This window comes from Coffea arabica, chromosome 11c (assembly GCF_036785885.1).
Source record: "Coffea arabica cultivar ET-39 chromosome 11c, Coffea Arabica ET-39 HiFi, whole genome shotgun sequence".
Lineage (NCBI taxonomy): Eukaryota > Viridiplantae > Streptophyta > Magnoliopsida > Gentianales > Rubiaceae > Coffea > Coffea arabica.
Genome location: NC_092330.1, coordinates 29638994 through 29693746, shown reverse-complemented (window position 1 = coordinate 29693746; position 54753 = coordinate 29638994). Strand labels below are relative to the sequence as shown.

Genomic DNA, 54753 nt, shown 5'->3' with positions numbered 1-54753 from the left:
AGGAAAACTTTTAGAAAGCAATTAATGACAACATCTAGTTCCTTTTCCAATACTTTACATATTCATTTTCCTAATCGGTGCCTACTGTTGGTATAGTTAATAAATCCATATTTGTAACGAAAACTAAGAATCTAGGCTAGCCTTCGAATTTATACATGAAATTTAGTATACACGTACTATATATGCATAGATCTACTTGCCTGAAAATTTTCATACAAATTGAACTTGTGTTGAGATTGTTTTGTGGTTTAACTTGAATGCCATGTTTAGAAGATATCAAAATCCATGAAAAGTTTTGGACTATTAGATCAAATTGCGAAAATTTCCTTTGTTTGATTATTCCTGGTAAAACTATTACGTGCTTATTTTGCAAAACAATTTTAATAAGCTTTGTTAGCGTTTAAGTTCACGTAGATTCTACGCATTAAAATTTATGCCATACTTTTTATAAATATTTTTAGAAATTAGTTTTATATATACTAGATAATGTATATATCATTGTAGTCAGATGTATGCCACATATGTAAAATTTAAATTTAAAATAAAATTAGTTATCATAATGACGACAGTACTGCATCTATTGTTTGATTAAACCTTTTTTAATGGGTTTTCATAGGGTAATGTTATTCTACACAACATACCACATAAAAATACATATAAATTTTAGAATGGGAAAATCATTCAAAACGTCCCTCACATTTTGTAAAATAATTTTTTTGGTCCCTCACTTTTAAAAATATAATTTTATGTCCCTTACAAATTCACATTGGTCAAATTTGGTCCCTACTTAGGTTTTTTACTAGTTTTTTGTCGGAATTCACCACGTGCCTTGCACGTGATCATATTTTAAGGGCAAAATTATCAAATCAAATTTTATATAATTCGATTCATAATCCCTCACATTTCACAAAATTAATTTTTTCGTCCCTTACATTTCACAAAATTAATTTTTTCATCCTTCACATTTTTCAAAATGAATTTTTTCATCTTTTATTGATCATGTGTGTAAATAAATTTTTTTAAAATCCATGTATGTATCTATTTAATTTCAACTGAACAGTACGAATAGCATGTGAAATCAAATAGAGATATATTACATACTATTCGTACTGCTCAAGTGAAATCAAATAGATATGTACATGGGTTAAAAAAAATTGTTAGTTTCTCACTTATATTCATTTTCTTTTACTCTAAATTTGAAAATAAAGAAGACATTTAATCCTAAATATTATCGAGTATTTATATCGAATTAAATTTGGACAGAAAAAATAAACAAAAGAAAAGCATGACAAAAAGAAATAAGTGATTGGCATTTTCAAATTTTAAAACAATCACAAGCCAAATAATTCATCTGTTGGTCTTAAAAGTGTCGAGTAGAAATTTTATATTTAAACTGAAATTTGTTAGTACAATTATAAAATTCGAGTTAGGACCCATTAATTAGATGACCTTATTATACAATTCAATAAATAAATTATTACCAAAAGAGAAATGTCACAAATATTGAATAGGTTCAAATGGTGAAATCATATAAATATATACATGGGTTTCAAACAAAATTATTAGTTTTAAACCCCTATATATATATATATATATATATATATATCTATTGAATAGCATGTGTATAACTACGATTAGCATGTTTAAATAAAATTCAATAGAGATAAATTACATGTTGTTCGTACTGTTCAGGTAAAATCAAATAGACATATACGTGGGTTTATAGAAAAAAAGTTATTCATATGTATGATTAATGAGGGATGAAAAAATTCATTTTAAAAAATGTGAGGGATGGAAAAATTCATTTTTTGAAATGTGAAGAACGAAACAATTTATTTTGTAAAATGTTAGGAACGAAAAAATTCATTTTGTGAAATGTGAGGAACTATGAATCAAATTATGTAAAAATTTGATTTGACAATTTTGCTCTTAAAAATGATCACGTGCAAGTCACATGGTGGATTCCAACAAAAAACTAGTCAGAAACTTAGATAGGGACCAAATTTGGTCAATGTGAATTTGTAAGGGATGTAAAATTATACTTTTAAAAGTGAGAGACGAAAAAAGTTATCTTGTAAAATGTGAGTAACATTTTGAACGATTTTTCCTTTTAGAATTATTCTCACACTTTATATTTGATCATTTTTTTTTATTTAGTTCCACTTTTTCACGAAAAGGAAAAAAAATTAACCCCTGATTTCGATGATTAACAAGTACACATCAAACATTGTAGTGCGAGGTTGTCACGTCAGGACCGGGGCATCCATTTGGTCAGCGATGCGACGTCGGCGCATGCATTTTATGACTTTTGCAACTTCGAAGATATAATATGTCATTTAGTATATTAACACTCGAAAATATCTCAAATATTATTTCGCTTGTACCGTAAACATATTTTTCAACTCATCTTTTTATATTATCAATTATCTTTTTATTTCACATATATCACATTATAAAAAATACTATAATAATTATTTCAAATAATACTCTATCCAAACAAACCCTTAATTTGCTTTCTTTAATCACTAGTACACTTTCTCTCTCTTATCAAATAATTTAAAGCCAATTAAGGTACGTTGGTGATAATGAATGAAAATGTGCTCATTCAACCTTTCATTGAGTTTATCCTCAAAATATTTTCTAATGACTACTCTCTATTAAGTCTCTTAGTTGAATATTGGGATATGAATTTTATTCATATTATTCGTAGATAAAATACGTATAGTTTTGATTAGAAATATGCTGAGGAGCAAGCTTAAAGAGTTTCGAAGTGTTAAATATTAAGAGTTCACCTACATAAAGCGAAATTAAGAGTCATATACAAAAAACAACTGAAAAAATTACAAGCATTTCTAAGCGATAGATAAGTATGAAAATTTCTAAAATCAAGAAGATGGATCATTTTCTAGTTTATGTTTATTACTTAAGTCTTATGTCGTTTAATATAAAATTTTTCAAATATTAATTAATAGCCTAGTTTATAAACTAATTAGAGATTTGATGCCTTAGCTATTATTGTCAGTACCAATTTCACGAGAAAATCTAGACACCAAAACATTAAAATTATATACACTAAAGTAGTGAGTGGTTATGTTAAAAACTATATATTTCCTAGTAAATCTCTCCACATTTCAAAATTTTTTCTAACTTTTAGTTCACACTTTTATTTTTAAATCGTAAAATCACCGACCACTAAAAGTTTTCAAGAATTAGTTGTCATAATGGCTGGGTACCTCAATGGCAATTGCTTTATTAGATTGATTATTATAGATTAAGTGAAGGAAAATGATTTTCCATAAACAATATTTGACACCCTTTCTCTCCCCACTAAGATTTCCTTTTCTAGTCGCCGCATTCTCACTTCTTACTAAAGATTCTACTTTTCCAATATACCAAAAGATATTCAATCTAGCCCATCTTCCAAAAGACACAGAAAAAGTGACAAAATTATGGTCTTGAACTAATGTATTCAAATAAAAATAAACAAAAAAGGAGAGTTAATCATTTATCTTCAGGACGACGGTAAAATAGTTATCAATGCGCTATCATGAACACGTCAAGAATTGCATGATGTATTGATGGGCAGCCTTCATAGTATTTCCTTTTTTTTTTTTTACTACCAAATGGTGGAAATTATGCTATTTATGTAATTCTTACCAGATTTGGTGTGAAGTCATATGATTTGGTTTAATCTTCTTTTTTTTTTTTTTTTGGGTCGCAAAGTTTGAGGCAAATACATCAAATTCTGGAAAGGAAAACTTGTGTTTGGATTGCATTTTTTTAGATTTTTTGTAAAAAAATTACTGTAACGATTTGATATATATGAGATAAAAAAGTGATTGAAAAATGTGTTCACGGAAAATGTAACAATTTTTTTTAAAAAAAAATTGCTGTTCAAACATGGTACAATGATATCAAATCTTACAGGAATGATATTAACCTGATACAATTGTACCTGCTCTAATTCTCTTCTCCTACCCACCCATCTCAAACGAAGAAAATTATTCAAGTTCATAAAATCGAATTTTTTTTTTTTGTAGAATTTACTAATGTGAAGAATTTTTTTGTGTTTTAATCCCCCCATCTCTTTCTACGTCCTTTCCACTGGGATTGGTTCAGTGGTCAGGAAGAGTCAGGGAAGGATCAAGTTCTGCATGTTCAAGTGAAGAGCTTATCTCCAACAAGTAAAGCTGTGATTGTCTGCCATGTCGTTTAGAAGATGGTTGCAGAATTTTATTGTGGAAATGCAAAATTCATTGGAGATGTCTCTTGATTCTTTAGCTGCCCAGACAGGATCCAATGTTTTGCAACGTTCAAAGAGCAATTAAGATCCAAGTTCAATGGATAGAAAAAGAAATATTGAGCAATCCATGATCTTTTTAGCAGAGGACATGTATTTTATAGGGTTCTCCTAATTATGAATTACCAGCACCCATACACAAATAATTGTCCAAGATATAAACAAAAGGAATTTCAAAGAAAACCGAAAGTTACGCTGCACTGCTCTAGTATTTGCAACATTGGCTTAAATGTTCTGCAATGAATTTGCAAAGCTACACAAGCTTGTAAGTTGATTTTTGCTATCTAGTTTGAGCATAAATGAAAATTTCACCCTGATTTAGTAATAATTAAAGATTGAGATTCTAGAAATTAAAGACTCTGAATTCTAATCCTCCCATCCACTTTCCACTTTTTAAATCCTACCTTTCCCTATTAGTTAGATAAAAAAAAAAAAAAGTGAAATCTCAAATTTAAAGAATAATGAAATAAACTTTTCTTATGAAAAAAAGAATTGTTTAATTACTACATAGCTGTGCAATTATTGATGAACAATTTGTCACTGTTAAAAGACATTGAACTAATTAAATTAAGTTTAGCCTTAAACGTCTATATTTGAAAGAAAAATTATCTTAGCTCATAAATGGTCTCGAGCTCAGGAATGGTGCATATAATTCCGTTAGAATATTTTTTCCTCACAATATCGTTTCCCTGTTTATAAGTAAACCTTTTTGTTTATAATCCAGGATAATTTGAGATTAAAATAACTTGGACTTCAATGATAGATCAATATGATATTCGGCCTATTACAAGATGCGCCGCTCAAAAAGTTAGCTTATCACTTAGCCTTCTTCAATTGGATCTATTTTCTATTTAGCCTCTTGAATTTCTTCATATTACAAGCAAGCAAACAAGTAGTTCCAAGTTAACCATTGAGTTTTGGCTCAGTAGCCACAAAAAAGATATTAAATCTCTCTTCGAATTGCAAGTTGAGAGTTCGAATGCCATCTGCAGCGAAAAAAATTTAAAATAGATGCTATAACGCTCATTTGATCTTGTTGAGTTTGGATACTTGCTGATCTCTTATACAACCTCCTTTAAGCTCTCTATTTAATTGTGCTATATGTGCATTGATGTGGGAAAATTTTTTATGGCATTCAAAAATTTTAAAGAAATCTTAAAAGGAAAGTAATTGGAGGGAACAAATTGAGAAAATTGTACTCTTTGATAAAACATTGGCAATTAACCTCTATTATTATGAAGGGGAAGTCCCAATGACTTTCAAGTATTAAAAAAGGGTAGTTTTGGGCAAAGCAGACAAAGGTATTTTTGGGAAAAAAAAAAGGTATTTTTGGGTCTGCAAACTCTGAGCTGATTTCACGTGAGCTGTAAGCCATGTGTCCGCGAGTGTTATGAGGAGCCAAAAGTTCGAAAAACGAGAGAAAAGGAAAAACAAAGAAAGGACACGAGTGATTCAGTACCTGGCGCAGTTTCGGACTACAAAATAAGAAGAATTTATATATAATACTAGAGGGAAGTCCCACGCGAAGCGTGGGATTGATACCTGTGGCGTGGTCAAATAACTTCACAGTGTTTGATAACTTGATATCAAGTGAAACACACTTATATATTCATTAAACTTTCTATTGTCATAATTAGCATTACATTTTTCTGGTGCTTGGCTAGATTCTTTTATTGAGCAATAACAGCACGGTTCCTTATTTTCCTTTTCAATGTCTAGTACAAATGGAAACTCATGGTGTTATCATATGTATTATTTTCCCCTAAGTTTAATCTTTCAAACAAAATTAGGTTGTTCAATCAGGAACACTCACCATTGTTTTGTTTAGTAGTTTTAACAAAATGAACGTGAATTTTTATTTAGTAGTTTTAACAAAATGAACATGAATTTTTAATGCTTTACGCTTATTTTCTGTTGTTCCAATCGTACTTTATCTTTTTCTTCTACCGATAACAATACATATCTTTTTCTTGCCTTTTGATTCCCAAATTACTTTTTAGCATTAAGTTTTTTAATATTGCTTGTTTGATCCATCCTAAATTTCAACCCACAAGCCCTAAACTTAAACATAGAAAATTTATATATAGCATTTGTTTGTTTGACTACTACAACTAACAACCATTATTTCGATCAATACATGTATTTACAAATAAGTAGAGAGGAAATTAATTTTCCTCATTACAAACACTAACTTATATCAAACAATTAGCAGGACTACAAAATTCAATACAAAAATAACAAAGCATGTAAATATAGCTATTTATCTATTCAAATGACAATTTCTATCCACACACAACAACTCAGTCACTTAACTATTGAACCAATAAATTGCATCAACTACAAGATAATTTTCAAAATGGAACAATCATTCACACACTTGTTCATTTAAGCACATGATTCAAATGGATCAAGTATAATTGTAATCATATTTAATCAATAAATGACATGCATCAAGTGGGAATATAGAGTTACCATATACCTTCAGTAGTAAAATGCAATCTAAGAGCAAAATCTCTCCACACTTCGTCCGCTTGCAATAGCAAACACAAAGGCTTATTCAGGATTTTGTAGAATGGAAGCTATGCAACTCATAGACCAGAAAGCAAGAGCAAAATTGAGCATATCTCTACAAACCCAACTTTGGTATTGTGCAAACCTTCTTAATCCTCAATTTTGTATCTTAACAATAGCCATTATGGTAACCTACGTTACAAATTGATGAGCAAATGTTGAAGAAAATAGGAGGTCCTGTGTTACTCTTGTAACATTTATTCCAAATGATTCTTTACCTCTCACACTTTAATGGCCTCATCAATGTGCTACAATTATTAATTCAAATAAGTGCCATTTGTTGCAAGAGTTGAATTAATGGTTCTTGAGCTTGAATGATGAAGAAGACGAAACTTTCTACAGTTACAATTCAAGCATTCATTTTTAACCTTACTGCACCAATATTATCTTAAATGCATTTAATTTGCATAATCAATTCAGCTAAACATACTTGAGGGGAGGTAATTTCGCTTTTCTACCCACTTTGCTAAATCAATGGCAAAGTTGCCAAACCATTAGCCATTAAAGGGTACAGTAGGTAAACCATGCAAAATTAGGCAACAGAAACTTGTGTATTTTGCTTAATCAATACTGTTATATTTTTACCATTATCAAAATGCCCCTACAAATGTTAGATGAAAATCACCCAAGAGTCATACAACAACTCCTTTTTATATATATATAGGAATTTGAAATATGTTAATCTCACTTTACTTTTCGTTGACCGAACATTTATTATTATTTTTATTGTATAATTTTTATGTATTAAATTATACGATGAAATAAATAATAGAAGTATAATTAATAAAAAGTAAAGTGCAATTAATATTTTTATTATAATTTATACTTCTGAAGTGTGTTCAAGTCACACCCCTATTTCTTAGTTTTCTTTTTTAAATCTCACGCTCTTTTTTACATCATTTCTCTTCACAACTTGCAGTTATAAGATCTAAACCCTAAATTTGACAATTGAGAAAATTCTAAAAGCTATGCCTTGACCATTGGGAGTTGGGACGACCCCAGTGGTTAATTTTTGTTAGTGATATACGTATGGTTTGTATATTGCATGAGAGCATAAATAAGTAAAGAAATGGAACTAAGAGTGACTACTTTTAACGGTGAAAGAAATATTTCTGGCAATACCATAAATAAGAAGGTCCCAATTCTTAACGGATGAGAGTATTACTGTTAATCGCTCTTTGGTGATGAGTGCCAACTAGTCTTTGGATCTATCTATCAAATTATGTTTGCTTCATATTAAATTTGTCTCGTATTAATTGACTACAGTTGCTTGCTGGTGAAGTACGAGTTTAGAATTTAGAAGTAAAAGTAATATTGAATTATGGTCATCATGAATAAACTTGAGTACGATAAGTTTGTGAAATAGTTAATGCCTGTTGCTTTTGTAACTTCTAGGGTGAAATATAGAAAAGTCCAACCGGATGTACAAAAAAATCTCTATAGTTTTAAAATATACATTTTGATATCTCATGATTTGAACTATTTTAAAAAAGCAACAAAAATCGTCTGAATTAATAGGGTTGAAATACATGCATTTTTTTTAGAGTATTTGTACTGGAAACAAATAAAATTTTAGTTAATATACTTATTATACGCTTGGAGTTATAATACAGAAAAGTCCCTTATAGTTAAAGAAATCTAAAAAATTTTTAAATCATACAATTCAGTATCTTGTGGTTTGAACAAATGTGAAAAATTGACAAAAATCATTTATGTTAACGAGTTTGAGGTTGTTTGACATGGAAAATAATTTTTTAAATCAACATTTTAGCTAATATACCTATTAAACCCTTAGAACTCATAAAATTTTCAAAAACAACCCAAAACTCTCAAATATAACTCTCCTTATTTTTATACACAACATAAGTAAATAAAAAATTTCAAATAAAACTCACATTATTTTTATACACAAAATAAATAAATAAAAACTTCTAAATATAACTTACTTTATTCCTATGCACAAAATAAATAAATAAAAGCAACATGTAACCATAGGGGCCTTTTTCCATAGGTTGCCTTAACTACAGGGAGTTTTTTCGTAAATTTGCTTAATATGATCGTAATTAGAAAGTCTTTTATTGTTTATATATATATTAGGGTAATTATGTCATTTTGTCAGCCTTTGTTAGTTTTGACGATTTCCATTACTACTTCAAATTAGTTCAGATCATGATGGGTCGAAAATGTATGATTTAAAACCATAAAGGGTTTTTTCGCTAGTTAGCTTAACCACAGGATTTTTTTTTTTTTTTTTTGTATTTTACCCTAACTTCTATAATAGGAAAGAAAATTCTATAATAGGAAAAAAGAGAGAAAGGAGTGTCTTCACCGTTATCAACTTTCTATAGTTGACTTACAAAAAGGCCAAAAAAAAAAAAAAACTTTAGTCGTGAATATTAAGGTTGAGCCATACCTAATTGATTCAAGTAAAGATAAATTCATTAAAAGAATCCAACAATTGAGCAATCTCCTCAATTAATATCTTTCCTAAATATAGTGCACAGTCTACATAAAACATATATATATATATCTCCTATCTTTTTATTTATTAAATCCCTTAAAAGCCTATATAATAGTTTTTGAAATTAGAGAGTGATGTAACAATTCAAAAATTTGAACATTATTGTGTAGATTTTTTAGCTCTTCTAATAACATAAAATTGGAAAATATAAAATGGCTAAAATAAAAGTGAATTTATCACATGCCTAACTGCCCATATACCATAACACATATTTTTGTTGCAACTAGTGTATTCTATAATTTATCTGATATATCACGTGTACCTAGTAAGCATTCCTAAGAAGAGGTTTCACTTTCAGGAGTTAACTCCTTTTAAAAAAAATAAAACTAAAATAAAAAATTATAAAATTTTTTGGATTTTATGCCATTACAATGTATCACTTATACGATAGAAACAAAATGAAAGATGACCCCCTCCTTTTACTGCAGGGATTTTCATGTATGTATCTATCATTTTGTGGCGTCATAATCTTCAGTCTTCTTTTTTAAGTGGACGTTAATTATAAATACATACATTCAAATACCACTTTGATATACATTGAATGTATTATCCAGTGCTCAATACGTACCTACTGAAAAATAAAATATATAGTTCAAGTGAACAGACAAGCACCATAAATTACAGCTATATTAACAGGGTATTGCCTTAGCAAGTTACAAGCAATTTAACACCGAGTACTACTTGGTGCTACTGAATCCAAAGAGTAATTGGAATCTTCACTCCTCCAGCAGCAAATGTTCATTGTTCTCTTTCTTTTTCAATCTGTCACAATAGTCTCACTCTCACCGCTTCTGTCACGCTCTTTCCTGTACACTTTTGCCAGAATCAGAAGCGGCAGCATTGGCTACTTCACTTCATGGTGTTTTCAATTCCTTCCACAGTGAGTAGATGCATTCCCATAAATTGCACCAGTGCTTAACTCGTGGCCCAAAATTAATTCCCTTCAACAAAAGGGGAAGAAATACCAAACCAACTGTTTTTGTCACGTTAATTTGGTCAAAACTCAGCCCCTGATAATGACACTACTAATTGGCGCCTTCCTCTTCACTTTATTGGCACCTTCTTCAGCCCCGACCCCAACCCCATACATTCTCAGTCCAGCACGCTCCATTTCTGCTTCTTCTGCTGCACTACTGTTTCTTGAATCTCCTTTCCCTAGATCTGAACTTTTTGGTATTGGTGATTCTCCACTTGATCATGGAAAATTCAAATCTAATCCCAAAAAGGGTCACGCCTTTTGGATCTTTTAGCTTCTCAGATTTGCTCGACAATCTTTTCCCCTGATGTTCAAGAACAAAAGCAGCAGTCAAAATGCAGTATTCATATGCCTCCATTTTCTCAAGGTACTCAGATTTTATCCTGTTGCTAATTTTCTTATCATTCCTCTCCCTTAGTTTTCTCCAAGTAAGTTCAAGCGATGCTGAGGCGCTTTTGGCCTTAAAGTCATCAATAGACCCAACCAACGTTCTTCAATGGGGTAGAGAATTTGTGCCGAATGTATGCTACTGGCAAGGAGTTAGAGAATGCAAGAATGGGAGGGTCACGAAGCTGGTGGTGGAGAGGCTAAATTTAACAGGTATATTAGAAGAAAACAGCATGAACCAATTAGATCAGCTTCGAGTTTTAAGCTTCAAAGACAACTCCATTTCTGGCCAAATCCCAAATCTTTCCGGCCTAGTGAACCTCAAATCGTTGTACCTCAACAACAACAACTTTTCCGGCAGCTTCCCGTCCTCCCTATCGCTTCTGCACCGCCTCAAAGTGGTAGTTCTGGCCAACAACGAAGTATCCGGCAACATCCCGGAATCACTACTCAGACTTCCAAAATTGCATGTACTCTATTTAGAAAACAATCTCTTAACCGGTGAAATCCCTCCATTCAATCAATCTAGCTTGAAATTCTTTAACGTCTCAAACAACAATCTCTCCGGCGAAATCCCGGCTCACTCTTCCTTGGTTTATTTCAATGAGTCCTCATTTTCCAACAATGTTGATTTATGCGGCGAACAAATTCATAAACAATGTACTCCTTCCAATACTCCTGGTCCCTCCATTAGTCCTTCATACCCAATAATCCCAAAAAGTCAAGAAAACCATAGAAGGAAAAAGAAGCTTATTTTGATCCTTGTTCCCAGCATTCTTGGTGGGATTTTATTAGTCTGTATTAGTGTAGCAGCTTTGATTGTTTGTTTTAAGGGTAGAGCTAAGAAGACAAAGGAGATCAAGAGTAAAAGCATGGAAGAAGGGGAGGGAGCAGAAGGGGGCAGTGGGGGTAGGGGCGGTGATCCTCATGATGATCATGGAGGAGGGGGAAAGCAAGGTGCATTTTCATGGGATCAGGGTGGTGAAGGACTAGGGACTCTGGTGTTCTGCGGGCCAGGGGATCAGCAAATGAGTTATACCTTGGAGGATTTATTGAAGGCATCGGCGGAGACGTTGGGGAGAGGTACGATAGGAAGCACGTACAAAGCCGTGATGGAATCCGGATACATCGTGACCGTTAAAAGGCTGAAGGAGGCTAGATATCCTAGGATTGACGAGTTCCGGAGACACGTGGAAGTTGTCGGACGGCTGAGGCACCCGAATCTGGTCCCGCTTAGAGCTTATTTCCAGGCTAAGGAGGAACGTCTGCTTGTATATGATTATTTCCCCAACGGCAGTCTCTTCTCGCTCATCCACGGTATGCAGTTTTCGTCGGTCACTAAACTTCCAGTATTAGAGTTCACTAATTATTTGACTAACTCAGAATTAATTTATAGTTCATTAATTATTACTAATTATTGTGATAATTAATTTTGATAATCTTGTGAATGCATTAATCGCTTTTCGAATTTATATTGCAACAATTTGTCTTTATTGGCTTGAAGTTGGTATATTGCGATATTTTAGTGCTTTTATGATAAATGGATTCTTGATTTGGTGATCTTTCAATATCAAGGTTCTGCCTACCGTTGTAGACATTAGTGCTAGATAGTCACTATTATGGTATTAATGTTTCATATGTTGTCTATATATGAGGGGGTTTAGAATTGCCATACATCATATATTTGCTGTGGCATGAATCTAGACCTGTTCGTGTAGAAAATGTATTTCATTGTCACGGTAAGGAACATCAATATATTCAAATGACAACAAGAAAAGGAAGGAAAAATAAAGGAAAAAATCCACAATAATTTTTTTTTTTTGTGTAAGATATAAATTGTGTCTATGACATTTTTTATATCTCTCAAAATCATAAATACTTCTTTTTGCATTTTACAATTACATAGACTATTACTGTGAATTTTCTTTTTCCATTTTAGTGCCTAAATTTGAACTATAAAGGCCTCTCTCTCTCTTTTGGATTTGCAAGGGTGAGTTTTGATGGTTGAGCTTCTCGTTACTATTTTTTCCAATTATCTGTTCATTTACACATATATAAATAGATAAAAAATTTTGAAAATCATCAATTATGTCAATATTCTTATTTTAATGAGAACTTATGCATACTTGAAAATAATATCCATTTGAGAATGTTTTATTATTCAATTTACAATGAAAGATTTTGATGGTGAAAAATATGGGTCATAGGTATCATGAATTTATAATGATTCAACGAGTGGTAACACTTAACCAAATTTATTTCCATTTTTTTGTATAACTTTTATAAGGAATCAAGCACATGATGAATTACTTTTGATAGTCACATATGGTTCAAAATAATTTCATTAGGGTGTAATTGAGAGCATTTTCTCTGATAAAATGGAGGGGAGTTTGGTCTGATTTTTGAGGGTGCATCCCAAGATGGATAGCAATTTGGTAGGAGAGTGAAACTTAGCCATTGACAAAAGATTCTTCTTGGTACATAATTTCATCTTTTAGTCTTTTACCCTTGAGCTATTTTAGTTCTTTAGGGCTTTTTTTTCCCCCAAACCACATTGATATATCAACAAAATTGTTCGTGTGCATATGTGTCATACATTGACAGGAAGACTTCATTTACTTACTGACCTTTTTCTTTTTAAAATCCAAAGTAGACTATGACCAGTGACTTAAATAGCTGCAATAACTGAATAATAGTGATTAAAAAGCAACAATCTGAAATAATTCTTTTACAAAAAAGTAATGATCATATGGATTAACTTTCTGCCAATATGATCTCCACGAAAGGTCATCTCAGCTAAAATATAGACTCATGTGTTGAACTAATATGTCACACATACACTTCATGTGTTTCTGGGAAGTTCTGAAGTTTTAATAGGGAAGGAAATACAAAGATTCTGGTTCAAGATCTAAAAGTCAAACATATAGTTGAGGCACAAGGGCTTTTTCCAATGTTAGTTAGATTAGAGACAGAAAATTCTGTCTCACGAATGATATAGTTTCTTTCTATTCAGGTTATGCAGCACCAAGTTGTTGGTATCTTGATGACTTGTTTGATAATTCTAGGTAGGAAAAATTCAGGTACAAAGGATATAGAAAGTACCCTAAGAAAGAAGTGGAGGAAGAAGAAAATTTTGGGAATCAGTTTAAGTAACCTTTAGGCATCACTCAAGGGTTAGGTACAGTTCAGTCTTTAGAATGCTTCAAAATCTTCAGGTTCTTTTTTGATTTTTCATTTATATATAAGTTTCACTGTACCGAATTAAAAGGAGATGGGCGTTACTCCTATTAGATATTTTCTCATACCTACTGGGATTAACTCTTCGAGTTAAAGTTACGAGTCTACTGCTAAGACTAAGCTAGATGAACAAAGAATACTCTATGATAAGACAGAAGGCATATTAAACAGTCAAAATTAATTCAAATTCCAGTTGACTTGAAATATCCTAGTTGCTTTACTTGAAAAAAGAAACCAAACTCCCAAAAAGGGGGAAAAAAAAGAAGAAGAAGTTAGATTGACTACAATAAATTGTGCACACTCACATAAGGACTCTCAAATCAATTTGATGTTGGCTCCTGAGGAGGCCAGAGATATTTGAAGGTATGTTTAAAATTAACTTTGATCCATGTTCGAAAGTCTGATCAATTTGCACCTCTGTTAAGTCTATGTTAGTTGCATCAATAAAGCATTAAAACCTAGATACTCAATAACAAAATGTACAGCACAAAAGTAGCGAGACTTTTTTGTCTTGTGTTTGCAAAGAAACAGTTGATTACAATAATATTTGTCTATGATGCCTCTGTGTGAAGTGCTTATGACCCCACTTAGAAGGTGGATGATTCCCTGCTTTAGTTTAAAAGCATGAACCAATGAACAGGCATTATTTTACTTGGACTTTGATTTTGAGAATTCGAGAACTATATTAGTCTATCATTATCAAAAAAAAAAAGAACTATAGTAGTCTATCATGCCTCTGTGCCAAGTGCTATGGAGTCCACTTAAAAGGTGGTATTTCCCTGCATTAGTTTAGAAGCATGAATCAAATGAACAGCCTTAATTTTACTCAAAATTTGACTTTGAGCCCTTTGATTTTCGTCTTTCATGAAGGAACTACAATGAGAGCTACCTTCTGGAAGAAAATGATAAAACTGAAAAATCCCAGTTATCAGCAATACGTCACTACTAAAACTTGAAATCGATGTTAAGGTTCAATTGTTTCTTAGTTCATGCACTTTATAACTTTACTTGAAGAAATATATCTTCTTGTTGTGACTTTCTGCATAACTGCAGTTATTGCTTAATTGTGACTACTAAGCATTCCAAGATTTCAAGAGATGGATTTCCAAGCTAATTGATTTTGGTTAAGAAGTGAGAAACATTTAAAAAGAAACAGTATGATGATGAGCTCCTTGAATGTGGTATTAACCTGATTCTTGTGATTGAGCATCATGATAACTGGAACAAATTATAGGATAATCACTATATCTATGGTGGAAGTAATGGATACATGGTGTCTGTGTCTACTTTTGTACACTTAGTCCTTGGCAGAATTGTAAGAAGAGAAGGTTAAGGTGAAACAAGGGAAGGTTGCCTGATAAGCTAAGGGCTATCTGTTATATGTTTATGCAGTGCCTATAAACTAATTTCTGTCACAGTCATCCTCATATGAAGTAAATATTTTGCTGTTAACAAAGAAAAATTGCTGTTAGACCATTTACTAGATGTGACTTGGTTCAACCATTCTGGTTTTGTATGTTAAAGTTAAATGAATATTCCTCTGATCCTGAAGAGATCTTCATTATGAATCCATTATTGCCATGAGGAAAGATCATGTAAAGTTTTGTTCCCGGTGGTCCAACTTTCAAATGTTTTTTTTGTTTGTCATATTTTTTTTATGTTCGTACCACTTGTATAAATGGCAGTCATCAACATTTGTAGAATGGTGATGTCATGTTGTTATTTAGTATGTTTTATGTAGCAGTTTCCATCAAATTCAACATGCAAAACTGAGTTAGTAGATATACTGAAAGTGCAAATGCTCTCTATTGTATAATTCTGTTTTAAACTTGGTTAAAGTTTGCATTTCTTAGGTTTTTAAACTTTCTAATGTTGACTGGAGTTGATTGGGTTCAACAATTGTTGATATGCCGTTCATATGGATTATTTTTGGTGGTGTTTTTCAAAAAATTTACTGTAGCATTGTATATTAAAAATTTTACTTTAGATGTTTTTGGGGTATTTTTGAAAGTTTGTTTTGGGCTATATTTTGGGGTATTTTTAGAATTTAAAATTTGTTTATGGTATTTTTTAAAATTTGAACCAACCACCACCACCCCCTCTCTTCTCCTCCTCCCTCCTCCCTCCCTCTCTTCCTCCCCTCCCCTTCTTCCTTCTTCCTTCTTCCTCCCCCCTCACCCCAGACCCCCCCTCGCATAGCTACGATTGGCCACATCCTTCCGATTGCAGCCAGCAGCTGTGAAAGGTTGAAGATCGCGGCTGTTGGAGGGGAGGGGGGATCTGGGATGGCAAGGGAGGGAGGGAAGGGGAGGAGGGAAAAGGCGAGGGGAGGAAAGGGGAGGATGAAGAAGAGGAGGAGGAAGGAGGGGGAGATAGAGAGAGAGGAGGGAGAGGGTGAGGGTGGGAGAGAGAGGAGGAGGAAGAGTAGGGAGGGGGTGGCGGAAGAGGAAAACATGGTGACTTTTTTAAACTTTTTTTTTTTGGTGTATTTGTGAGTTGTTTTAGAGTTATTGTATGAATTAGGTGTTTTTGGAGCTATTTTTTGTTTGTTATATTATTGTAGCATTGTATTTGAAAACTAGCTAGCAGAAATAATATCTACACTCAATCACTTTCAATCTTTAAGTTTGTTCTCGCGACATTTTCTAAGTGGATTGGTTTTCCATGACACCCTGCCTTGACACAATTTGTTTATTCCTTGTATGGAGAATACTTCTCTGGAAAGAGCAAAATGAGCTCAGGGCACATTTACCTGCTCAGAGCAGGAAACAAATATAAGACATAAAATCATGGGTTTGATTCTTGTCATTCATTATATTAAACTAGTGACTGGCGAAGGATGTACTAAACTTCTTTTGCTGCATCACCGATTGAACTCTGTGATTCATCATAACTATGATGACCTTGCTTCCATGAAGCTGTTAGATAGAATGTCTTTAGCAAAATTACTCGTAAAATGGTTTGACCAAGTAACCTTTTGCTTATCTTTTGGCGCATACAAAACTATGCACTATTTATTAAAGTTCTTTTTGCTTTCATAAAAATTAAGTATACCATTTCATATATGGCTACGTTTGACAATAAAAACCATTTTGATCTGAATAATTGAATTCTGAGGTAGCTTCTTTGCATTACAAAGGAATTTCTATGTTGTGTGCTTGAAAATCATGTGAAATTTATGTAGTGGGGTACATAAAGTTCAACACGATGAGGTATAAATATCTATTGGCTGGATGCACAGGAGAGATCTGACAGCCAATGATGGTGAATGAGTCCGTTAAAGTTTGGAAGACTGGAAGGAAGACAAATAGATGAACTTTCTACTGAATAACTTCAAAACTAATTTCGGATAAAGTTTAGGACGTGGTTCTGTAAGTGCCACTGGTTTTGCTTTCCTGACTATTTTTTTTTTTCTGTACTTCTTTGGCAGGATCAAGAGCTTCTGGTGGTTCCAAACCTCTTCACTGGACGTCCTGCCTTAAGATAGCCGAGGACTTGGCCACAGGGCTGCTTTACATTCATCAGAATCCCGGCTTAACCCATGGCAACTTGAAGTCATCCAATGTACTCTTGGGTACTGATTTTGAGTCCTGCCTGACTGATTATGGGCTCACTACCATTAGAAACCCAGATTCCATTGAGGAATCCAGCGCTTCTTCCCTCTTCTACAGAGCTCCTGAATGCCGTGACATTCGAAGGCCTCTAACTCAACAAGCTGATGTCTACAGCTTTGGAGTTCTTCTTTTGGAGCTCCTCACTGGAAAGACTCCTTTTCAGGATCTTGTCCAAGAACACGGTTCTGACATCCCAAGGTGGGTACGATCAGTCAGAGAAGAAGAGACTGAATCTGGTGATGAGCCCGCCTCTAGCAATGAGGCCTCCGAGGAGAAACTTGGAGCTCTTTTGAATGTTGCCATGGCGTGTGTTGCACTTGCACCAGAAAATAGGCCTACAATGAGGGATGTTTTAAGGATGATCAGGGAGGCAAGGGCAGAAGCTCAAGTGTCTTCTAATAGTAGTGACCATTCACCAGGCAGATGGTCAGATACAGTTCAAAGTTTGCCCAGAGATGAACATTTGAGCATATGAGGAATATAAATTTTGAACTCTAGTTTTCATCATGTATTCTAGTTTTTCAAATTTGATTTTTTTCAAAAAATACTTTCACATTAGGGATTGTAGAATGAATTCCAAGGCATTGATTGTAAAGAGTCTATTCTTGTAGAGACTTTCTAGTTGTCATTCTTTTATAGGGTGAGCAACTATTGCTTATGTGGCCATTTTAAAGTTAAATTCAGCTCAGTGCTTAAAGCATTTCCCTAGACTTGGTAGTAGTTTTTTTTTTTTGGTCAAAAGCAAGTCATATTTCATTTCTAGCTTCATACCACAAGTTTTGTTACAAAAGGGTTACCATCCAAGTGATCATTTTGTGCGCTCTTATGGAGCCACATGGGGAAATTTCCTTCCCATTTTACATTTCTATCAAGTCTGACTACAAATTTCGCTAGTTTGTGTGCACATATGTTTTCTATCCTATTAATAATAGAAAAAGTACATTGGTGGAACAAACCTTTCATTTTATCAATGTCATCTAGGATAACAGCAAGTCTGGACTCCTTGACATTCTCCTCCATGATCAAGTCCACTAAAGTTTTGCAATCTGATTGAATCTCCACTGCCTTCCAATGTGCTTCCTAAGCCATCATCATTCCCATTTTGATTGCTGCAGCTTCCTCCACAAGTGGCTCATTGGATTTCTCCTCAAATCTTTGCCCATGCTTTCATTGTTCTTCCTTTCCAGTCTCTTGCCACAATTCCTAGTCCACTTCTATCCATTCCTTTTGCAAAAGCGGCATCTATATTGATTTTCACTACTCCTCTACCTAGTGGTTTCCAGTGTTCAAAAGTAGTTGAATGATTTGTTTGCTCAATGTAATCTCCTCCTCCACTGTTCTGGGCTTTTATGAATTCTATCCACTCCATCTGTTCTTTTTGTATCATAAGTCCTGCATCTACCTTATCTTCGGAGAAGACCTTTCTATTCCTTGCTTTCCAAATCTGCCACATAATATTTACAATTAGTGTAACATGTTCTTGTCCCATATCCCTTCTTTTTGCTTCTATTAATCCTTCCCACCACCTAACAATGTTGATCCTCATGCCATTTAAACCATCCCATTGTAGTGGTGCTATTCTCCATGTGAGTTTAGCATTCTTGCAAAATAATAGCATATGCTCCGCTGTCTCCATATCCTCCCCACAGCAGTCACAGATTCCGCTCCTTGCCTTTTCCTTTTATGCATTTGCTCATTTATTGGTAAGCTATGTAACAAGCATCTCCATACAAAATGTTTAAGTTTGTGCTTCATCTGCAAGGATCATAAGCTTTTCCACATTTTGGACTTCTACTGGGGATAGTTGGTGTCTTCCCTGGTTTCTCTTCCTCCTCCTTTTTGATATTCTCCTACTTCTTCCATCTCTGCTGCTTATGCAAACTTGACAGTGAATTGTCTATATTTGGTATACTTTCAATATACTCTATCCTTACCCCTTATCAAACTCAGAGGAATAGCTAAAATCTTTTTAAAGTCTTCCTTCATGAACCATTTGTTTATTAGATCCTGATTCCACTCATCCTTCCTAATTAGTTCCTTCAATTTCTCTAGATTGCAATCCCGCTTTCTTATCATTTTTCCCTTTCCATCCTCATAACTTGGGATCCATTTGTCAGACCATATCTGTACAATTCTTCCATCTCCTACTCTATGCCTTATTCCTTTATTCAACTACTGCCTGGTTCCTATAATGCTTTTCCACACCCAAGAAGCTGTCCTTGGAGGATCACTGTTCAAATCTTGCCCTCTACTTATATACCTAGTTTTCAAAACTCTACTAACAAGCAGGTTTGTATGAGTGATGATTCTCCAAAGCTACTTAGCCAATAGAGTTTTTTTAAAGCGCTCAAGGTCTCTGAAGCCCAGTCCCCCTTTTCCTTTTACTTAAGTCATTTTACTCTAGTTAACCCAATGCATTTTCCTGACATTTTCCTCATTTCCCCACCAGAATTTGCCACCGTCCTGTATATATCTTTGCATAATTCTTTTGGAAGTTTGATGCATGACATGGTGTACATGGGGAGTGTTATGTTAACTATAATCATCACCTCTTTTCCTGCATGACTAGGTAAGTTCCTCTTCCAATTCTGCATTTTATTCTGTAATCTCTCCTTTATGAATCCAAAAGCTTGCGACTTTGATCTCCCTATCATCATAGGCAAGTCTAAGTATTTTCCACTTAGTGCTTCTTTTATATTTCCTAATTCTGAGCAAATTTCCTTAAGTTCCTACGAGTGTTAGCACTAAAAATTACAACAGATTTTTCAAAATTTATGAGCTGTCCTGAGGCTTTTTCATAAATAGCATGCAGATATTTCTTTTGCTTTACTTCCTGAACACGGGCTTTACAACAAAACTCATTAGCAAAAAGAAGATGGGACACCATAAGACATCCCTTTCCTACTCTCACCCCTGTGGTTAACCTGTTATTAATCATCTTGCTCATTAGGTTTGAGATTCCCTTAGCACAAATTAAGACGAAATAAGAAGAGAGGGGGTCACCTTGTCTTAAACCTCTAGAGGGTTTCACATAGCCAATTTTCTGACCATTAACACTAAAAGAGTAGGAAGCAGTGGATGCACAATTAATTATTCATCTTATCCAAATAAGACAGAAACCCATTTTCATCACCATTCTCCCTCAAAACTACCACTCTACTCTATCATAAGCTTTTGACATGAAAGCTTAAGCGTCATAAAAGCATTCTTGCCTTTTCTCTTGTTTTTCAGACAATGGATAATTTCCTGGGCTAGAATAACATTATCAAGTATTTGTCTACTTGACACGAAAACAAATTGAGCATAGCTACTACACTTGGGAATGATTTTCTTCAATTTGTTAGCCATAACTTTTGCAATTATTCTATACAAAACATAACAGAGAGAGATAGGCTTGTATTGGGATAGATTTATAGGTGCCTCCACTATTGGGATAGGTGTCACAATACTTTCATTTAAAGCTTTAAGCAAGTGGCCATTGTTCAAGAGGCTTTGAATAGCATTCACAATATCAGTTTTAATAACATGCCAAAATTTTTGAAAGAAGAAGGGTGACATACAATTTGGCCCGGGAGCTTTATTAGGGTGCATTGAAATAGAGCAGTTTTCACCTCCATATCTTCAATTGGTTTAATCAGCATTACATTCATTTCATTTGTAACTATGTGGGGAACACATTTGTGACAGCTTCAAAATCCATTGGCTGGGATGATGTGAAGATTCTGGTATAAAAACCGCATATTTCATCCTCAATTTCCTGTTCTAATTCACACCGTTTTTCTTCATCATTTTGTAAAGATATCATTCTATTTCTTCTCCTTGTCATCACCTTTGCATGGAAGAAAGCTATGTTTTGGTCACCCTCTTGAAGCCACTTGCACCTTGGTTTTTGAGCCTAGAAAGATTCTTTCTCTTTGTATGCATGTCCCGGCTTCAGTTTTAGTTCAACAATTTTTCCTTTGGTTTGGTTATAGTCTCCTGATTTTGCTTCCTGAATCTGCTGTTTCAAAAGTTTGATTTCTATTCCTGAGTTCATTCTATTTCTTTTCTACCATTTCATTAAGGTCAACTTGCATCCCTTTATCTTCTTTGCAATCCTAAACATTGTAGAGCTTTGTTGTGGCACTCTTCAAGCCTTGGTCATCAATTATGAGTTTCAGGATTTTGTCCCTATCTCTTGTTATAATAAAATCTTCCTCCTATCCTCTTTTTCTAAGGGGTTGTATCTAACAAAAGTAGACTTTGATCAGAGGTCTCTTTCTCAATATGCATGCACTTTGCTCCATCAAAAGTTTGGTGCCAGTTAATGTTCACTAGCGCTTGGTCCAATTTTTGTTTTATTTCTTGTCCATCCCAGTGTGATTTCCAAGTCTGTAGCTTCCCTTCATAGCCTATATTTATCACATTCATGTTATTTATGAGATTTCTAAAGTCATGGAAGCTCCTTTCTGACCTCAACCTCCCCCCTCCCCAATTTCTCCTCATTTTAAAGAATATCATTGAATTCCCTTGCCAACATCCATTTTTACTCCCACCTACTGATTTTACTCTCCAGCTCTTTCCATTGCAACTTCTTAGTCCCATCGTCTGGACTAACATATGTCTCAATGAAGCAACAAACACATTTGGCTTCTATGTCCATTATATGTGAAGTAATGTAGAAGTTTGATTCCTTGATGTCAATTATCTTAACACACTTTTTTCAAAACAAAGCTAATCTTCAAGATGTTCCAACTGAGTTTACTATAAAACTCTCATCAAAATTTAGCTTATTTTTGACATTTTGCATAAATTGTTTTGGTTTTTTGTTTCACATAGAAAAATAATACTAGGGGAGTGAAGATTGATACCTCCTTTAGCTGGGGAATTATCAAGGAGCTCCCCCTGCACTTCGACAGTTCTACACGTCAACCTTCATTTACACATTGGAGGCTTTTCAGGGATTGCCTCCATCACCCTTTGTTGTGATTCCTCCTGCTGTTCCATCATTAGTAGCTTGTTTTCTCGCTGCTCTATTGTGTCTTGAGTCCACTATCATTTCATCAAGCTGATCCCTTAGTTTAAACTTCCTTTTTTCTCCCAATTTTTCTTCCCCTATTGGTGCATTGATTCTAATAAGGCGGTCCTCATGCTTTTTGGGACTATTCTAGGCCCTCTGGTCTTTTTTCCTGACCCTACATTCTTCTTTTGCTGGCTGGATTTTCCTTTCTCCTTTGTGTCTACTTTGCTCTCTACTTCATATATATTCCTTTGTTTTTTCTCGTTTTCCCCTTCTGCCTTTATTCCTTTACTGTCCACCCATATTTCCTCTACTATATTTATCCTTTGTTCATCCCCCCAACATTTGCAAGGGTATCCAAACTAAGCTACACCTGGTTTTTAACCCCCATCTTCTTCACTGTTGTTTTTCTTCTCTCCCTCTCTCTCTATCCCTCCTCTTCCTCACATGCACCTAATTGCTCTTCTTTTTTGTTCTCCATTTGTTTATCTCTACTCTCAACCTTCTGTGAGCCCCTATATCTTGTTTGTTGTACCTCTCTTCTCTCTCCTGTGGTCTTGGCTTGTAAATTCTCTCGTACTGTTAACAGCTTTTGCTGGTTTTTGCTCCATATGTGACTTCTCAACTGCTATACTCTCCTCCTCCTGTGACCTCATAGGCGAAGCCAAAATGTTTCTTGGTTTGAGCCATGCCTTGTACTATCTCTTTCTGAGAGTTGTCCCTATTTTTTCTTCAAAGTTGCATGTCTTGTCTTGATGCCCAATAGCTCCGCATCTGTAGTAGAAATCCAGGCATTTTTATACTTTATTCTACCCAAAATTCCACTCCATTATGTTTAATAGGTATTCCTCAATGAGAGGTTGGGATATGTCCACTTCTGCCAATATCTTCATGTGTTTGCCTTCCATCCTCCTTCTGGTGGCATTATCACCTTTTTTATTGAGTTGAAGATTTCCCCAATTTTAAATCCTGTTGCATGTCAAAGCGAGTGGATTGGGAGGTGCCACAATTGTATCCATAAAAATGATGAGTTGAACATCTCTAGGTCTTTCTTAATTCCTTCACTCCATCGTTTCAAAACTAGCAATTGATTATCCAAAAGCCATGGTTTGCCTCTTAACATCTTATCCCTGTCTTGCTCCTCCTAGAAATTAAATTGGAAAATATTCAGTCCTAGTTCGGTTACCCTCATGTTCCTTGGATATCCCTACACGTGGTTGATGAAGTTTTCAACTCCCGTGTAATTAGCCACTTTTCCCCTATGATCCTTTCCATTAAACTGAGCCTACATTCCTCCATGCTTGCTTCAACATCTCCCCTGTTCAGATCTACTCCTTCCATCTCTCTCGCCCTCAAATCAAATTTTTGGAAAGCTCTAGCCAAGGATTCTGCCATGAAAGCTTTCTACTAAAGTGTTCCTTGCACAACCTTCAAATGGCAATTGAAGGCAAGGTTGGAATTAAACTTGTAGAATAGACGGTGAAAAAAGCCAGTTTTCAAGCACCTTAAAAAATAAAGATGGGTTAGCCAAGACAAATTTATATAAATTCAGAAACACTAAGGTTTTAGGAAAGATCCAGGAATAAATAGAAGAGAAAAGGCATAAATGATATTACTTCCCACAGCTTACCTGTGACGGCCCCACCTCCCCCTAAGGCGAACTAGAGGGTTCGGCGGGCCGCCTGCCCGGCTCTCGCCGGGACTCAGTCGTTCACTAAAGTTCTCAAATGAATTACAAGAATAAACCTCAAATATACATCACATGGTCCACAAATATACATCCAAGTCTCCAATAATTACATGTCACAAATGCAGCGGAAACTAATTCCCAACTATACATCAAATGATTCCAAATCCAAAACTGTACAAGATATAGGCCATCCAGTCACGTGAATAAGCACTCCAAGCTTTTCTTTGCCTTGAGCCCTGTGGGGGGGGGGAATAAAACATTTTTGGGGTGAGCTAAAAACTCAGCGAGTAACCAAATAAAACCAGTAATCAAATATCTTTCACAATAATGCATTTCGATGATGTCGTGATGTCATGATTCAAGTATCAAATGCACGTATTTTTGCTCTCGTGAGCCAGTGAAATCATTGAAACTAAACACCCAACGCTCAAACAGATCACGAAACCATAAACATTAAAGGGGAGCAGCATCGGTGCTCCAGATCATATCACAATCTCACGAAAGTGGTGGAGACGTTGGTGTCCAGCACAAGACTCCTCAAGAACTCATTAAAGCCAAATCATGTCAAGAACTCGTATGCGCGCACACATGATATGCAAACCAAAGAAACAATGCAAGGAACATTTCAAAAGTAACTTTGGAAACAGTTTAGGATCACTCACCTCCATGGCTCAGAAACCATCCATCATATAACATTGCCTTGCTCAAATCCAAGTCTTAGATCACAAACTCAAAGCAATCAAACCCTTTAAAACTTCGGACAGCACTTCCCCTAAATTTGCTTACTTTCCCAGCCATCATGGCTTCATTATTTCTTCAGCCAGTCCCAAAGGTACACACACAACAACAAGTTCATCCAATAGCCATTCGGCAAGCTCCAAGTAGTACTAGTACAAATCAAGCTAGGAAAAAGTCAGGAAATGAAAGTTAAGCTCAAAACCAGAAAAACAGGTTTTGACGTCATTTTGTGGTAATGACACTAAAGGCACTACGATTGTCGGATAAAGGTCCAAGACCCACCGTTTCGAAGCTAAGAGATAGGGCTACAATATTGTAGAAGGTCACTGAACCCAGTTTCGAGTGTAACAAGGTCAAAAACACAAGAAACTACACCAGAATCACAAAAACAGCTTCACAGAACGCATTCTAGCGGAAACATCATAACTCAGGCTCTCCAAGTCCAAATCCAGAAATTCCAAAACCAACTGAAAGCTAAGAAACACGGCTTCAATTCATCAGAAGACCTCAACAACCAATTCGGAAGCAATTCCAGACAAAACAACCAATTACAGTCGCAAATCCCAATTTCGGGTAAACCAGAACAGCAATAGTAATTTCAACTTTTCTCACTCTACGCTACTCCGATTGACCTAAAATTTTGTAAGCACCTCTAAAATGTCATTCCCTACAACTTTCATGTTTTAAGCAAAGGCCAATTCGGCCTCTATCTAGGACCTAAAAATTCGGACAGAATGTTCATCACAAAACCCCCACTTTTCAATTTTTGGTCCAAAACAGAAATTGGTTGCAATTATCCACTTTTTCCACCTCATAGAGTTCTTAAACATCATTTCCAATCATCATATATAACCACACAACCATGTTCATATTAAAACAGAAAAATCCCCAAAAATTATAAAACTTCATCAAGTCAACCACAACTCAAGATATAATCCATCAAACCATCTCTTTAGCCATCACAAGTTACTAATTCACCATTATTGGAAACAAACAATGAATCTTTACACACCATACCTTGATACCTCACAAAAGATAGCAGCTTAGTGGTTCCTTCTCCAAAATAACTCCACCAAGACCTTGGAATCTCCTTAGTAACCAACTTTTATGGAGTGATTTGCAATTCCATCGGTTAAAACTCAAGATTGAAGTAAGAAATTGGAGTGAAAGATGAAGGTTTTTCTCTCTCTCTTGCTCTCCAAGTTTCAGCCATGAGAAGGAAGAAATGGCTTGATTTTTAGTCAAATTTTGGTTTTAGTAAAGTTAAGGTAAGATGGTCAAAAGTCCAAGAGTGAATAGGATAGTGACACTTGTCACCTTTAGGTGTAAAACTTATCTTTTTGTCTCTCCAATACAAATATCTTAACACTTTGTAAAATAATATCACTTAATACAAAGTTCCAACAAGTTGTCAAAAATATAATGCATTTACCGCACTTACGGGTCCCACGTCCAAAATACGCTTTTAATTTCTCAAAACTAACCGATACTAGAAAAATCATTTTAAAACTATTTTTGCTCATAAACTTTATCTGGAGAATTTTTCTAATCAAGAAAATGTAGAAAAGGCGGTCGATTAAATAAAATAAACCTTAGAAAATTAGAAAATTTCCGGATTCTCAAACTCATTTTTTTTCGGGGCGTCACATTACCCCTCTACTGTCTCCTCTTTTTCTAAACCCGCCTAAGCCTACATTAAAGATGAGGAAGAGGCCAACGACAACTTGCTCTGGCAAGATCTTTCTGTGGTCCGAAATCTTTGCAAGAGCTGTGGAAATCAATATGCTAAGAACTTTACGTCTTGATTGCTTTAAGTTTTGAAAAGTTTTGAAACATTGAAAATTTTGAAACTTTTGAGACTCCTACACCAAGGAGGGAATGTCTTTACTAGAGAGAGATGCTCTATTTTTAGAGAGAGAACTATTATCTAGACTTGATAATAGTTGGTCACAAGTTTGATGTGCATTCTTGTCCAATTGATTTACAACATGCATCATGATTTCAATTACTGTAAAAAAAAAGAGCAGATAAAAAGAAAGAAAGAAAGAAAAAAAGCATGCTTATTATAACATGCATGATACATAAACCAATAAATGGATTAACATGTTCAATTTTGATTCTGTATTAATTAAAGATGTGGAATGCTACCTTAGTAGATAGAGGATCACTTCCTCACCAAAAATGAAGAACAAACAAATATATATATATATATATATATATATATATATATGCTACCTTAGTAGATAGAGGATCACTTCCTCAATATCGTCACCAAAAATGAAGAAACAAACAAATACATACATATATATATATATATATAACTAATTTTGAGAAATTTGCAGACAGAGCACTCATCATTGCATTTCCATTAATCATTGCATTTCTATAACTAATTCTTTGACAAACAACAAATTGTTTACACGCATGCATAAACATTTCATCCAAAAATAGCCAAAAAAATACCCAAGAAGATTTAATTAGGGCTGTCAATAGTCTAGATCCGTCAAATTATTCTGCGTATGGGTAAGGATTTAAATTCCGTTACCCGGACCCGGATCTGGATCCGTTTTATCAAACAAAAAATGAGTCGGATATGGAATATAGTATTCTGACCCGTATTGGACCCAAATCCGGATATAAATGGATTAATAATTTAAAAAAAATATATTTATCAATATAATTTGATTAGGGTGATGTATTTGAGTAAGATCAATTTGATTTCTCTTCTTATTTGATTTTTTTTGTATTAGTTAGAAATTAGTTTAAAAATATATTTTTCTCATTTTTGTTAAAAATTATAAGTTTTGCTAGATTTTTTCGGGTAGACCCGATTCGGATTCGAGACCCGTCGGATCCGGATCCAAAACATAGAGTAGAAGACCCGTCGGATAAACGGGTCGGATCCGGATCCGATATAGTGTGCATGGTCTGGAATAATGATAGGCCTAGATTTAATGATGCTTTTCGAAACTACATCACCTGTTAGCCTAGGAAAGCAAATTTACAGAAAATATGGTTCAAATGCTTTTAATTCAGTAGCCTATGCTGGACCTTGCCAAAATTGTTAATTTTCCATTAATTTAAATTTGGCGACTGCTTTGGTAATATATTGAGCAAGATTTTTTTTGTTTGTTTTCAAATACTGGTATTGATTTTATGGCTATCACGTTATCTATAATTTCAACCAATTATCCTGAACTAGATCCCTAGCTTTTATGTTTCTTTTGTTTCTATTAAGAGACTAAGTATCCCACATTGATATTCCATAGAAATCTACCCAATATAAGCAATTTTACTCATTGCCAAGGTTTTTTTTAATAGTTTTTGCTAAAGATCTTGAGTAAGAGAGAAGCAAATTCTGATAGTTTTCTTTACGTTGTTCACATTGTTCTTTATTAGTTAATGCTTAACATCTAGTGGAGCAGATGAAGATTTTGGATCCATTATGAATTCTCAGACACCATTATTCATGGATACGGGGCAGATGACCGCTCCTGAATGGTCTCCTCACAAAACCCAAGTAATGGAGCAAAATAAGCCACGTCAACTGGGTGTATTGATAGGAAAAAAAGGTCGCCGTTTGACGAAAGAAAAAAAATAAGATTGACGGACTCCGTTTAGAGGAAACGGAAGACTTGAAATTTTGAAAATAAAGTTGAAAATTTGAATTAGCTGCACAAAATAAAATTGAGAGAAGAAAGCAAGCTGGGTATATCATTGGTGCTCGGCTGATGCGAAATTAGGTGGAGAGAGTTGGGTTATGCCATCAGAAAAAGAAAGAAGAAGGCAAACAGTTAGAGTGCAGTAAAGGATGCCAACGATCTCCTCAGAAATTTTATGAGCAATGCATGCAAGGCAGGCGGCAAGGTAGAAGCGAATTAAAGAGGGAATTCATTATCTCACGTTGCCCACCATTTTTCGTGCAACTTAGTAGCAGAAGCAACTGCGCCATGGGCATTCGGTGAAACAAAAAGTGCTCAGCTGGCCAAGGTAACGTGATTCAACCATATCAGCAACTTTTGTAAATGTTAGATTCAGTAAAGACATAATATGAAGATGATAGAAGAATAGTAAAGGTATACCGTATATGTGTGTATGAGCGTACAGCTTTTCAGTGATGAACTATAATGGGACAGTAGTTATCCAAAGACCTAGAGATATTACATCAAGTAAAGCGTCGAGCGGAATGAGGGAAAGAGGAGAGAAACAAAGTCACATTTAACAAGTGAATGAATGTACATGCTGCTGTAAATAAGTTACAGGTTATAGCCACCCTATTACAATTGATATGAATCATTGTGCATCCAATAGTTGGTCCATGGTCATCACGCAATCTTAATTTGCCCCTCTGCTAAGCATGCAGTGTGTATAAAATGGAGATGTGCGCTTGACCAAGCAAAAGCAGAGAAAAAGACATATGTGAATAATAAATGGGTGTACCTGATGTTGTAAGTAAATTACATGATATAAGAAATGTATTACAATGAGAAGAAAATACTTGTTTGGCCCTGAAAATGTAGAAATAGTAGAAAATGCATAGGAATTGGTCTAGACAATTGTCAGTAATGAATGACATAAGGTCCAGTGAAACAAAGTACCTAGAACCTAAATATAATCACCAGAGGGGATGTACATACAGTTAAAATAGACTTACATCGAGTGACCAATACATTACAGTTCGTATAACTTAATGTACATGGAGTTGTATTTGTACATAGATAATGCCATAGTCTTAGAGTAAAAGTAAAGTGATGTGAATCATTAATCATATTGATAGGTGTAATAAATCGATTTGGTATACGAGTAATGTGTGATTCATAACACATATGGTGAATGGTAATATATATTTATGCTATCGTTTATGCAAATACTAATCATGAAATGTCGTAAATTAAGGCGTTTGATGCATAATTGGTAGGAGCAGAAGTAATGGATTGCAGCAAATTGACAGAAGATGGGACTCCTGAATTAGGAATGGAGTTCAATAGTAAAGAGAATGTGTATAAGTTTTACAACAAATATGCCTTTAAATTGGGTTTTAGTGTACGCCAAAACTATCTAAATAAAGATAAAGACGGCGTGACCACGTCTAGGAGATATAGTTGCTGTAAGGAAGGTGTGAAGCGTAAGTACGAAGGTAATGTGATGCCAAAGAGGACACGAGTTCCGACGAAAACAGGGTGTGGAGCTAAAATGATTATTGTGTTGCTTAGAGAGACAATGAAGTACCGTATACATGACCTTATCTTAGACCATAACCATAAGTTGTACATTACTCAATATTCGCACATGATGCCATCACAAAGAAAAATGACTGAGACTCAAGGATTCCAAGCTGAAATAAGCGAGGATGCTGTACTTTCATTGAAACAGAATCATGAGCTTATGGGAAAGGAGCCAAGTGGGATGGATAATGTTGGATATACTCGGGATGATCTTAAACGATATCTTCGAACGAGACGGGAAAGGAGCTTGAAATATGGAGATGCAAGTAGCATGCTGAATTATTTTAAAGAGCAAACACTCGAGAATCTATCATTTTTTCATGCCGTACAGTTAGACTGTGAAGAGTAGATAACGAATATCTTTTGGGTTGATGTAGGAATGTTAATTGACTACAACTTTTTTTAGAGATGTAGTCATATTTGGCACAACCTACAAAACAAATAAAGAATATAGGCCACTTGGAGTATTTGTGGGTTTTAACCAACATAGGCAAATTGTGATATTCGATGTTGCTCTTATGTATGATGAGACGATAGATTCTTTTAAATGGGTGTTGGGTACATTTCGTGAAGCAATGTGTGGAAAGCGTCCAAGTACCATACTAACCGACTAAGATCACGCCATGGCAGCCGCTCTTTCACTTGTCATGCCCCAAACTTTTCACGGTCTATGTACGTTTCACATAAGGCGTAATTTTATGAAACATCTCGGCAATCACTACAAGAAAAATAGTGACCTTCCATACATGTTTGGTGCCTGCATGTATGAGATTGAAGAAGTGGAACAATTCAACAGGATTTGGGAGGCGATGGTGAAGAAACACAATCTTGAAAATAATGAATAGTTTTTCGGGTTGTATCGAATTCGTGATAAATGGGTAAGGTACATGATGAAAGAAAGATGGACTGCAGGAATGCGAAGCACCCAACTAAGCAAAAACCTAAATGCAGTAATTAAAAATCATTTGAAATTGGACCACGATCTTGTGCAGTTCTTTGGACATTTCAATCGCGTGGTTGATAAAAAGAGACATAATGAACTCATCGCAGAGTATGAAATGAGGCAAAAGCTCCCCATGGTAGGGTTGAGGCAAACACCTATGCTTGTGCATGCATCAGAGACGTATTCACCTACCGTATTTGTTACATTTCAAAATGAATATGATGAGTCAACAGTTATGATTATTGTGAGACAACAAGATGCAGGAATATTTGTGGAGTTTGTGGTCATGAGGTATGATGGAGGACCCGAAAGAACGGTGATATTCAATCGAAATGATCTAAGTGTACGCTGTACTTGCAAAAAATACGAGAATGAAAGAATTTTGTGTGGGCATGCGTTGAAGGTGTTTGATACCGTAGGCATAAAGACAATTCGTCCTAAATACGTTAAGATGCGATGGGCAAAAAGAGTTCGTGCTGGAGACTGTTTTGATCGGTGAGAATGAGGAATTGTGGCTGATCCAAAAGTAATCGTTTCAACTCATTATCGGGAGCTCGCTCTAGCCATGATTAAGGTCGCAACTCAAGCAGCAATGTCGGAGGACACCAGCAAAGTAGTAATCACCGTCATATCCGATTTGACAAAGAGAGTTGAGCTCCTTCTCTCAAAAAATGAAGAGCAAACTTTACAAAATCATAAAAATCTGAATGTGGAGGAACGTGATATAATTGAATTTGAAAATGAAATGGGAGAGGTAGTAGTCGCAAGAGGCATTAAAAAACGTGTCGGTGGGAAGAGAAGTAAAGAGATGCGAAGTTGGGTCAATAAATTTGACATATTAAAAAGAAAATCTCGATTGTCAAGAACTACACAGACTACGGTATGGATCCAATTTTTATGATGGTAAACATTTATGCTACAATAATGTTCTCATTATACCGTTAACTGAAGATTAGGTACTATTGACTATGAAATAAGGTTATTGTCGTGTTAATAATACAGGTCTTAGAATCGGAGCCGATATCGATTTCATCTGATGAACACATGTTTATTGGATGTCGTTCATCTACAAACTCGGTTTCGATTAGTATAAAATGGTTATAGCGTTAGCTTTTTTTTGGATGTTTCTAACAGTACAATTAGTTACATTGATGTTACATAATGTGATAAATTTGTTACGCCCATCATCCATTCTCATACTATTTTATTTTCTTATGTAATTGTTTGGCCTTTCAAAACTCGTAGACGCATTCAATGGGCCAGCCAGTGAATGGCCCTCCAAATACTGTTGCTTCCGAAATCGAGCAAAGTGAAACGGTATGCATACATTTAGTAGGAAAAATAAATTTTATTTTTCCTAATCACAATTATGTTTCTGCTTATTGCAATAGTGGGGACCCGAACATTCCCAAATGAATACATATATGTAATTAACGTATGTTCGCTTTAATAACATATTATTTTGTATCATCCGAAGGTCCACCGTTTGGCTAATCAGGGCTCCTGTTACTATCCCTATAGAGTGGATGTATCCCAAATTTTTATTTTTTACCAAACATAATTCCGCCAGAGATATCTTAATGGTCTGATATATCATTTTGTTATAATGTGTAGTCCAATTTGATTTTGTAACTGAGCAATATAGGCATTACTAATGATTTATTGACAGTTGATATTTATATTATATAATGAAGCAGGAGCGTGCGGCAATTTCAACATACTGTGATATTGATACATATCATGTATTTTCACCATCACCTTAGGTTACACACTTATATCATTTTATTACATTACAATATGTAGTATTGTTAATTGGGAACTTGGACATCATATATCGTTAGCCGTATGTTCCAAAAACTGTATTAGATGATTTTGCATCGTTGTTTCTTTCAGGAAAGAAATAACACCCAGGAATTATGACTAACTGTTGACGTCGTCTCCCCTGAGAAGCAGGTTGATGAATGATGTGTATCTATAATTTTTTAACGACACATTAAGTTGGTTGATCCAACTTGAGAATGCTGCATAGGTTTAGTTACTAGCCGTTAATAAATTGTTATAACTTATTCAGAAGGTTGTAAAGGCACCATTAATGTTTCACTTTTTTCAAACTTTGACAAGTGGGTTACAATTGTAATTACGTCCTGTGTTAGTAGTCATCAATAGTGTGTATTGGGCTGTATAAAATTGTTAGAAAATTATAAAGTCGGCAGAAAATTGATTAAATTTTTCACAATAGGTTTACATTTGTTATTATTTTGTTACGATGCTAAATTTCAATTATTATTTTGATATTTTTATAAAAAAATATCATTGAGGCCATATGGTTTACACTTTCCTGTCGAATTTATCGTAGCATTGACAGGAAGCATCACCAGCACTTGAATAGTGAACTAGTTTAGTTAAATTCATACCTTGATCAAAATCATACATGAGCACCTGTAGTACGATAATTTCACACAATAAAATCATTTCTTGGACAACTAATTGTAATGTAACAAAAATGAGGAACGCACATTACAAAATGGGTTACAACCAATTAGGTATCTGTTACAATACGGGGCAACTAGTTATGAATGTTTAACAGGCATGATTAATATCGAAACAGGGTAAGCAATTTGTTTGAGTAGAAATTATAATGAGTAAACTTTCATTGAGACAACAAGAGCATTTGACTACATCTCGATCATATTTTGTATCCTATACAACACTTGGGGACACCGTCATGCATTAGACAATCGGGTATGTACCTTTGAAAGTCATCGTCGGTGGATTGAGTAAAGTCAGATAGATCCGGGTGGGATATAAGCATGGGATCTGCTAAAATGTGTTCAACATCAATTTCTTTTTCAATAGTATGTCTTTTTGCTGCTTCAACCTCGTGAAACTTGTGAACCCTACGCTCCATCTGCATAACTTTTCATTGTAATCGATTAGTACACTTGCATCATTCACTTCTGCTCCTATAACAAGATCCGCTGAGCTTGTTCTCGGGACGCGGAGGCTATGCCGGCGATAAAATATCTCTAATTCCATTCTTCGCTCGCGAACAGGCTCCCATATGGGTCATGGTTCATAATGTAATAACCAGAAGGTAGATAATCGTGGACGATATTTTTAAAAATGTGGCCAACTAGTCTCAGAGAGTTGTTGGTGTTAAGTAAAGCATTCCTGAAATCGCATTTGATAGCATATAAAATCCTCCCATATGGTGTTTCGTATCTCCTTCAGGCATTTGTTGAAGTACGCGATACTTTCCGTCTTTTTTGCCCAACCTTTGATTATGAGCTTGTATGAGATCATTCGTTTGTGGTTTGCATGACTATGCTTACACCTATAGTTTTTTGGTTGTTTCAAACGAAGGATCTAGTGCCAAAGTAGATGGGGATGAGATACCAAAGAGGTATAGATTTATTGGCAGTTGATGGGAAGGAATTTTGAACGTAGCACCTGTTTATGACCGTGCATCGTAAATGGTTTGTGGTATCAACTTTAACAAGTGCTCCGTGTGTCATTTCACGGTGTTCTCCATGCGATACTAATTTGAACGTGCATTTTCTTTGATCTCAAAGTTTGAACGTAGTAACTAAGAACCTTTCAAATATATAACTAAGAACTTATGAATTGTAACTAGATATGTACAGTACATTCGCCCCCAACATTGGTAGATGTAGACAAGACAACCACATATTAATGAGAGAATAGACTTAACGGTCTTACCAAAGTAAAGACGAGATGATGAATTAATGGATCTGTGATGATCGTTGTGGTAATAGTATCACTGTAACCTTTAATGTAGGGGTCAAGAGACCGAATAAACTTTGTTCTGTATTTGTAAATTAATTAAAAGAAAATTTTTCGAAACATAGTTTCCAATTCATTAAACATCGCATAAACTTGTGATAACACGATTAGTACAGAATGAGTTACTCCTTATTAGGTATATGGTACAATACGTTAAAACTAGTGATATTGTTTGGCAGTTTTTCGTCTTCTCTTGTTAAAACTAGTGATATTACAACTAGTGTTATTATAACTAGTCATATTACAACTAGTGATATTAAAATATGTTACAACTAGTGATATTACAAGTAATTTAAATACGATGAACCTTTCCTCCTCTTTTGTTTGTGCCATTGCCCTCGGCAAAAACATATCGTATATTTGTATGGCACATTAAATTTCGTAGACACGAATATAGAGATGATCGTTTTGAACCCCAAAATAATTGATGCAGCGAGGCCTTCTCGAACATCTCATTAAAATAGCGAGATCTTCTCGAACATCATACAAACCCATTAGCTGCTATTTGACTCCCAAGAAGTTTACTTTAAAACTGAACACTCTATTGATGAGACTGCAATTGAATTTGGAGGGGAGTTGAAGACTACTAAAGTAAATTTTATACACGGGTCCATTGCCACCCTTAAATGGAATGAAATGGGAATTAGATTTGTGGAATAAAATGGAAAGTGTGGGCGAACAGAGTTATAGACTGACGAACAAGCTTTTTCTTAACCCGAGATATACAACTGCAATCGCGGCCTTTTATAGTGTGCAGGACCCTCTAATACGCTAAAAAATCAAGGGCTAACGCGAGTCCAGGCCAACAAATATGTCACGGGAGTGGAAGCTGTAGAATCACATGCATCGCCTGAACCATGTCAATTCAGAATCCTTTTGCATACAAATTGTGAAATTTTTGTCCCGATACTCTTGATAATTGTTACGTCGTCTTGCTAATCAGTTACATACTTTCGCAGAAATTTTGCAGCTTTTGTCCTGAAAGGACCTGTACGCCTCTGTGTAACAGTCAATGCATACAGAGTTACACATTATTCAATTTAAGTTTCACTATGTGCATACACAGTTACAGTCGACACGTTTTGCACAAACCCTTCTGCAACTACTTTGGAATTTTGGCTAAAGTGACTACCGTAACACTCTATGCTCTTGGTCAGTTTATCATGCAAATTTACTACCATTGGCTGAGCCATTCGTACCTCCTCCTCATCCAATGGTCTACTAATACATGCGAGGGTTGTGTTCGACCTTTAATTATGACGATGTAACTAAGAACTAACAAGCAATACTAGTATACAAGTACAAAATATATAGCATAGAAATAGCCTTTTGAGAAGTTTAGATCTTTCTACGCAAGTTAGTCAGACCCATGTGTCGATAATAGTATGAGCTAAAATCGATTATTATTTATGAAGTTTGTGTATTAGGGTAACCGTTCGTGCATTTTTTTGTAATTAATAGTTTCAAGCTTTTGGAGTCTTTAACACAGAACAATTAAAGTAACACAAGCGATTTCATTTGTAAGATTGGATTTAATACCCACTGAAAAAATCTTGCGATAAAAATTTTACAATCTTCATTCAATACTTATAATGCAACAATTAGTCATAACAAAGAGTACAGACCTGCATTACAACTAGTTAGGTGTAAGGTTTAAATATGTTACAACCAGTGATATTGTTAGGTGACAGTTCGTCTTCTCTTGTTAATACTAGTGACTATTACAACTAGTGATATTACAATATGTTACAAATAGTGATATTACAAGTAGTTAAAATACGATAAACCTTTCCTCTTCTCTTGTTTGTGCAATTGCACTTGGCACAAACGATAATTCCTCTCCCCGGCATATTAAATTTCTATGACACTTAATTAACTGTCTACTGAAAATATAGAGATAATCGTTTCGAACCCCAAAACAATTGATGTAGCGAAGCCTTCTCGAACATCTTGTTAAATTAGCGAGATCTTCTCAAACATCATGCAACCCATTGGCTGCTATCTGGCTTTTAAGAACTTGATTTCTGTGTGAACACTCTATTGCTGACACTGCAATTGAAGTTGGAGGGGGGTTGAAGAATGAAATGGAAAGTGTGAAGCGGATTCAAATGGAGAATGTTAACAATAATGAAAGTTAGATGAACAAACTTTTCTTGTTGAGGGATATACAATGAACTCGTCCCCACCGCTCATGGATACTAACTCCTTTGGCAGCTTTTTCCATTTGTTTGTTCGGCGACTTGATTCAGAATCTCCACCCTCACTGCTATCAGTATCTTCAACTAGTAAGGGGCCATCATTTGGGATTCCAAAAATTAAACTGATATCTTTTACTGTTAAGGGTAGCACACCATCTCTATGTAGTTGAAAGCTGCTTAGTGTAGGATTAAAATTGTTGACCAGCCAGGTTCTTATGCTGTTTGGAATGGAGCGACACTTTATTTCCAATAGCCCTCCAAACCCCATATCTCTGATTTGCTGTTTTTTGTTTCATCAATGTTCGATGCTAACCAAACCATTTGATTTGGTGAACAACGAATGGTGTATTTCTAATTCTATAATCAAGTTTAACCAGAAAAACTAGTCAACCATACACAGATTATCACATAACAACCTATTTCAGCAGCCATGCTTTGTGCTTACCTTAATCAGCTATTTTGGCAGTATAGTCTTTCCAAGCCACTCCATTTCTCTCTTGTACTCCTCTTTCTCATTTCGATAGTTCTCATTTCGCTTCTGTACTTCTTCCTCACTCAACTTATCATATGCTGCTTTGGCCATTTTATTATACTGCATTGGATACATGTAATCGTGACTCATGTTATATGTAAATCAGCATTTTCTAATTGTGTTTTTTACTTTGACTATGCCACAACTTTGTTGATTAAGCCTTTATTTAGATCTTAATGCATACATCTGTTATCTTAATGCCTTTCGTTGGAACGGTGCTTTGATACTTCTTCCTACACACATTAAATATTAACCAATTAACTGTGCATTCTACTCATGATTATTATTTTTAATAAACATCAAGATTACCTAAACTTCATCCACGGATTCAACGGTGGAACTGGTTGTCTGACTTCACTTGTTCCTGTTGCCTCTATTTCTTCATTTTCACCTGAACTTTTGTTCCGTCTTTCACTTCTTATCCGTGCCATGTTGCCTCTGCTCATTGATATTGTAATTAAATTTATGCATCTTGCCAATAGACTGTCCATGCTTACAGAAAGTTACAAATCACTTACTTGTTCAATGCCTTTGATGGTGTCTGCCCTTCCCTTTCAGAGCATTTCCCCTTCTTCTTTTTCTTCTCTGCTCGTTTTCTTTGGTAATCTTCTTGATCTCTTTCGTGCCATCTACAACAATTAGTTATAAAAATTTATTACAAATTTTCTGCTTCTCAAGTCCTAAGATTTTACCTCCATAATACAGTATGAAGTACAGCTACGCATGATATACTACCACCAAATCTACATAACAGATTCTCTACAACAACTAACTAAGAGAAGGTACCCATATTTTGTTGTATCCTTCAACAAGCAGTTGGACAACTTTTTACTCTAACTAACTTTTTTCAATTGCCTTCACTTCACTAACCTATTAACTTTCCTACAATAAATGACATCTTTATGCAACTAATACGATAAACATACACCAATGCAGTTGTAAATATAACCTACCAATCTGAGTACAATAACATTTCTGTTCTGTTCTGTTCTGTTTCTGTGGTGTTCCTGTTAATCCACAACATGTAACAGTTATCCAACAACATGTAAGACTTACCCAATATTGTGTTCATGCACATGAACTAATAGAATAGACATACACTACTGAAGATCCAAATATGATATACCAATTTTACAATAACATTTCTACTCTGTTTCTTCTCTATGCCTGTTAATCTACAATATGTAATACTTATCCAACACTGTGTTCATGCACACGAACTAATACAATAAACATACACCACTGAAGACCCAAATGCGACATCCCAATTTCAAACTAACATTTCTATTCTATTTGTCCTGTTCCTGTTAATCCATAATATGTACCAGTTATCCAACATTTTGTTTATGCATAACAATGAATACAATAAGCATACACCAACGAAGTCTCAAATACGACATACCAATTACACACAAACATTTATACTCTATTTTTTCTGTGTTTGTTAATCCACACTATGTAACACTTATCCAACACCGTGTTCATGCACAAGAACTAATACAATAAACATACGTCAACATAGTCCCAAATATGACATTTCAATTTCAATAATAAATTTCTGTTCTCTTTCTGTGGTGTACCTGTTAATCCACAACATGTAACAATTATCCAACAACATGTAAGACTTATCCAACATTGTGTTCATGCACATGAACCAATACACTAGACATACACCAATGAAATTCCAAATACAACATACCAATCTCAGACTAATTTAGCTATTCTATTTCTGTTCTGTACCTATTCATCCACTGCATATAAGACCTAACCAACATTATTTTGTGGTCCATAAACTAACAAACCTTGTAACATTTATTACACGCTCGGTATGACACACACAACAGCCTGTTATTCTGTCTAACGTATTTATATTACTGTCAATTCTCCTATCATCAAATTCCATGCAATCCATTTCATCTTTTATGGTCCTATTTTTCAAATGATCCTCAGGTCACATATAGGGAGGTAACACTTTCACAATACCATAAAATATATCCTTCGCCTCTAGCCTTTGTTATTTTGGCAATGTTGTTAAATCACTTTCACAAACATGCACTTTTTGAAAATTAAAACAAGAAAATAAAGGAAAAATGTATTAGCACAGAACATAACCGAGAAAAGCAGTGAACTGGTGACTGGATAGAGGCAACGCAAACAAAAAGTGAAAGGATATCTATTAACATACTAATCTATGTCAGAAAATAACAAACTAACTCCAGCTATATAAGTCGAGCAAGATGAATAACCACAACAAGTACAGAGAAAGAACCACAGAAAAAACTACATAAGAACATAGATGTACCATACACATGTCACTTTTTTCCCACATAACGTAATTTTTAGCCAACGTGCTGTTTGACCTTTCCTTGCACTGAATTATCTTGTCACTATTTGGTTTCGCAGTGTATCATACACTCAACATATTGTACTATCTATTTAGCATATAGTAATTATAATCTACACCCATTTTTTACACCTACGAACTCCTAAACTCATGCACATATTTTATCAAGCAGTTGTGCCGTAAGAATTCTCTCTCCTTTCCCACTCTCCCGTTTCAATGATCAAAGATAATTTTACAACATACCCCTGTCTCATTCCACCTATCAATTACTATACACAAAATCGCCATAGTGTACACAAAAAACATCCACAAGTAAGGTCCTTCCACTTTTTTGTCAAATTACACACATTACTAGATCATCCTAGGCTTTCTTATGTTTTACCTGATTGATTTGTGGTCGTTCACTACTCCGGATTCCACGATCTTTCACTTTGTAACTTGGGTTCACCTTTCTTCTTCTTTTAATAAATCCAAATCACAAAAAACTTGGCCTTCTGCCACCGCTTCTTGCTTCTCCTTACTCTGCTTTTCCTTCAACAATGTCGCAGTTCCACAGCTTGACTCCAATGTCACACGTATGTTGCCAATCTCCACTTTTTCTCTGTTATTTCTTCTCTCGTATCTTGCCCTATTTCTTGACAGTTGTGAATTTCAACAACTACTTCGTTCGTTGAGGAGGGAGTCTAAGTGGGGCTCTTCATTTTCAATCTTTCGTTTTGGGCGGGAGGATGCTTACTAATGCTGCTGACGTTCCATAACTTGCCGTTACCCCAAATACGTCTATCAATTTTTTTTCCTTTCTCACTTAATAAAACGACGTCGTTTTGGGCTCTGCTGAAGGCTTCTGACGTCGTTCATTTCTCGCCTTTCCTTCCTGCTTGTGAGAAGACCGCTCGGGAACGGTCAATCTGATGACCGTTCCCGTCCCGTATCCATTATTCATTATAGATGAGGGAAATTGATTTCTTGAAAAGACCATCACTTGGAACACCAGTTGGCATAGAAGATTTGGTTGAAAGCATCGAACCGGTTTCTAATAAATGACCTTGGGACCTTATGATCGTTGAGAATTTAAAAAAAAAAAAGTCAAATACTTCTTTTCAATGGCCACAAAATGCAAAACAATGTTCTGATTATATTGAAACATGGTCTGTAACTAATCTTACTCTTGCTTACCATTGAAATTTTTATTAATATACAGAGAATACATATTTATCAAGAACAACAGATACAGACATCATTCCACCGAATTTATGTCAAATTCCTTCACTTTTGTCAGCCACTTCTAAGTGTTTTGCGAAACATAAGGCTAAGATGGTGCCTGGTCTTCATTAGGCACCAAAGCTTCCATTTTCCTCTCTCTTGCTAAGCTTTCTTGTCTGTTAGGATGCCATACCTTAAGTGAAAGAAGACGTGAAACTTCATGAAGACCTCCCCACTTCTCCAATGCATGCGCAATATCATAGCAACCTGCAAGAAAGTATAATTTGCTTAAGATATTTTACAAGTGCATACTTGCTGAAGAACTATTTAGACATTTACATGCTCTGATGGTGTTCCACATCAGGATCACTCTAGCATATCTACACTTCATTTCGTGTGTATAAAAGGATTACAAATAAGAGTTTCTCAAACTTTTTTATGCCTAAGAACAAGATAGACCAGCTAGTGCAAAAGTTGAGTCTTTTACTGGTTATAAGTAAAGCATAAAATTTTATCACTAAAATGACAAGAAATCAAGATGAAATGTATTTTTTGCACCTGCTTGCTCAAAAGCTTTCTGCTAGGCATGAATAATGGGTCCATTCCCCAACTCTTTTGGAACCAACTTATCTGTAGAATTATACATTAGTCCAAACACAAAGATTTCCATAGAGAAGTCAAGCACACTGTTATAAGTATGTTGAGGTCTAGAATGCTAACCCTTTAATTTCGATTCTGCCATAGGCTTAGCAATATTAAAAAAGGCAAAAACTAGTTGCATGATTTTTCTTACTGACTCAGATTTTCAATAACTAACCTCTTCTTGCAAATTCTCAAGGTTGTCCCAATAACCTTTTGGCTTGCGGTGTTTGTATGCAAGAGAAAGATTCATCAGCTGAATCCTCCCATGCGCTTGATTGCCTTAACGTCCACCCTTCCATGCCTACGAAGTAGCTTTCTCAGGGGCATAAAGCCTTCTTGTCCATGTTCAGATATAAAAGTGAAGGGTTCAGATTTGAGAACTTCAATGTCTCTTTGCAGTCCTGGAACTTTAGGTCTCTGTCTAGATGAATCTGAAGCACTGGAACTCAAATTTAGATTAGCTGGCTCATCATGACCAGCAGATTTCTCATCGGAAGATGAAACAAAAAGCTCCTTTGTGTAAGTTGAATAGTCGAATGCCTCAGAAGTGTTTTCAGCGACCTTTGTCACTATAGAATCTCAAATTGCACATAAATTTGAAGGGAGATCTTCATATATCACCTGCAGGTCCATGAAATTTTGGCAAGGATGATTCATAATCGATTTGATGGATTCTAACAATTACAACAGATATGAGTAAGAAGGTAAAAAGAATCATTTCCTAGAATTTCATCTTTTGTGAAAAGGACTTCAAACAAAACATTAGATATTCCCTCACATATATGTACACACTAACTCAGTGTACACTAAAGTGATGCAGTTCGCAAGACAAACATATGTTCTTGAAATAAACACTGATGGAGACAAACCCCTTCCAAGATAGCTTCAGAAAGAAATGAATTCTTGCACATTTTTTATTCCACATTGTATTTCAACAGTGTATGATGATTCCTTAATTGCTCTACTGAATGAATCAAAATCGCCTTCAACCTGCTGAAAGCTACTCTCTTGTTCAAGTGCTTCACACAAGTAAAGTACAACACGCACCTGAAGTACCACATATAGTAAACCCTTGCATCCAGCAATAAGATTTGTACATATGAGACAAACATGGACGCAAATACTTTACTTTTTGATATCTCACCATCAATTGTTAGTGCAAAAACAGCAGTTTGTACCTGAAGATTACGAACTTTATTGTTCTCACGTGACTGAATCTTGCTGATTGCTAAGTTCGGAACATACTGCACTAGTTAAAAGAAAATAAAGAGAAAGTTTTGTTGATGTTGGATCCAAATTATAAAAACTTTCTTATGTACAGTGTGTACATAGAAGATGTCTTTCAGAGGAAACATATAAAAATTTCCTCTCTTTTTATTATCCTTGAATATACCAATCTTCATTCCATTACTACTATTATTGTCACTCACTCTCTCTCCCAGTCTCTCTTTCTCCCCACATGCACAGTTGCATGAATTTCCTCATTTTTCCACTCTAGTTTGATAGCTAAATGAGGTTAGTGTTCAAAAACAACAGGGGCTGTTGTTTTATAATTGAATACAGAATAATCATTTGCATGGGCCAAGCACCATGGTTCCAGCTAAAAAAGCATTGGGGCTCTAACTCAGAATGACCCAACCTCTTTGCAGACCTCCTCATACTCAACAATCCAATCTCTTTATTTGAAAGCCTACAACCTTAGACTCCTTGTAGATGAGAACTTGTTCAGTTCATTTTAGTGATTATAATAGATAGCTAAACTTTCATGATTCCTTAATCTCAAAAGAACAAAATCAAGGATGAGAAAAAGAAAGTGATATTGCAATGAGTTTTATTCTCCCTTTTAGATGTCATTTAGCTAAATAACATACCAAGCGAAACCATATCCTTCTAGACTCATATTTGTAAAAATACCTAGACCATGCAGAGTATTCAGAAGATCTTGTTTTCTCTTGCTAATTAGAACTTTTTAAGCTAACAATTTTTTAAAGGTTGCCAAATTCTGTAGTCTGTGCTTAAAACTGTAAACTATCATATTCTTCCCAACAATGATCCTATGTTGACTTCTGTTCTAATATGGGGTGGAAAGAGAGGACCAAGAGAGGAAATTTTGAATCTTGACACCGTGCAATGAAGAAAGTATAATTTCTTTCAAGACGGTAGTTTCTATTGCCTAAATTTCTACTCCTGCCAGGTTTACCATATTTTCTTCTTGTTGCTTAGTATTCTTATATGTATTGCAAAACTGAAGCTTTCAATAAATTCAATTTGTCCAGGAATGAATAGCACTCCATTTACAGAGAAAATGTCACTTATCACATCATGATCCAGTTATTGTATGGTTCAAGATCAATTAAAACATGGACAATGATTTCAGGTTACTGAAAAGGACATGCACAAAACATATGAGTTTCCCTATTATTCTCCAGGATTCAGCGGTCACAAACGAAAGCTTTTGTTACCTACTCAGGGAATCTCCCATACTCGGTCAAAATATTCCAAACTTCACGTACTGGAGCTTTTACAGTTATGCTAGCAATAACACAACAGTGAACGCCTCCATTTTCCTTCACAAGAAGACCAAATGATGGGTTAGACAGCTTTCTCAGACATGGCTTTCACAGGTAAATGCAAGGTTTCCTGAAGAGTCATCAGTTACCAAAAGTCCATCAAATCTATGGAGATGTACCTCATCTACCATACATGGCTTATCAAGCTTGCATACTTTACCAAATACTCCCCAGTTACTCTTTAACTCACTTGTTGCTGGAGATAAGGGGTTCAAGGTAGCCTTCACTAATTTTTCTTTTAATTCTTCAGTGGAAAAATCACTCTTGTCAGGCGTAACACCACTGACATCTGAACTTGTGGAAATAAAGGAGTTTGCTAATGTTATAACTGGAGGAGCTTCATCGGTCAATGAATTCTGGCTGTTCTTGAAACTACTTTCAGCTTTGCTAGCCAAGGCTTGAAGATTCACTGGAAAATCTGAACTGATGATACTCTCCAAGAAAATTGAACGGAAATTGAATGTTGGCGTGACATTTAGCTCATAACTCAAAGTAGTCTTTGAGGACCTGCCAAGTCCACAAGAAAGGATATTATAAACCAAAAGGAAAAAAAAAAATTGTCTGCATCATTTGTGTGACTAAAAGAGGAGCTGATCACCTTTAGACATATCATTTGCTTAAAGCTTATCTAATTAAACTATTTAGTTGTAAGTGTATCAGTTGCTTGCCCATTCTGACTAGTGACGAAGTGATTTGATCAGTTACATTTTGCCTATCCTAAGTGACAAAGTCCTTGATCATTTACCATTGTCAGTATCATACATAAACTAAGCCATCCAAAACAGGACCTCATACAACTGTGTGACCCAACTGTAGCATAATTGAAGAGCAAAGAAAGAATTTTGTCATTCTTACTATAATTAGGAGACAATCTGCCAGTCTTGTGATAAAGGAATCATCTCTCATATTGAAAAAAAGGCCAGTCCTTGTGGTAATCGTTTTATTTATCAGTTTCTTATAATGGTAAATGATGGAGTTGTAATGACAAAATGAAATAAAATAGATGACTCGTAAATGTGATATATTTGTCTCTGCATAAGAAGATTAAGATGCAAGTTTAAGAAATATGAAAACAACAACAGAAGTGCATAAAGTTAAAACAATTATTAGATGTGATCATTCACATCAGTCATGAAATTCAAATTGTTGATGCAGCAAACAGTATTATGTGATGTCAATGGTTTGTTATGCAACATTCATGGTAAAAATAGAAGATTTTCATCAAAGAACACTTATTCTGGATCAAGCCACCATCATCTCGCAACTGTAAAAAAGAAGCAAGAAAGGAAGTAAATATGATTACATCGCAAGCAAGATCTAGAGGATGGCCAAAATTTCAGGGCATGTTTGTCCATGTCAAGGTGGCATTTAAAGATGCTTATCAATGCTATGTAAAGGTAAACAATATCATTTTCATTGAATAAAGACTCCAAAAGAAGAAGCTGCACTTTTATGCAAGAGTACCATGGGATTCATTCATCATTATGATATTATTTTAATAATTTTTGGCAATGACCACCTTGATGTTAAATATATTATAAAGCTTTTTTTTTTGGTTTTTTTTTTGTTGGGGGGGGGGGGGGGGTGGTAAATCTTGCCTTCATGAAGTTCATTTGACTTTATGTTCCTTCATTCAGTTTCAATCTTTTGCTCCATTTTGTTGGAGCGAATACGAGAATAGTCATTGGCGTCCCTGAGCTAAGGTTCATTAATCAATTATGTAGCACAGTTTTGAGGTACATGTTTCCCAATGAGATGCAAAAACAGCATGGATTGCCAAAAATATTAAGAACCAAATGATAATTAGAAACACAATCACCAGGAAGGAGATGCAAAATACGTTACCACAAAATTTACCTTTAACCAGATTTGACTGACCATTTTCCTTCAAACTTCTTGAAATCACCATCAACCATGAAAAACTGGAGTTCATGATCATTTACCTGAATAACAGTCAGTTGCAGATAGTTAAAAACTGAGATAAAGTTATCACATAAGTATGTCTAATTACTGTTACCTACTCTACCAGAATGGACAAGTACAGCAATGCTTGGAAAAGTCTTGTTTGTCCTTAAAATTAGTGGAAATACCAGTTCTGCCATGCCTTCCTGTTAACTTCTCAACTAAGGGAAGGTGCAAACGAATTTTCTTAGAAGCATTGCTTGTCAGGAAATGAAAATAATAATAGGAAAGGAAGATGGATATGATAGGAGCTCTTTTGTAATTAGAATTTCTCCCGCATAATTTCAGTAATAAAATGATGGAATATAGAAGGATAGGACAACTCTAAAATCTTATGCACCATAACTAATATCATGGAGATCCTTGAATGGTCAAAATGTTTTTCAAGATCCCTTGGGGTCCCATGCTCAAAGAACTGCACCAGTTACCTGAGATTGTTGATGTGTATAGTCACCTTTACCCTAGTCATATCTTTATCAAAGTTCAATACTTAAACATTCTTCACTTGGAGAAAGTTTCAATGTAACAGATGCAAAAGCAATTTGCAGATCAAATAGTAGCCCAAAAAATGCAGTTATGGGCATATTGAGTAACATAAGGCAAATCTATGATTGGGGATGGTTTTCAAAGTTAGTCTCCATCTGTTGCTTAATACAAATTTCGGTATCTTTAACTGGACATTTAAAATGGATGCCACCGTGTAGTTCAAAATGCTTACTGAATTTTGAAACTCTTGGAGATCCAACACAGCCCAAGCTTCTATGTGCCAATAAACAGCTCGTTGCAAGCCTCTCTACTCCAACCAAATACATCCAGGATGTGGATAAGGAATTCTCCTGCTGACATATGTTTATGAATAAAAAGAACCAATTAATTACTACAATCACATTTACAGAAAAGTAGTAGCACATGAAGCATACCATAAGGTGATTGAGCATTAAAATGTCCATCATTTCCCAAGACACTGAAAGTGATATTACAGAAAATAAAAATCAAATTGAATATGACCCATAGAAAATGTTGAGGGAGTATAAAGGTACATATTAACAGAGGTTGAAAGAGCAAAGGATTGCAATTTTTGATTATATGACAAGAACTAGAGGAAGCTTCTAATGCTTAAGGCAATTGAACATTTAAGGGCAACAAGAGACAATTCTAAAGCATTATCATAATCCATATCTGATTCCTGCAAAGCAATTCATTCAGTGAAGTTTTTTAGTGCAGTATTGTCTAAGGAAGTAAACTCTAATTACACTATGTCTCCAGTGATAGACTCTTGAACAACCACAGTTCAACGAAACCATTAGAGCTTAAAAGGACATCTGTAATATGAGCAATGCCATAAATCATCAGGACATATGAGACAAAGACATGCTAGGATTGATTGGGGCTCTTTAATCTTATGCTTCCACAAAATTCCAAATAAATTTTTCATGGAATATAATGAACAAAGTTGCTGTCTACCATTTTTTTTTCCTGATATAGCATGACGTTCCATTACTACATCCATGTATCATGCACTTTCTCAACTTTACCCCTTAATCAGTACTAAATGGTCATTGCCATCTTAATCCTCTAGAGACAAAAGCATTTCAAAACGAAATGCTGTGCATACAAATAGTCCCTCACTCATATCCCAATATTCTGAGATGAAAAAACAAAGTACTATCATTAACTTTATATTGTGTATTTCTGCATTCTAAAGCATTTAAGTTTTTATGAATCATACCTTTTTCTGAAACAATAGAAACAATCCTAATTTCCAGTTCTTCAATTACAAGCCAACCGAACTCTTTGTAATTGTGAATCTGCAGTAGCAGAGTACATTCTTTTTCACTTCTCCTCTTAAGGATAGCAAATTATGCCAGTGAAGAGATTGTAGCATCCTTAACCAAGAAATTAAAAAAAAAAAATCATAGATATGCAAGTCCAGACTCCAGTAGCAGCATTACCAAAACCTTAAAATTACTTGAAGTTTGCCATCAATTGGAAGGGGAAAAAAGTGTGTATGAGTTTACCTACTCACAAGATTGGGAATGAAATTAGCAAGCTGCTCATAGTCGGTAACGGCATCCCAAACAGAACATCTACATTAACAACTACCTCAGCCTTCATTCTACTTTCCAGCCATGACATAATCTGAACTTCACAATGGACTTTTCTCTCCACCTATTCTTCCTCTGAATTATGCTTTTTATGATGTTTTACTATGACTATCATTTTCAATATCACCATTGGACCTCCATTTTGGTTTGTCAGTGATCGAACACAAGGCAACAATCTTCTTTTGTAGACAGGATTTGAGCCCGTAAATTATGCTCCTCGGTTTGCTTTCAACACTGCCATTGAGAGTATATGCTACATGAATCAAGGTTGAAGCTTTTCTGGTAACCTTGATCATGGAGTGAAGTTGTCAGTTTGAAATCTAGTGGCACCTGTGGCCACTGATTTTTGTTGGTTAACCACACTGAAGTCCCACACCCTAGTGCCTATTGTTTTCCATATGGAGCCCCATAACTGAAGTTAGTAGTGTTTGGAACTGAAATAAAGACATTTTGAATTGATTCTTCTGTACAAATTTGACATTGTAGCATACTCCATATGATGCCAGATTGTGTTTTCCAGTATACCTAAGTTATTATATGGAGTAATGTAGAATAGATTAGCTGCTCTTTTCTATACAATTGCCCTACACAAACATCATACCTTAAAATGTTCTCAACTAAGGGATAAAGATCACAAAAACATGACAAACTAAAACTATAATCCAATTTTCTGGAAATGAATTAATTTGACACCCATAACATCAATAGGAAATAGCAGACCTTCACCTAAGGTAGGATCAAGATTCAATGAACTAACAAGACAAGAAAAAAAATTAATGGAAACTATGCATGCAGTCCCTACAAAGAATTGCTGAAACGCAACAATCCATTTTCCAAAATCATATCATCAAATTTTCAACTACACAAACACTTAATAGATCGTAGAAACTCCGTTCTGCAAACTAAAACATCAAACATTTAATTGGCAAACCTTGCTGCACTTAGATTGAAAACATAAAATCCACACAAGAAACGCGAACATTTCTGTACAGTGAGGCCTATTAGATAAGAAGTGCTAAAAGGAATAAAGGTTCACTTCACAGCATTCGTGGTGCTAAAAATTCCTGTCACACCCCGCCCTTTCCTGGACAGGGGCCTCAACAATTGCTCCGTGTTCAATTACACGAAACAATATAGAAACCGAAACAACAAATATAGTCAATAGTCCAGCCAGTAATCTTGACGACACCAATTTAAAGGGAAAAATCTCCTCCGCCACGAGCTGCCCACCTGCAATTTCTCTAATAATCACTCAGGCCCTTGATCATCCCTCCTACCATAATCCCTGCAAGCCGCCCCACCATTGATTTCAGTTACACAAGTATAAATGCATCGAACCAGATGAAATTAAGCATTAAAGTACATGATTTTCTGAAATGAGAGCGAGAGAGAGAGAGTGAGAGAAAACTGACCTTGAGAGAACGGGAGTTTGTTTGTGCTTGGAGAAGGAGAGGTTTGGGAGTTGATTTGGCGGGACAAGGTAGTAAGCAGTCAGCATGCGTTCGGAGAGGAAAGTAACCATTTTGGTTTAATTCCAAATAAACCCCTTGCTCTTTATTTTGTTTAGTCGAATCAATTCACCCCCTGTGCAATTATAAACGTCTCCGGTTAGGGGTGCATTTGAGTCTAATCGAATAATGAAGCTTGAGCTCGAAATTAACTTCAATTTACGTTACTCGAGTGAGTTCGAACTTGAGTTCGGTTTAATTAAATTTAATCAAGTCAAATCAAGCTCAATCGAGCCTATCCGAATTCAATCAAATCTAATCAAGCTCACGTAATAAAAAGTAATATTTTACGTATAATTTTAAATAAAAGATATTACTAACATTTCACAATAATAAATATAAAAATTTTAATAATATATATTATAAAAAACTCGATTAGACTTATTGAGCCGTCGAATGCAAAATGTTGGAGCTTGAGCTCGGTCAAAATGAGCTCGAATCGAGCGGTTGATCGAGTAGCTCGCGAGTTAGAGTCGAGTTACTTGGTTCAACATCACCTCTATTTTCCATTAGGTATAATTTGGGTGGATGGTCCAATTTCGGCTTGAATTTGGCACGTGCAATACACATGGTTTTGATAGAACAACATATTCACTCCCATGCTATACAAAATTTCACAAAAAACTTTTAAACAATCTTTTAAACTAATAAAATAAGTCAAGACGTGCTAATATAACAGCTTTTAAACTTATGAAATGAAATATGAAGCACAATGTACTTAACAATTACATTTTTTGAAATTATGAAAAACATGACGAGATTAGTAGTCATAAGCTGATATATAGCAAAATTACATTCAACTATGATTAACTAAAAGTTGCAAAAAATTAGAATTTTTAACAGCGGGAGTGACTAGATCGTTTTGAAAATTTTTTTATCAAGAGCTAGTAATTAAAAATTTTGGTAATTGAGAACTTGGGGGTAATTTGATTAATTCACAAAATCATATGCATTGTACATGCTTAGTTTAGTTTGAAATTAGACTGTTGATCCAATTATACTTGAGTGAATGAAAAAACTATAATAGCACAAGGAGTGAATTAAGTCAATTAAACATTTAGGGGGCTATGTGATGAGGATGCATTTTTCGATGGGATCTATTGAAAATAACCGTTGTTCTTTTAATGAGAAGCAGTATTACGAGACTGTACCGTGCGGTCCCATTGAGTTTTTGTATTTGTTAGTATTTAGTGTACCATCGCAGTAGATTGTACATGAAATATTTTATTTATATAAAATTAATTTTTTAATTAATATGATTTTGTAGGACAAGGCCCCGGTTTGTTAGAAAAGCGTTTGGATCAATTTTGTACAAAATGCATAAAATATAATTTTATATACATACGATGTAATTTATTTTTAATAATGTGTAACTATATAATAAAATTTTGTAAGATTCACAGATAGTGTAAAAAATAATGTATAAAATACAATTTGAATCATAAATTTTGCTTTTCAAAATTTGGTCAGAAATCTTCAGGCTGCCCCTCCTCCGATTTTGTATATCAAATAGTATATTTAAAAAAAAAAAACAAATATCACGTATGATGTAAGTGAGCAGAACAGTGCCCGCCCCAGGTCCACAAAATGGGGTTGAGACAACTTTTGCAAACTATGAGATTGACAGAGCTATGATATTTTGTGTCTAAGCCTCTTGTTCTTTCGCAATCACTTCTTATACGTAAAGTATAGTTTCTAAGAGTAAATTTTATGCATGCTTCGTTGAATATATGATATATGTGTAAAAATTAAATTTTATATAATTACCATTCATTCAACGCTGATAGTATACATATTGTCAGTGTAAGAAAGATTAATCATAATTCAAAGGGTAAAAAGCAAAAAACCCTCTGTGATAAGCCTAATACACAGAAAAGTCCCCTATGATTTCAAAATATACAATACGACACCTCATACTTTGAACTAAAATATAAAAGTGACGGAATCCGTTAAACTTAACGGAAATTACTTATTGGAACTTAAAAAAAAAATTTTATGCCTAAGTTTTATCAAATATACCTATTCTACCCCTAAACCCTCAATTCTCTCTACTTAGAGAATAAAACAAATGATTTTTTTGAGCTGTCTTTTGCTTAATTATATCAGTGCATTTTGGTCATTTCGTCCATTTCCATTAAGTTTAACGGATTCCATCACCTTTACAATTTAGTTCAAAGCATGAGGGGTCGTGTTGTATATTTTGAAACCATAGGGGGCTTTTCTGTGTATTAGGTTAACCATAGGGGGTTTTTTTGTTTTTTACCCTAATTTAAATACAAAAATTTCCTTTCCTCATATTGATACTTAATGCAAAATTGATTGAATTTAGACAAAATATCTGCACAATTACTACATTCACATTAAGGTAACATTTAGGGGTGTTTGATAAGTGGGTTTCATACTTCAGAGTTAATTTCCAAAATAATATAATTATGAAAATTATTTCCCGGTGTAATACTTTCTCAAAACTATTCCTCAATTTAATACTTGTGAGTTGCAGACTTGTAGCAGGTAAACAAAAATATAAATTATATTTCAAAAGTTTGTAATTACAAACACATGTTGACACAACATTTCCTCTACCTTTTTCTAATTTATTACGTTGTGTCTAACCTCTGTGCTTTCTAACTTTATCCCACTACAAGTTTTTTCGTCTGCTCATTACTCTTGAATATTTCTTGTCCTTCACTTTTGAACATCTCTCACCTTTTTTTTGGGTTTATTCTAACTCAAACAAACAAACATTCTCTTCCACCTCTCCATTCTCAATTGGTTATGCTTCTAACTGAAGTACTAGTACTTGGTAAAATGCTTAAGTTGTTATCACATAATTACTAATGTGATTATTACACTATTTTATTGTTAAATTACGATATACTCAATTCGATTGCAATAATGGAGAAGTGAGATTTGAGGGATATTAGTTTTGGGGATTTAGCTGAATACAAAGCATGGTTTGGGTGTGGAAAAAGTTAAATTGTTTCTTATGAAGATTTGCTTAATAAATTTTTTCTAACGAGAAAAATTTCAAATTTTTTGAATAGTTAAATCCAACCAAAGGAGAACGTGAAAAAAAATTGTGAAACATAGGTAAAGGGATAGAAGGTAATGACAGCTTTGGTTTATGAGGAACAATAATGTGATGTTTATAGTTTGTCAAACATACCACAAGGAGCATTAGATTAAGGAATAGTTTTAGAAAGGTGTTATACTGGAAAATAGTTTTGATTATAACATTATTTCGGAAATTCATTCCATACTTCACACCTAACCATACTGATACTTATCGTTTGGGAGGTTTTTTTCCCCAAAATAATACTATTTTAAAAACTATTCCCAAAGTGATTCAATTCCAAAATTTATCTCCAATGATGCATTTTTGAGTTTATTTCCAAAATAATATTTTTTTTTTTGGAAAAATATACCCAAACCGATCGAATTTCACATTTTATTGCTTTTCTAATTTTTTATTTACGACGGTGGAAAAAATAAAGCAGGCTCTACTTTCTTTTTCTAATCTTTTATATGCCAAGGTGAAGAAAATATACTATACCAATTTGATATATAAAAAAATGATTATAGAAATGTGTTCAGGAAAAACATACAAAATTTTCATTAGAAAACTGCAATCCAAACAACGTCTAATAACTTTGAACAAAAGGGAAGCCATGTTAAATAAAGAATGAAGTAGCTGCTCCAAGTGTTAAAATCAAACAAGACTATGAGAGGTTGTGTGCGGTGGCAAGTAGTACTGTTTTGATTATGTCAATTCGCTTTTATGCACAGAATTTGGCAAAGATTTCCGGTGCATTGCTGTACGTTTACTTTTTGGTCCTTCACTGCAAAACTAGTCATTATCTTGGCCACTCTGCCATGAGCCTTTGATTTAGCTCTTAGAGTTTAAAACTGTGAGTGCAAGAGATCCTGGGTTGAAGTGTCATTATATTTGAATTTTTGATTTCTTCTTCCATTATTTGTAAATTTATTCATATTATTATTTAGTTGTGTATTACTCTGATCATTATATGTTCTTTAATTTTTGTTAAAGCAAAAAAAGGAAAAAAGCCAATAGCACAAACTATCAAGCTTCTTTTCTAAAGACCAAGGAAGGAAGAAGAAATGCTTCTATTGGTAAACTCCGACAAACTTCACCGCTAAGCTCTGTGAAACTTCTTACAAATGTCATGAAATCACACTTATCAGTTGCAACTTTTTCCAACAAGCTGTCTAAAAAAAAGGTTGTGGGGAAGGAAAATTATTTGTGCTGGTTATCATTTTTTCAGTTAATTATTTTAGCTTACAAATATGAAAAATTTATTTAGCTAAAATAAGCCTTAAGTAGATAATTACTTTAAGGGTAAAAAATAAAAAAGACCCTTATGGTAAATCTAGTATACAGAAAAGCCCATCGTAATTTTAAAACGTACAATACGATATCTTATGTTTTGAACTAAATTGTAAACGTGACGGAATCCATTAAAATTAACGGAGACGGACGAAATGACAAAATTGTCCTAATATAACTAAGCAAAAGGCAGTTCAATAAAATTAGTTGTTTCATTATCTAGAAAAAGAGAATTGTGGATTAAGGGGTAGAACATGTATATTTGTTAAAAACTTAGGTATAAAAAATTTGTTTTTAGATTCCAATAAGTCATTTCTGTTAATTTTAATGGATTCCATC

At 34.6% G+C, this 54753-nt stretch overlaps 4 protein-coding genes across 4 annotated transcripts; 3 read left to right on the top strand and 1 right to left on the bottom strand.

Moving 5' to 3' along the window:
- Positions 1 to 10457: 10457 nt before the first annotated feature.
- LOC113717341 (inactive leucine-rich repeat receptor-like serine/threonine-protein kinase At1g60630) lies at positions 10458 to 18289 on the top strand. Its single transcript, XM_027242143.2, has 2 exons — positions 10458 to 12072; positions 17423 to 18289. Exons 1-2 carry the CDS (start codon positions 10704 to 10706, stop codon positions 18079 to 18081), a joined length of 2028 nt encoding a protein of 675 aa, XP_027097944.1. The 5' UTR covers positions 10458 to 10703; the 3' UTR covers positions 18082 to 18289.
- A 464-nt stretch (positions 18290 to 18753) lies between these two features.
- On the bottom strand, positions 18754 to 19242 carry LOC140016537 (uncharacterized). Its single transcript, XM_072070077.1, has one exon. It carries the CDS (start codon positions 19240 to 19242, stop codon positions 18754 to 18756), a length of 489 nt encoding a protein of 162 aa, XP_071926178.1.
- Positions 19243 to 29962: 10720 nt separating this feature from the next.
- On the top strand, positions 29963 to 30607 carry LOC140016536 (protein FAR1-RELATED SEQUENCE 5-like). The gene has a single exon (XM_072070076.1). The coding sequence runs from the start codon at positions 29963 to 29965 to the stop codon at positions 30605 to 30607; it is 645 nt and encodes a 214-aa protein (XP_071926177.1).
- A 538-nt stretch (positions 30608 to 31145) lies between these two features.
- LOC140016535 (protein FAR1-RELATED SEQUENCE 5-like) lies at positions 31146 to 31700 on the top strand. The gene has a single exon (XM_072070075.1). The coding sequence runs from the start codon at positions 31146 to 31148 to the stop codon at positions 31698 to 31700; it is 555 nt and encodes a 184-aa protein (XP_071926176.1).
- The last annotated feature ends 23053 nt before the right edge of the window (positions 31701 to 54753 follow it).

Bases quoted from the DNA above. Each gene is read 5' to 3' on its own strand.
- LOC113717341 (XM_027242143.2), top strand. From the start codon at position 10,704: ATGCAGTATTCATATGCCTCCATTTTCTCAAGGTACTCAGATTTTATC. The intron at 12,073-17,422 runs GTATGCAGTTTT...CTTCTTTGGCAG, and splicing joins TCTCTTCTCGCTCATCCACG to GATCAAGAGCTTCTGGTGGT.
- LOC140016536 (XM_072070076.1), top strand. From the start codon at position 29,963: ATGGATTGCAGCAAATTGACAGAAGATGGGACTCCTGAATTAGGAATG.
- LOC140016535 (XM_072070075.1), top strand. From the start codon at position 31,146: ATGATGAAAGAAAGATGGACTGCAGGAATGCGAAGCACCCAACTAAGC.
- LOC140016537 (XM_072070077.1), bottom strand. From the start codon at position 19,242: ATGGAGACAGCGGAGCATATGCTATTATTTTGCAAGAATGCTAAACTC.